Source organism: Anabrus simplex, chromosome 6 (genome assembly GCF_040414725.1).
Source record: "Anabrus simplex isolate iqAnaSimp1 chromosome 6, ASM4041472v1, whole genome shotgun sequence".
Classification (NCBI taxonomy): domain Eukaryota; kingdom Metazoa; phylum Arthropoda; class Insecta; order Orthoptera; family Tettigoniidae; genus Anabrus; species Anabrus simplex.
Genome location: NC_090270.1, coordinates 175,278,218 through 175,339,165, shown reverse-complemented (window position 1 = coordinate 175,339,165; position 60,948 = coordinate 175,278,218). Strand labels below are relative to the sequence as shown.

Sequence of the window (60,948 nt, the reverse complement as noted above, 5' to 3'; positions counted from 1 at the left end):
TTTTTTGATTTTGACCTGTGCATTGTGATGAGGATGAAATGATGATGAAGACCACACATACAACCATCCCCCGTGTCAGCGAAATTAACCAATGATGGTTAAAATTCCCGACCCTGCCGAGAATCGAACCCAGGACCCCTGTGACCAAAGGACAGCACACTAGCCATTTAGCCATGGAGCCGGACACAATAACTGCTTATGGTATACTATCAAGTTTACATCCGTGGCTACTGGGACATGGCACAGATCACAGCACAGGGAATTGGTCTCGAGATTCTTGCAAGAGTCTCGAGATCTGCGACATCAGTCTCAAAAGCTTATATCTACAATCTGCACGGCCCAAACCACATAGTCAGCTCGCTTGCTTAGCTCTTTTTCACTCTACAAAATTAGTAATGTTATCAGAGCACGAGTCATTAACATGAAATAATAATTTACTTACTATTGTTTCTCTTTAATAATAACTCAGCTAAATATATAAATTCAAACAAGCAGGTATTCAAAACTAAAGTACAAGAATATATTCATTTTTTAATCAATTCAATAATGTGTAAGATGAGTCACCTACAGTACATGGAAATAACTTCCTACTTTTATTTGTACAATCCAGCCTTACCACTATCAAATCAACATTTTTTAATCATTACTTTTTTTGTAATTCTAAAACAATGCTAAAATATTATATAACTAGTTCTAAATGGATCTTATAACAAAATAGGGAAGAAATGTGATAGAACACAACAAAATATTTTACTCTTCATACAGAAAAGACATTAGATACAAAAATTAAATTGCAAACATTATTTTCTCTTAGGTATTTTACACTAAACCAACAAATGTATAACAATGAATAGTTCCAGAGTTCATACATGAATGGGACAATAAACAAAAAGACTTGAAAATGTCCCACTTAACAATTTTACCCTCTACCACCACAACAGCTACCACAAAATAAATTAATGATTACAGTTTTGGTTTTAATTTGTTTAACATAATTTTCAGTTCTGAGGCACTAAAGCTAAATAATGTCCCTTTCAAAACCTAAAACATTATTGATTCTAATACATACCATACATTCTAAAAAACAGAAATGTTTAAAAACTACTACAGACTGTGATGTGTATTTTTGGAGCTGCTCATAAAGATTGAAATGTATGCTAGGACAGTGTAAAATATTTTGAAAACATAAAAAAGTGAGCATGCAGTTTCATGTGACTGCTGATAGTTTGATTACTGTAGCCTACAGCAGAAGTTTACAGGCAGTCAGCTTCATCACAACTACCAACATAAATCACTCATGTTGTAGCTGGTATGGCCAAGCTGTTTGCATTCACCTTACGACCAAGAGTAATACATGTTCTATTTTAACACACACAAACCATGAAAGTGCATTTAAAACCAGTAATGAAGAGGAAAACAAAAGCAAGTGTAACAATTGAATAAACTGAAGTGTAGTGCAGCAAAGTGGGTGTATAACATTTACAATGAGTAATGCTTTCCTTCGTTGAGCAGTCAGCATCCTGGCATTTAGTTCAGAGGGCCCAAAGTTTGATTCCCAGACAGACAGGGGATTTTAACTGCATATGGATAATTCCTCTGGCTTGGGAAGTGAGTGTTGGTGTTCACCTTACACTACTTTTCGTCTACATACAGTACATCAAACTACCAATCACCACAGGAGTACAGAACAGTGAATACATCCATCACCACATAGGGTTGGCAACAGGGACATCCAGCCATAAAACTGGGCTATTACTAATCAAGTGCTGATTCCAATAAACTGGGGGGGAAAGCCAGAGAGAAGAAGAATGGTTAAGTGTAAACTTTAAGTTGGTGGATTGTGAGTGCACTTTTATCAGTCAAGTTTTGTCTCAAAAATCAAACTGCACATAAGAATCAATAGAGTAAATACAACGTCCTCAGTAACCTTGTTACAGTCTATTTGTGGGGACTCCAAATGACCTATATATAAATCCTGGCTAGACATTATGATAACTATGCTGCTAACTAATAAGCTTTACAAGGACTACAAAATCATTAATTACAGTACACAACTGTATTCTATTATAATTATGACAAACCGAAGCCTGCCTGGTGGTCATAATCATCAAGGCATCAAGACACTACTGGTTTGACACCACGGTTAGCCAGTTTGAGTCCCATTGGTGGAAAAAAGAAAATGTCATCAGAATAATGACTGGCAGAGTGGAACACGCAGTGGTATGCTATTTCTAATCACTAGATTGCATGCAAAAGGCTTGGATTTAATTCCAAACCCCTCCACAGTGTTCATATGAAGTGACAAGATATGATGATGTTAATGGTGATACATTCGTTGTATGGACATTTTCAAGAGTGTAACACGAGACAGTGCAGTACATAGGGATATTGGACAGAAGATGCTGCATAAAATTTGATGGAGTTATGGGAAAAAAAACCCAGAATATTCCACTTTCATTGCAGTCTACCAGATCCTGAATGGAGAAAAACAAGATCATCCTGCGGATAACATCCCAGGAAAGTTCCATCTCTCAAAATTTGCTCCAGCAACATCTTGCAATGCAGACAGGTTATTTTCAGCTTACAAAGTGACAGTGTCTCGCCAGCAATATTCGTTGATCCCCAAGTATCTAACAAAATACTTAGTTCTCTGCTGCACATCAAATAATTTAAGTATAATAATTTTACATTCCCTTGGCATGCTATAACACAATGTAATGATTTCTGTAAGCAAATAACTAACAAGGTTATATCTGGCATGTTTTAGATCTTCACTACAAACCTAACCTCAATCTGCCCACATTCTTTCTGATAATATGTATTTCAATACATATGTTGCCTATTTTTGCTACATATATATGTATAGATGAGGCCATGTGGTAAGTAGTAGTATTTCACAGCTTGATATTATGTACAAATCCTCATCCCAGTTATAAATTTCAGCCAACGGGAATGATTGTTGACATGGGTGGAATGAAAGATGTCAAATGTCTTATAATTTATTTATTTTTTTAAAATTTGCTTTATGTTGCTCTGACACAGATAGGTCTTATGGAAACGATGGAATAGGAAAGGCCTAGGAGTGGGGAGGAGTGGCCATGGCCTTAATTAAGGTACAGCCCGAGCATTTGCCTGGTGTAAAAATGGGAAACCACGGAAAACCATCTTCAGGGCTTCCGACAGTGGGATTCAAACCCACTATCTCCCAGATGTAAGCTCACAGCTGTGCGCCCCTAACTGCACGGTCAACTTGCCCGGTATTTACAATATTTTGCTATAAAAGTTAATGTATTATTTGGGGTGGGTTGGTGGGTCGCTAGCATTGGCAGTGAACAGAACACACTCAAACAAGTACCGGTAATACAAGGTAAGATTCATGTGATTTACCTATCAAAAGAATGTACAGTACAGTTTTACATTGTCAACTTTATCAGCACAATTCAGATGGAAAAGCATCTAGATTAAGAAGTCTGCACTAATTGGAATATTCACGCATCAAAACAAATAATGATAGTGGGAACCTTATTCCATAATTTTTAACATAATTTATTTTGGTAATATGATATGACATTAGTTCAATCAATCAATCAATCAATCAATCAATCAATCAGTCAGTCAATCAATCCACCAATGACCTGCATTTAGGGCAGTTGCCCAGGTGGCAGATACCCCATCTGTTATTTTCCTAGTCTTTTCTGAAATAATTGCAAAGAATTTGGAAATTTATTGAACATCTCCCTTGGTAAATTATTTCTATCCCTAACTCCCCTTCCTATAAAATAATATTTGCCCTAATACATCCTCTTGAATTCCAACTTTATTTTCATATTGTGATCTTTCCTATTTTTAAAAACACCACACATACTTATTAGTCTATTAGTGTCATTCCATCTCATCTCTCCACTGAGAGCTCAGAATTTACCACTTGGTGAAGCAATTCGTCTCCATTCTCCCAAGTCTCCCATGTCAGTGAACCCAAACCTAAGCCTATACCTGAATAATTACAGCTACTACACATGTTATCAGTCAAGTTTCAGTCATTTGATGTTGCTGACTAAGATATTCCCAGACTATGAATATAACAGCAGCAGTAACAAAAATGTTAACAGGTACTGATAGCATTGATACTACTTTCGAAACTAAGTCATATATAGAATGATGGATATTATGTGTTTCTATTCATGTTCCTTTCTATACACGACTTGATTTGTCACTTGTTTGTACCTTTCCATCCCTACTTTCAAAATTAATACTGATTCTGTTTAATTCAAATAAAAAACCATATTATCAGATTTGAGCATTTTCTTGTATTGCTTTAGTAGCTTTCTCTCCTGGCAATGATTTAGAAATGAATAGTTGTGCTGCAATTGAAGATAATACACTGGCTGCACAGTTCATATTAAACTCTAATGAAACAGGTCTAATAATATCATCATTCAAATCTGTGAGTCTACACATTATACCTCTCACCCACGCTAATCAAAAAGTGAGATACAGTACCAAGAAGATCCAGATAATTTTTCCATTAAAAATTAAATTAAGTGAAATCATACTGATTCCATCTCCAAGTCATGTAATTCTCAAATTGAATTCTATAAAATAATTAATAATTACAACCATATTCATTGCAAACTAATTAAGATGACATAAAAAATGTATGTTAGGCTCATCTACAGTAAAATGAAAATGGACCTTCACCCTTCTAACTAAACGATACCAGTTCTGATTAGATTTAAATATCAATGCCGAGTCTCTACCAATCCCATTTCTATCGGTGTAAGTGAGAACACACCAGAACCAATCACTCACAGCCATCAAGAAGACTCTTCATTGACAGGCAACAGTGAACAGTCTGACAAATGCTTCACAATATCATTAACAACAGCTTCAAGCTCTTGATTGGCATCTATCATGGTGAGAGGCGGATTATCCATTCGTTTATAAGCCTCCAACAAACTAAAAAAAAAAGAAGTCAGAAATCACTGGTACGGTAATGAATCTTTTCCTAAAATCAAACAAACAATAAAATCACATTACAAAAGAGATGCAATACATTAATATAGTCACAAATCAAACATGTATCAGCACAAGTAATATGATCAAGGTCTTTGATGTGGACTTTGTCCTGGTCCTCTCTACCTTTCCTATAGTTACCTATGCCCACACTAACCTTTCCATTGTGATTATTCTCCTACATTTCCTGCTTTAGATATGCATAAAATGCACTTCCATAAAATGCATTTGCAGATGATGTTCCTGATTATAACCTAGTAAATAAATTATATTAAACAAAAATATGAAGACCAAGTAAAGAATGTAAACAATAATCTTACTGAACAGTATATGCAGAAATTCCCCCTCCATTAAATAAGAAATACAGTCATAGGTTTGGTTTACATTCTTGTTTTAAGTGTACTGGTATCGTATAATATTTCAGACTATTTCTTAATTCAAAATTACAAATGTATTCCCAGTTCTCCAAATTTCTTGTTTAGTTATGTATCTTGTTATTATCTACTTTAACAAAAGAAGACTCTTCTTTGATAATCATACATGGTTAAATATATTTCAAATATTTACATGCTGACAGACACTTACAGGGCTCTGAAACTGGAATTATCAGTCAATTTCTTTTCTTCTTCAGTTATGGCAATGTCACGATGACCAAGACGTTTGTTCCTAGTTTCTTCACTCACTGTCAGTAGGAAAACACAGTCTGGTTTAATCAGGTCCCAAGGCCAGTTATACAGAGCATTTCCAGGAGGAGGCAAAGCAGCCAAGCCATTGTGCCTATCCAGCTCTTCAGCAATGCCATATGCAGCAGTGCTGTGCCAGAACCTGAAAAAGGAATGTTCCAAATATAATTAACTCTTAGAGTATATTTGGAAAACAATCACAGAACACAGACATTGTTTAACACATTGAGGTCGAAGGCCGTACGCCGCACGGGCTGTGTAATTTATTCTGGAGAACAATGATGATGATTATGATGATTGTTGTTTAAAGGGGCCTAACATCTACATCATTGGCTCCTAATGGTATGAAATGAGACAAAATGTAATGACAAATTAAAAGTCCAAAATCCTCCACTGACCTGAATTCAAAATGTGAGGATGAAGAATGAATGTATGGATATGAATTTAAAACAATCAGTTGATCCGACCTGCAATGCCTCACATTGACAGAAACTGACGTAAAACAACAGTATTACTAACCAAGGGACTGCTTCTAGAGTACAATACTGAATCGATGATGCTTGTAGTCTAAAGGGGGGTCCAAAATCGAAGTCATCGGCCCCTCATAATGGTACTTATCACTAAGAAAGTAGAACCATGGTAATTGTTATGTTGCGGTACTAATCAAAAGTAGCGTAGACTCGCGGTATTCCACACATTATGGTACTACTCACAGGTAATGAAATTCGCAAATGTAACACAGACCTGTGGTGTTTTGCACATTGTGGCACCATTTACAGGCAACGAAAACCTATGGTGTTCATCACATAAGTGTACTAACCATAGGGACTCGTACTATGCCGTGGTGTTCCTCATATAGTGGTACTAATCACAGGTACTGTAAAAGCCGACGGCGCACTCTGTTGCTACTAATCACAAACCTATTTTGTACCTAACATAGTGGTACTAAGCGCAAGTAAAAGCGACCCATGGTGTTCCCCGTGTGGTGGTACTAATTACAAGTAGTCTCATGGTTCTAATTCAATCATCCCTTGGTCCCCCCTTTTAGTCGCCTCAGGCAGGGGATACCATGGGTGTATTATTCATCCGTGTCCCCCACCCATAGGGAGTATTGTGGAGAACAAAGCCTGCAGGGGGTACGTTCTTCGGTTTTTATCGTTGTTACTATGAAACAAACGTACTATGTGCACTGATCGACACTGCAGTACAAGATTTGGATCATATAGTTATCAAAAAAATATACATGGCAGGAAACTATAGATCTACATGTCATATTCTTCCTTTCAAATCATTTCAGAGCTGTATCAACTCGACATCAGTAAGCACGAAATGGCAGCTGTACACAAATACAGACTGAACAACAGTGTGATTTATAGCAACTGAACAGACCTACGAGATGACACACAATATTTATGTACTAATTATTATGTAGATGTATCTCTTATACAAAAATTCTGAATGGCATAAAAACCAAATAAACTCAGTATCAGCCATATTTTATTAGTTAAGGTTTTTCCATACCTGCCAACTTTCAGAAATCAAAAAAAGGAAGACTGCTTCATTCTTTGATTTCATCAAGTATATTGCGCCATGATCTCGGTAAAAAGAGGACATGATAAAAGGCATACATACAGTAGAACTCCGCTTAACCGAAATGCTCTTGCAAAATTGTATTTTATTTTGTTTTTACCCTCTCGTTCTTAGCCATCTATATTAGTAATTCTCTTGCTATATGTGCTGAGAACTACTACGCAAACCCTATTTTTATATTATGACTTATGCCAGAATGCACGTGTAGCATAAAACAAAACAGTTTCTTACCCTCTAGTTCGTTCCATGATAAAATTTTCTTGAACAAGCAGGAATTATTATTATTATTATTATTATTATTATTATTATTATTATTATTATTATTATTATTATTATTACTACTACTACTGTATTATTGATCAGGAAGATTATGCAGATGACTCCAATCGTGACAATAGCAGTTCTGAGAATTCAGTTACATCAGATGATGGAATTAATGGATAGGAGGTAAGATTGATTTCAAATTTTTATTAAAATACAGTACCATACATTTTAATTACAGTACTGTAATAAAATTACTGTATACAGTATTCAGTTCTGTAGTAACAAAACATTTTTTTCATTATTTCAGATTGCTTTGCACTTTGTTGAACAAAGCAATGAATCTACACCAGCTGATGTACGGTTGATTAAACGGTGGCGTGACATAGCTGCACGACAGAGCTGCACCAAAAATATTCAGAAGAAAATCACTAATTTTATGCAATGAGGGATATTATGTAAACATTTTTTATGTTAATATACAGCATGCACCTTTGCTTAACAGAGTTTATGCATTTTTTTCGACATTTAACTTCCGAAAATATTTACCATGTGTCATCCGAAAAAACGTGTCAACTGAAGTGGCTCCACCCAGTTTATTTTGGATAAACGGGGTTTTACTGTATCTACAGTTACAATGTGAATTGACCATTACGTTGAAAATCTTAAACTAAGAAAACATTAAAATCATTACAAGAAAATGAACCAAATAACCATTCTCATTTATGACACATACATACAAATAGTGACATTTAGACAGAAAAGTTAAGAACTGACTACAGCTTACCAAATGGAGAAAAATATATACATGTAGGTGACAGAGACTGCTGTGTTTACTTGTTTAGCATTGAACTGGCAGCTAACTTTTCCCTCTTTAACAATGTACTGCCATACTGCTGCTCATGAAACTTTCCACTTAGACTTGATTTGATCACTAATAGTTTACTGAGATTTTCATCATTCAGAGGTGATCGGAATTGTTTCTCCATCTTTTTTACCTGGCTGAACAATCACAATCGGCACTACTGTGTGGGATTGTCAATACTGAGAGCATTACTTTTGTGATTCTATCATATTTGAAACACCCATCTCCACCCTGTATATCCCCTATAGCAGACCAAGAACAATCTACTCCTCCTTCTTGCACAACAGACGATGATAAATCCTCAACTTGGAGAGCACAAAACTGGCACTGTAATGCATCCATTGCTTCTTGGTCATCTTCACCATCTTTCACTGGCAATATAACAGGAAACTTGGAAACAAAATACCTTATGGCATTGAAGGAAGAAGTCTGCAAAGAATTTATCTGAGATACTTGAGCATTAACAAAAATATCACTATTCAAATTAAATTTAATAGTAGTATGATCACAAACAGCAATAAAATAGTTTCTGATGTGCAAATAAAAGTTTTTCTTCTCCTCAGGTGCCAGATTTTCTACAAGATGAGATGTTGAGCAGCCGATTACTAAATCACCATCAGCTTTCTGATTCTCTCTCGTGTGATAGACCACTTCTAAAACTGTAGGATATATTTTTAAAACCACTGGCTTAACAAACCTACACAGGATGTCCTTCAACATATCAGTCAGCATAAATCTTAGGAAATGAATGTGAGGTGCTTGCGACTGAAGAACTTTATTAGTTTTCTCAAAAGTAGGAATGATAAATGCCAGAAATGAGCAAAATGCTTTATTAAAGTTTGAAGACAGAAAAAGAAATAGTCTTTCCTCTCATGAAATACTGGCAGTGCAATTAGGCTCTTTTTTTTTCTTCACAGATGGAGATGAACTACTCTCCGCCTTCCTTTTTCCAGAAATAACAGAAGCTTGGTCTTGTATGGTCTTGTACTCTACTGACACAAGGACCACATTCCATTTCTGTATCTTCATGTGCCCTTAGCTTGGGAATTTGGAAATACTTCAGAGATGTGTCTGTGCCACTGGACCATTGTACCACATCTTTAAAAAACCTTTGCAGTGGCTCCCACTCTAAAATCAATCTTTCCAAACATTTCCTCAAGGATAACAAGCATGTACACGCTTGCTGTAATATTTTTCTAACATCAGTTTTGTATAAAGCTTGATACATTTTGAGACGTTTTCTCTTCGAGTTTTTGTCTAAATAATATCAATTAGCATCTCATCAATTTTGACAGGAAGGGAGTCTGCACCCTTCATGGCAGCCAAATTAATCAAATGACATGGGCACCCCATAATCATTATGTTTTCGCACTGTTGAGCAGCAACACCATCTTTTCTTCCAATTATAACAGGAGCATTATCTGTGCTGAAAGCTATACAGTTTGCCATCAGAACGTCATATCTTTTCAGAACATCCAGCAGCAAATTAGCAATATTAATGCCAGTAGAGCTGCCTTCCAAATTTTCCATGGATACCGAACGATTTTCAATCGTTATCAATTCTTTGTTGAAAAACGAGACAACGATAGGATAGAGCTTACTATCGTTACCATTGCTACCATCAGTTGAAATCGCAAAAAGTTCAGTCTTTACAGTTTGAATCACCTTACTCTCTGCATCACGGGCCATTTCATTAATTATGGCAGATGTTTTTGTTCTAGCACACGCATACTTCTTGGTAATGTCTGAATCTGGGAAAATCTTTCTGAAAAATGTTCCTGCGTGATCAGAACAAGACAATGCAAAGTTATGTTCGACAATGAACGCCGTGAACAAACATTCTGCTCGAGTGACTGCATCATCTTTCTTCCCGCCTACAAAAAAATTACTTAATTTTTGTTCCTCTCGAGACAGCTAGCACTATCTTTGTGTTTTTGTGTGACACTGTGAGCTACAATATCAGTCTTCCCTCCATGCGAGATATTTATATCACACCGACACATAGTTTCCTGACACAACTCTCTCAAATACATTCAAGCCATTAAAATTACAAACTAAGAATGAACACAAAAGCACTAAAATACGCAAAACTACCACACCCCATACAAAACAGATCAATATGTCTCGTACATTATTAACATAAGACTTCAACAGGGGAAAAGCACAGAACCGCAAGAAAAAACATGTGGCCTACAACACCAACGAAATTACGCACAATAACGAGTGCGCGAACCACACAATAACAAACTCACTCTTTCGTCCCGATTAATGGAGTCGCCAGCGGTCGCTAGTGCGCACTAGCTTCTCTGGCTTGTAGGATGATTGCCGTCCCAAATTCCCAGCTGAACACTACACACGCTGTTGTAGTGAGCAGGAAATATGATACACGAAGGCGACGGATGATGCACTCACCAAATAAAGCATCAAATAAATACGCTTAAAAATGAGGTTGCATAAATTACACAAGCACATAAGAATTTATCCTAGGGGAAGAGTATTGACCATACTGGAGGTTATATTGGTCAAAAAGAAAGAAAGAAGTAAAAATAAATCGGAAAACCGGAAGAAGAGTTAAAAAATGTAAAGTTTCCGCGTAAATCGGAAGGGTTGGCAGGTATGGTTTTACGATGAACTTTTTAACAAAATGAAAAACCTACCGATTTCAATCCACTATTTCTACGAGAAGGTATGAATCAGTACTATTATGGTTTTACAGATATGAAGCACAAAGTATCAACTCAAATAATGTGAAATTGAAAAAAAGTTCAAAAATTAGTGAAAAACGGCCAGTCCAGATGATTAAAACGTATGAAAGTACGCAAGCCGTAAAAAGAAAAATTTGCTCCTTATTTGTGTGCTTTCCTAACCTCCTACTATATTTCCTGCTTTAGATGTGCACATAATGCACCTCCATGATGTACATTTGCAGATGATCTTCCTGATTATAACCTAGTTAATTATATTAAAGAAAAATAATGTGAAGATCAAGTAAAGAATATGAAAAGTGACAACTTTGTTCACTGAGTAAATAATAATCTTACTGAACAGTATCTGTAGAAGGCGCGCTCTGTCAGCAAAAGAAATACAATCATATCTATAAATGTGTTAATCATATCTTTCTATTATATTTGAAAAACTGTCATGTCCGTTAGCCTGGCCTTGAGTGCTCCCCCTACACTTCCCCTGCACTTGTGCGCTGCTCGTCAGGTCTGCTGGCCTTGCACACTCACCATCAATAATGAAATCAGTAACTCGAGTTCAAACTAACAGGGCCCATATTCTGTGAGAACTACAGCTTTACCATGTATACCAATATTGCATGAGTTGAAGTTTGTTTTGTTTTAAGATGATTACAGTTCCCAGTGTGGTTGGCCTTGATGATTGTCAATAAACCTCAAGGTCCAACTTTTGATAAAGTAAAGTTCATGTTTATCATTTCTGGATTTTGGATGGAACTTAATACTGTATTTACTTTTTGTGATATGTTCATGAGCTGACTAATACCAGCATAGTTACAAAGGAATGATACCTATAACAATAATGGAACTAACATAGATGAGGGGAGAAGGAAGAGAGGGAAGATGATGCCCTCTACTGATACTGAATTCATTGTTAACATTTCACTGTCCTACATTCAAGATGTGGAGAAAAAAATCTATAAATGTCATTTTCCATCCCTAGCATGTACAACCTGCTTTATTCATCTGGGCATTGATTCAAATAATATTTTAATAATGCTCTTAGGAACAGCCACCCATTCACTGTTTCCCCACGTTCGAAGTTCATAAGCAATTAAAGTGCAATGGTTGCATGCTCCATGATTATGTTTCAAAATGTTAAAATGTGAAGATCTTACAGGCCATGACAAGAAAGTGAAACAACATAATCTTTTACGAAAGTATGTGGTCACTGCATTGTCTTGCTTAAATATATACTGGTGTCAACCTACAGGAATAGAAGCCCTATTGGTGTTTTGTTGTCTTACCCAACAGCACCCCAGACCATAATTCTTTGCTTTGGTATGAAATGCCTTGTGTTAATACAGTCCTGATGCCACTCATAAAGCTATTGACTAATGAGTATGTGGCCATCATGTTTAACTAAATGTTCATCACCCAACACAATATTCTGTTATTCCTCCTTCCAGTGATCCCATCTGATACACCATTGTAGTGATTGTACCATTGATTGCAATGGTTTGTCAGTAGTAGCACTTGGAAAGGATGACGGCCACCCAATACCACCATACAGGGTAACATTAGATAGCACAATCACTAATGCTGAATTAATAGGGCCTACACAGCAAATGAAGCAGCAGACTGGCCAACAGCCAATCATTGACATCCTTGTATGATGAAGATTCTCTCTAGAATTTATCAATAGACATCAGAGCATTCTCTATATGTAGTACATCCTTCTTTGAGCCTTTCTCCAGACAACAGAAATGCTGCATGCCTCTGATCATGGAATTATCAAGAACGATCCATAACACTTTCACATGCCAATAACGGAATCTTTCTCAAACTCTCTGTATGGCTGTAGCATCCTTAATAGCTTCAACAGACTAGTGGTGTACAAACTCCAATAGTCTGATCTAAAGCTGCAAGGTATTTAATCGAATATCCAACAATGTCATGCAGAGCTATGCATCTGATAGGTCCAGAGCCACTATACCTGCACCACGGGAACACAATGTTAATTATTTCAACAGCATTACCATGTATACCATTATTGCATGCAGGTGTAGTTCATTTCCCATCAAGATGACACAGCTGCACATCTACTGTGTGAAACAGACACTTAATTTAGCCCCTTCATGGTATTGAGACATTTATGAAAAGGAGTGAAGAAAGTGAAGGAAAGTTATAAGGAAAATACTGTATTTATGTGAATAATCCCTGCATATTTCTTTTTTTAAATGAGTCACGAAATTGGGGTGTGGGTTTTATTTGTGTCAAGGTTGGCAACAAGCTCCAGGCTCACCTAGTTTTCTTAATTACAAGTTGGCAGTTAATTCGAAATCTGATTTCTGTGTTCCTAAGACTTCGAATTAACAAGGATTTTACTGTATCGCAAAACTAACATACAAATTCTCCAGTGTGTCTTTTTCAAGTGTTCACACTGCACAAAAAGAATTATCCACCACCAGTCGTATTACTATCTGAGTAAAAAGAGACTGCGTGTGAGAAGCGTTTTAGACGTCGAGTGTGACAAATTTTTAAGTCATTTAGGAGAGGATGCTAGTGATGTAAGAGACAATGAATCTTCCGATCTACAGGGAATTGAGCCTATTGCAAGTACAGATTAATTAAATATCTGTCACGTAAGTAAACCTACTATCTAATTTTCATGACAAATATATTTCCTAGCAGTGATAATGTATTTTTATCATCTCAGCCATAGCTGCTATATCCGTAAATTTACATGTTCATATTTGCGTCAAGACCATGTGGATCTCACGGAGTGATATGAAATGTTTGTTTATGCCTACGTTACTCTTTCCATGGAAGGAATTTTAGTTTGTTTTTTTTTTTCAAAATAAGCCTTCCTAAAATTAGGATGCGGGGATTATTCGGCAGCAGGGATTATTCGCTTAAATACGGTAAACATCCTAGAGCAGGACAATCTATCTGATATTCATAGTGTATTGCCCCTTAAAACAATTACTGCTACCACCAGAACAGAAATTCACAAAGCAAAAGAATGTTTAAATAATACACACCTTTGGTAACTAATGGTTCCAAACAAAACTACTGTACAGTAAGTAACACTAGTGATTTACTACATACCTGTCCATCACAACTGGCTTCCTTTTACATGTGTCCTCTACCTCCAAGGCTGCAGCATAATTTCCAAGTGCATAAAAAGCCCGTCGCTTACAAGGACCAAATTGATCAAATTTCTTTCTCAGATGCAGTAGGCTATTGGGAGGAGTGCTCAAACAGTTAGCTCTCATCTTTTCTGCCACAATACGAGTGACTGTAGTTTTACCTAGTAAAACAAGTTCATAGCATAATGAAGTGAATTGTACATAGATCAAATAAAAATGGAAGTGTATGTAAATATAGGCCTATATATATACCGTACTGTACAGTATTAGGGATGACAAATAGAGTTTGATGATGATGATGATGATGCTTGTTGTTTAAAGGGACCTAACATCGAAGGTTATCGGCCCCAAATAGAGTTTACTGAACTGAGAAGCCTTATGGTCATGACTGCTTGCTCCTTAAAATGAGAACAAAATCAATATTAAAATCCCTTCCAGGATGTTGACAATGGCAAAATAAGCTTTCATTCATCCAACCATCCATTCACTCATACCACAATGGTGAGCTTACAATCCACACAAATCCATGGTTCATCAAATTTCTTCAGTATTATACAAAACAACCTAGGTGCAGACACCTACATCTACATCTACAAGCTTTCCATTTGAAGACGAGTCGGACTGATGTCCCATCTAGCTGCTTCATTACTTTGTTTTTTGTTTGTGGATTCTTTTAACATAACTCAGGTTTTATGGTGAAGATGGGACAGGAAAGAGCTAGAAATGGAAGAAAAGTGGCTGTGGCCTTAACGTACAGCTCCAGCATTTGCCTGGTGTCAAACTCATTCCTGGTTGCCAGCGTTTCGCCCCAGTGTGCCAAATTGGGCTCAGTTGGTAAATAGCACACCCACCAAGACACATGGCTAGTGCATACCGTGGAGGCCACTGTGTATGCTATTTGTAGCCACCGGCACTGCCAATGCACTATAAAAGACTTTGTCTCATTTCCAAAAATTCATGCCTGCCTGGCCATCAGATGACATAGATGTTGATTCCCATAGGGAACCTGAAATATTTGGTATTATAAATTTGGTATTACAAATTCACTCATTTGGGACAAATATATCAGGTTCCCTATGGGAATCAACATCTATGTCATTTTCAAGGTAGCCGACAGTAAGGTTTGAACCCACTATCTCCTAAATGCAAGCTAATTAACTACATGGCTCGAACAGTGCAGCCAACTCTCTTGATGCCATCTACCTTTAATGAACACAGTAGAACTGAATGTACAGCTATCAACAGTGAAATAACCTGTGCTTTCAAGTTTGTTTCAAATATATTAATTTAGAAGTTATATCACCATCTGCAGTGCTGTAAGGCAAACTTAACCAGATTAGATATATGCACCTCATGTTATATGCCTACGATATTGTACAAGAGTCCATGGCTTTGTTGGAAGAAAATACCTAAGTGCTGATACGAGTTGAAGATTGTACCAAAGAGAGAATTTTAGTTTTGTATGTTGATAGTTGATGTTAATAGTGACGAAACAGTTGACCCTTGATTATTGTATATTTATGAGAAGAAATAATCCACGATCTGCAAGTTTTGTAACAAGCACGTGTTTCAATTAACACCCATAAAACATACCATGCTGCTGAAAACACGGGAATACAGGAGAAGAAAACATACCAGAATTATTAATCTTGTGAAAGATGCAATATGAAAGGTGATGAGTGAAAGACTTGTGAAACTGAAGTTATTGGCCCATCTGTCAACTTACGTTTCACCATGGCAGATAAGTATTTAGACGACACTTACACCATTCTGAATTCTGTTAGAACACTAAACATTTGACTTTTATTCACGGTTGAGTGCTCCTTGATTTTTAATCACCTCAAGTTACTACAGTACCTTCAGTGCGATGTATTTTAGCCACCATGTTGTTGTCATATAACCTGCAAAGAGGACATAATCTCTAGGAGACTCTAACAATGACAGGGTGATAAATGGTGCTATCTCTTGAACATTAGTGTAACTATATAAGAAAACTTTCAGACAACTGGAGACGTCATGAGGAAATTCACTAACAAGAAAGAACGTCTCAGCCCTCGCTTGACAAGCTAAAACGGAAGCACACTAATCAGCATTCAAACATTACACGTTTTGCCAAACAGATAAATGATTTCAGCGAAACTTTGGCGCTGGACAATATAGAACACTGCTTGGAACGCCTTCAAGAAAGTTATCAGAGCTTAATTGTTCTAGATGATGCTATACACGATCTGATTGAGAACGACAACAATGACTAGGATACACACGTTTGTGAAAATTACGTAAGACAGTGCTAAACATACGATGCTGAAGGCTAATAAACTTATAAAAACAAAGAATTTGCAGAACGCACATGCTTGCTTAACTACTAAGTCACCCGCAGCTACTCCCAAACTTAAGCTTGCTACTATTAGAATAGAGACTTTCTCAGGAGACACAGAATCGTTTCAAGTTTCGGTGGACAAGAACTCGGTATCAGTGATAAATAAGCATGTATTCCTTCAAGCATACCAGTCCTGACAGTATTTGTTTTGTACTGAGTTACAAGCCCGGGACCCATTATCATATCAGCAAGACTCGGAGTTGCTTTGCTCATCTCTGGCACTTACAAACCTACAGTGAAACCATATTAGTGCAATCCTTATTAGGACGTTTTCTTGCTTAGCACATCATAATTTCAAAGTCCTGATTCATGTCGTATTAAATCTATGTAAAAATACCTTATATCATGTCAAAACTTTTTGTTATTACCACATAGTACGATCACATTTCTCCTAGCCCTGAAAATGTTCTTTTTCATCTCTTGCGAAAGGAACACGATTTCTAACATAGATAAGGACCCTCACCACAGGAGACTGGTCAGGAAAAGTTGCGCAAAAATGGGAAAAGGTCTCGAATTCCTAAAGTTTACAGGGTAAATTATACCTTTGAGTAACAAGCCGTTAGCCGCAGAAAGCTCAATTTTGCTTGACATTTTTCAGTGATATTGCTGAATAACCTAGCAAGTCTGTTTGTGTTTGAATTTCACGTTCCATTCAGAAGTTAGACTGTCTTAAGTGATGCAGTGAAAGGTAGCAAATGATAGCCTACCTAAGGATTAGGAATATAATTGTGTGAAGTTAATTAGTATGGTGTATACTTGACCTGCGGTAGCCCAGTTATGAATAGACTACAGAAACAGTCGTGAAATCACTTACTAAAGAAGACAAAATTAAAATCCAGAAGTGGACAGGCTTCGCACCTTTCAGCAGTGGCGCGTATGTTGAAACTTGCACCTATGAGTTTCGACTCTAGTCGATCGAAGTGTTGGCACATTCAAATGGCGGTCAAAGTCATTCTCTCATTCATGGCTGAGTTTAACCTTCAAAATAATTTTCGGTCGAAGAGTGTGACCAGAAAACAATGTTCATAACCCACTGGTCCAAAATATAAAGCTTCAGGTAAAATTCATTTTAGAAAGAGTGTGATCTGCAATAATACATTGATACTTTTATGGGTCCCAGTGCAAATGTTTTCATATTTGTTGCGCTGCTTTACACCCATTTTTAATACATTATTATTATTTGATAAGCCCCAGAGTAAAACATTTTCATGATATGTTCTATCATCTTATTCACGCCTTTTAATACTCTCACCTTATCTTTAGAAATGGTTGACCGGGCGAGTTGGCCGTGCGCGTAGAGGCGCGTGGCTGTGAGCTTGCATCCGGGAGATAGTAGGTTCGAATCCCACTATCGGCAGCCCTGAAGATGGTTTTCCGTGGTTTCCCATTTTCACACCAGGCAAATCCTGGGGCTGTACCTTAATTAAGGCCACGGCCGCTTCCTTCCAACTCCTAGGCCTTTCCTATCCCATCGTCGCCATAAGACCTATCTGTGTCGGTGCGACGTAAAACCGCTAGAAAAAAAAAAGAAGAAGAAGAAAAGAAATGGTTGACAGCCTATATCTTTCACTGTACCCATCTATACACAATGTAAAATGCACGTATTTTAGAAAAAAACGTAAGTGTTTGCATAATCCATTTGGATAGTTTTTATTTGTGTATTCAATAGTATGTTTTATCTCTTAATAATAAGTTCTCTATCCTTATCTACTGCAGAAACATGTTAACAAGATTTTATTGTATATACTAACCACTAATAAATAAGCCTTCTGCATTGTAGGTATTATTATGAACATTCTTGCCACGTAATTCCCTGGCTACCGAGCTCAATGGCTGTAGTCACTAAGTGCGGCCAGTATCCAGTAATCGGGAGATAGTGGGTTGAACCCCACTGTCGGCAGTCTTGAAGATGGTTTTCCGTGGTTTCCCCATTTTCAAACCAGGCAAATGCTGGGGCTATACCTTAATTAAGGCCATGGCTGCTTCCTTCCAATTCCTAGGACTTTCCTATCCCATCGTTGCCATAAGACCTATCTGTGTCTGTGCAATGTAAAGCAAATAGCAAAAAAAATATCCCCTGGCTATGATAATATCAATAGCCATGCAAAATTACAAACTTTCTTCATTTTTTACAATATAAAGACAGAAATCTTTTAAAAGCAAAGCAACCTGGCTTCTGAAGTCTTAATCAAATTTGTCTGTTTTGTCTGTTACCTGATCCATCCAAGCCTTCCACTACAATGAATGGCTTCCTTGAGGTAGAATTATGGGGAGTCCTTTTCTGAGTATGAGCCTTTACATCCCTGAAGATGACTGTTAGGTCCTTAAATTCTGGAAGCCCTGTGAACTAATAAACAGGAAATAAAGGATGCACAATACTTTCAGGGAGAGTAAACAAACAAAAAATAATTACAAGAATTGTTATGAATAAAAATATTTATATATATATATAAAACCATGGATGCCTTGGTGAGAAGCCAGAGCCTATGCCACTCAGCTATCACACCCGCAAAACAACAACACGTAGGACATCATACCCACACACCAAATAATTTCAATGCAAAGTGGGCCAATAGATTTATTAGCATATTTTCAGAGTGAAATCCAACATACCTTATACTATATTAGCAATTTCAAGACTATAAAAAACAGCATAATTTATTATGTATATTGCATATATATATATATATATATATATATTATCTGCGCACTTTTTAGTGATAGATTTACACCCTAGTGCTGAAGTGGTCGACTTCGGTTATCTTCGAGATTCGTATTGGCAACCTTTGAAACACAAACTAAGAATCGCTTCTCATCGCTGTGCGACATCTGGCGTACACTTTAAGTACTCGTACTGTTGTTGTTTACACAGCAAAGCCAAACTATAGAATTCATGCTAGGAACACGTTTCGCAATGGGAAATGTTATATAGTATTATATATTGTGTGTGTGTGACACAGTTGTTTGCTTAAAATAATAAAGGTTTATAAAATTCATATCGATCGATCATATTATCGATTCAATTCAGATTTCATTTCCATTCAGTTGGCAGTATTAACGGAACCCTTCTTACTTCTCCAACGAGTACAAAAATCTATCACTAAAAAGTGCGCAGATAATATAGAAACGTTGAACAGTTCAAATTTAATTTTCTGAACTGTCAGCATACTAACCTCTTCTTTAGAAAGAACACTGAAAATAGACTGCAATGAATGATGGATATTCTTGAACTGCATTACATCACCCAATACCGGTACCTCTTCAGACATTTCTACAATAAAAAGAATACCGTAATAGTAATAAGTGTAATTTTTATATAAATTACCGTAAATGTAATCAATGCTTTACTGTAAGTTAGAAAATCTGCTGGAAATAAAAGAAAACAACACACACACACACACACACACACACTCTCTCTCTCTCTCTTTCAGGCAAAAAGCAATCATCTGAAAATGTTGAAGTTCCTATGCATGTGCAAGACTGAAAGAAAGTAGCACATTGTCATGTAGAATTCTTGGCTAGTTAATACAGGAAGGTTTATTTACACCGTGACAAGAATAAGATGTACTGGTGTTTCTATGCATTCTGAAGGAGTTTAATTACTATCATTCTCTACAAATTGTCTAAATGGTGTTTCATCGCTTTCCTAACAAAGTAATTGGCAAAGTAAGTAAATTATCGGACAAATGTATCTTAAATAGTAAGGAAAATATATATATCTTTTCAAACGATCATAGCTTAGGACAAATTAAACATGCTTTGAAACCAATTCTTCCAAACAAGAGTCCACTCAAATTTTGCACCAGGATGTACACACACACAATAAAATAGGAATAGAAACCAGCAAAGAAGTATCTAAATTCCAGTAAATAAGTTTTGAATGTATTCATTAATAATAATAATAATAATAATAATAATAATAATAATAATAATAATAATAATAATAATAATAATAATGTTACTGGTTTTACATCCCACGAACTACTCTTACTTACAGTTTTCAGAGACATCAAAGTGCCAGAATTTTGTCCTAAAGGACTTCAACATCTACTGACATGAGGCTGACGTATCTAAACATTTTCAAATACCACTGGAATGAACTGGGATCAAACCGACCAAGATGTGCTCAGAAGGCCAGTGCTCTACTGCCTGAGCTGCCTAACCCGGCACTTATTAACGGAACAGTCCATCATATCTACACAAACCATCTCTCACGAATTCAGATCAGTACAGTTTCACTCCAAAAAAGTGTTCAATACACGCAGCAATGTCAGTTAAGGAATTTGTTGAAGAAAGACTAAAGTCAAGTAAGAGCACTTGTTAGTCTATGTCCAAGGGGCTTTTGATGTAGCCTGATGACCAAGCACTCTAAATTAACCTTTAAGAGACTTTAGATGTCCTAGAAATGTATAGCCTACACTCTGACTAGGAGTTATTTCAGCTATAGGTCTTCATTCATGCCCATGAAAATTTTAAAAAATAACAAAAGGCTGCCTATAACGTTTGTGTTGTGGACCAGGATTTTGAAATATTCAGTCCCTACAACTCCTTGTTCTAGAAGCTTTGGCTGCAGACTTAATACTAGCCATCAAAAGAGAAAACATAAAAGAAACAGAATGCTACACAAAGCTGAAAATGAACAAATTAACAACAAGGACTAAAATTTAAAATATACGTTTGTACGAACAGAGGTTAAAAGTCACGCTCATACCGACAAGGAAACTGGAAGCTGGAGATATTTTTTGACAATAAATTTAACTCTAATCATCATGTGGCAGAAAAATAAAACTAATTCAGACTGTAGATTTCTCTTCCTTGATCTGTGATCCCCTTTCCAAATTTCCATTTGATTCCCTTTATGATGTATTCTGTGTTTTTAAAAAATCATCTTGAGTTCACTCCTTTCTACATATTTGTTTCTCTTCAATGTCCCTTGATTTTGCAGTTTGATTTTTGTACAGATTGTAGGTAACTTCTTTCACAATGAATTTGATATCGAACATCTTCAGAATCTCAATCATTATCAAATACCTTTTCTAGATTACATATACAAGTGCTGCATGAAGCCTTGCCTTCTATATTCAGTCTTCTAAGATGAGATGCAGAGTCAGAAGTAGGCCTACATTGCATGTTTCTTCACTGCTTAGGAAATTAAATTAAATTAAACTTTTCATTCTATCCTTTGGGAAATATTTGGTGTAAAATGTTTTACACATGTGAGATACTAAACTAATTGTGCAGTAATTTTCAAACTTGTTAGTCAGTGCCTTATTAGTTATGGTATAATTAAGTCCTCAGTCCAAAGGGTGGTTGGATCCCAGACTGCTCCACCATCAACAGTCACAGATAACGTTGGCACACTAGAAAAATGAAGAATGAAGTAGTTTTGTGTTGCCTTTATCACTTAGCCAGAAGGTGCTATTGCATATAAGTCTACTAAGCCCATTGAAATGCACAGACCAACCAACCCTATAAGTATTGACTTCACACCATTCACAAACCATACACTGTCCATAATGAATGGCATTACTAGTATTGTCCACACCTCAGTTATTTTTGTATTATCAAAGCCATGGAGGAAACTAAGACAGGTCAATGAAGGTAAAAAAAATTGTTTTAGCACATACCAGTGCTTACAGTGCTCAGTAAACACTGTATCACGCCAGAAACAGATCTGGACATAAGGATAACATCATTCTTTCTTAAATTAGATGGCACTTCTCAAGTCTCAACTAGAGTATGGTTGCAGTGTATGGGACCCTAACCAGGATTACTTGATTCAAGAACTGGAAAGAAATCCAAATAAAAGCAGCTCGCTTTGTTCGGGGTGATTTCCGACAAAACCGGGCGAGTTGGCCGTGCGCGTAGAGGCGCGCGGCTGTGAGCTTGCATCCGGGAGATAGTAGGTTCGAATCCCACTATCGGCAGCCCTGAAAATGGTTTTCCGTGGTTTCCCATTTTCACACCAGGCAAATGCTGGGGCTGTACCTTAATTAAGGCCACGGCCGCTTCCTTCCAACTCCTAGGTCTTTCCTATCCCATCGTCGCCATAAAACCTATCTGTGTTGGCGCGACGTAAAGCCCCTAGCAAAAAAAAAAAAAAATTTCCGACAAAAGAGTAGCGTTACAAAATTGTTGCAAAGTTTGGGCTGGGAGAATTTGGGAGAAAGGAGACGAGCTGCTCAACTAAGTGGTATGTGATATAGATGCTGATTCCCATAGGGAACCTGAAATATTTGTCCCGAATGAGTAAATTTATAATACGAATATAAATGGTCCATTATTGGACATGATAAATTTTTCCCCAATATAAATGGTCCGTTATTGGACCAGTTATATTGGTATTATAAGCAGTATGATCTGAGCTGTCAGTGGAGAGATGGCGTGGAATGACATCAGTAGACGAATAAGTTTGAGTGGTGTCTTTAAAAGTAGGAAAGATCACAATATGAAGATAAAGTTGGAATTCAAGAGGACACATTGGGCCAAATATTCCTTTACAGGAAGGGGAGTTAGGGATTGGAATAACTTACCAAGGGAGATGTTCAATTAATTCCCAATTTCTTTGCAATCGTTTACGAAAAGGCTAGGAAAACAACAGATAGGGAATCTACCACCTGGGCGACTGCCTTAAATGCAGATCAGTAGTGACTGATTGATTGATCTTGCACACAACAGTAATTCTGATGACATAACATCAAACTGAAGTACCATGTTCCTACGTCAGTCTCCCAATGCTCTATCAAATGACGGAATTAAATTACTATACTGTTGGAATGTTATGGTTGACACAGATATGGATTTAGGATTATTGCCATCTTGGGCAGAGCCCATTTTGGCATCCCCTCCTATTGTACTATAAATGACCTTATTGGATTATGATAAAATGTAAATTTAAGGATTACATGTAATTGATTTTTGATCTACAAAATCAGCATTTGTTTAATTTATGATAAATTATTAAGTCTATATTAAACCATTAATTATATCTCAAATATTTAACTCATGTCCGCCTCTGTGGTGTAGTGGTTAGTGTGATTAGCTGCCACCCCCGGAGGTCCGGGTTCGATTCCCGGCTCTGCCACGAAATTTGAAAAGTGGTACGAGGGCTGGAACGGGGTCCACTCAGCCTCGGGAGGTCAACTGAGTAGAGGTGGGTTCGATTCCCACCTCAGCCATCCTGGAAGTGGTTTTCCGTGGTTTCCCACTTCTCCTCCAGGCGAATGCCGGGATGGTACCTAACTGAAGGCCACGGCTGCTTCCTTCCCTCTTCCTTGCCTATCCCTTCCAATCTTCCCATCCCTCCACAAGGCCCCTGTTCAGCATAGCAGGTGAGGCCGCCTGGGCGAGGTACTGGTCATTCTCCCCAGCTGTATCCCCGACCAAGAGTCTGAAGCTCTAGGACACTGCCCTTGAGGCGGTTGAGGTGGGATCCCTCGCTTAGTCCGAGGGAAAAGCCGAACCTAGAGGGTAAACAGATGATGATGATGATGGTGATGATGATGATGATATTTTACTCATTGACTTTGGAAAGATCTTCTTACATCTACATGTGAGCAGCATAGGAATAGTGCTGTTTGTAAAATGTTGGGCATCATTACCTTAATTCGGTGAGTTCTGGAGGGGATATACAATCCAAGTCAATGAATAACTCCAGTCAATGGTGTTCAAAATCATAATTATAAAATACTTTTATATGAGAACGTACATAAGTATACCGGTAATGACTGTTTCTTATATTTATTTATAATTAAAGGTAGTAACATTTTAATTTCAATTTAAAAATATACATTAACATTAAAATACTATACATTTATAGAACAATAAAAAAATCCATTTTGCCAAACTTTGTACAAATTAAAATTTTGCATCCTGGGCCAGTTTACAATTCTGGCTCTGCATTAAAAAACCCATTGAAAAAAGGGGAAAGAGAGAGACAGGATTTTCAACTTTTTCACAATCAGCCCTAAGCATTGGAATTCCCATAATTCAATCTAAAATTGAAATTAAACTATGACCAAACAGCCAGGAAGCTATAGTACTAAGCACTGACCATGGCAGCAGCCCAAAGTAGAAATAATTCCCTTTCTTCACTCCCATCAGATTCTCCTAAACGAACAGCAAAATAATGAAACATACTTTGACTTACTTATGACTTAATTACTATTACTCTGGAGTGGAGCATAGGGCACATACACGAGCTCTTCATCTGCCTTGATTTGCCGCTTTCATTCCAAAAGTTGTCATCGAGATATCCATCCGGTTTACTTTTGTACATGTGTTTCTGTAATACTTGATTCTCAGGTGTGCAAGTTATTAACCCACAGCACCCAAAACCCACTGGAGAGGCTGCCTTCTATAGCATCTAGGCATGCTGATTTTCTGTCAGAGTTTCTTCCCTTAGCCTTTGGAGAACCAACTCCCTATACTGCAAGGCAGTCGAGTAGCTTCACCACAGCCCCGTTAAGTTGCTATTTTCAGGGTTTCTGTAAGGCCTTCATAGCTACCGTAGCAGTACCAGGGCGCATGAGGTCCCCACTGTACTTCACCCTTACAGGCATTCCCCTACTTCTATCGTTGCCCATCTCCCACAACGTGGACGAGGGGTTGTACTTATGGCAGACGAAACATACTTTACTCATATGAAATTAAATTTAAAAAGGATGAACTTTATGATCAATGTCTGTTCATTGTTTCACATAGTTTAGCTGTATGTTCCATAAAATTTTGATACAGAAACAATTTGATATCATGAAAATTCCCCTTTATTGAAGGCATTGAATTAAACCATAGTTACCTAAAGTACAGTATTTGCAGTGTTGCTCATCATAATGTTGGATTAGCTAAACATTTTCAAGTCTTAATTCATATAATTCTGAGAGTATAACTACTTATAAAAAAATACCATTTATTTTCCTACGACACAAGGTAATATTAGTCAACTGGCAGTGTAATTGCAGATTTACCAAAGCATGTATAAATCAACACATGTCAATTAGATTTCAGCATATTCTCCAGATTTCCGTGTTGCTAAGAATTCCTTAAAACGGTTCGATACTTCAGGTCTAACAGGAAATTGCCAGTGTTGAATATAAAAGGCCTGCAGATGAGTACAGTAACTTATGCCTATAATTAGGAATGTTTTATGCTACGGTAGTCCGCGAATATTAGAAGACGAAAATACGCTACATCTAAACAATTTTAGCCAAATGTGTATACTGTACGCTACTATTTTTAACTTAACGCTAAACACATTGACACAGTTGACAGAAAACATATAATATGACAGTTCAAAACATCTGCAATATACACAGATGATTAGGACATGTTGAAGTCCCCGCCCCCCTATTTTTTAACCACCAGAAATTCTAATCCCACGTCTAAATACACATGGGCCTACTTACAAATAAGCGCATTCGCGCTAAGTACGTCCATCCTTCCAGATTAGTTAATTCAAATATCATTTTCGCAAGACCATAGATCGGAATTCTCCTGGTCCTGGCACTTCAACGGCTTAAATTCGTTCACCCTACCCTGTTCTACATTCAACCCATTCAACCTAAGTTTACAAGCGCAAGTGCTCCAGTCGCAATGTCGAAGATTACAGCAAAGAGAAGGATGCATCATTCCAAATTTTATTTGGAATTTTTTTAAACATCGGTATTCGGCTTATTAGAAATGTTTTCAAAATATCAAGCACTTTTATTACTATTGGAATTCAAAAAATGCATAGGATATTGGAGTCTTGATTTGAAATTAATTGCTTTTTCCTTGGTACGAGGTTGGTATTGATATCGCTTTGCCAGTGCTTTGTATAGTAGTGTGATCTAGTGGCTATTGAAGTAAGTGCACAACTGTACACCACAACCAGCGCTCTCTCTGAGAAAAGCCATCAAACACTACGGCCAAAGCACGGCCGTGGCCAAATATTACGTCATAACTCGCCCGGTAGGAGCTGCATATAAACATACTTACATATCGCGTTCGCTTTAGCAGAAAATATAAGTTCTCTAAGAGTTGCTTTTTTTTTTTTTTTTTTTTAATTCTATACTTATGTCAACGCTATCGGCTGGGGAATCTCTGACCTAATCCATTAGAAAAGGTGATGAGTGATGACTGAAGTACGGTCTGTAAAGCTGACAATGACACACGTTGTTTTTTTTTTAGGTTCTCACTGATTTGAAGAGTAAATATACCGGGGTAGTTGGCCGTGCTGTTAGGGGCGCGCATCTGTGAGCTTGCATCCGGGAGATAGTGGGTTCGAACCACACTGTCGGCAGCCCTGAATATGGTTTTCGTAGTTTCCCATTTTCACATCAGGCAGACTACTGTACCTTAATTAAGACCACGGCCACTTCCTTTCAATTCCTAGGCCTTTCCTATCCCATCGTCGCCATAAGACCTACTGTATCTGTGTCGGAGTTCCAACTTGTAAAAAGAAGAAGAGTAAATAAAAACATGTGTATGAATTAACAGAAGAGCTAAAAGGCTGAAGAAAAGCATTTTACATTCACATGATCGACTCGGCTTCGGAATGAAGATTTCTACCACTATAGAGCGTTCCAACCTTAAATTGCAGTACAGCAGTAATGGGATAATTCCGTCTCTTTCCTTCTCCCATGTTTTGCGAGTAGCGCTGTCCTACTCTAATGGAGCGGGTTTGCCAAATATCCGTGAATTGGAATGTTATCGGTTAAAATGGGTGAATATCGTGTTATGTACAGAATTTCAAGGCGCATTTGATGCCGTTAACAAAAAGATGTAAAAAAAATAATTTAGTGCGAAAATGGTAATATAATGGAAAGTTTCGCCAAATGCAAAATCTTCATTGCATAGAACTTATCATGCCATAACTCCTATTTTATATTCATTTTGTTCCTAATTTTTTCACTGCTGGTAAAGAAACATTTCAGCTCGGTGTAGATAAGTTTATTTTTAAAATTAAATGATAACAAAATGCAGTATATGCGTTTATTTTCAGTCATGTTCAGGGAATTTTATGTGTAGGCACGAAAAAGTCAGTCGCTGGCCAGCGTCTTTCCTATTGAATTTGCATGGGGGGTCAAAGCGAGACAAATGGTCTTTAGATATGGAAGTTATTTTTAAAACAATCCCGAAGTTCCTATCTTGCTTAGTTATTAATTTGTGACAGGAAGAATATCTCCTTGAATTTTGGTTTCGCGCGTGACTCGGCTGGCTGGCTGTCTGTCTGTCTGTCTGTCTGTCTGTCTGTCTAGCTGGCTGAAGTACCGGTAATGGTCTCCCAAACATGCGCTTTTAACATTTCCAGACAGTCGCATGCAGTGCAGTGCTCATTTCGTCAGTAGTGTGTATAATAGTAATTAAATACATATCAGTGACATATGTACAATTCTTGAGGGAAAGTGTATTTCGTTTGTGTGGTTCGTGAGTTCGTGCTCGTGCGTGGGGATCTAATTTCGAAGAAAATGTACAGAAGGATCATGGCCTTGTTAAAGCAAAGCAAACGATCTTCGAATATGGAAGTTATTTTTAAATCATACCTCAAGTCCCTTATCTCGTTATCTCTTAATTTATGACAGGGAGAACGTCTCGTTTGTTTACGTTTCACGAGTGACTCGGCTGGCTAAGCTTTTAAATATACTGGCAGCCGTGTGCAGTGGTGTTCATTTAATCAGTAATATATGATTGATTAAATAAAGATCAGTGATATATATATATATATAATATTTAATAGCGCGTGGCCTCCGAAGAGGCCGAGTGCAGGTCTTTCCAGTGTTGATGCTACATAGGCGACCTGCGCGTCTATAAGAACGGGGCCCCGACCCGTGATGAATTCTAATGCTGAAGACGGCACACACACACCTAGCCCCCGAGCCATTGGAATTAACCAATGAAGGTTAAAATCTCTGACCCGGCCGGGAATCGAACCCGGGGCCCTCTGGACCAAAGGCCAGCACGCTAACCATTTAGCCATGGAGCCGGACAAGATCAGTGATAAATGTATAGTTCTTGAGGACAAGTGGATTGTGTTTGTGTAGTCTGTGTAGTTGTCAGTTCGTGCTGGTATGTATAGTTCTTAGTTCGAAGAAAAAGTGCAGAAGGATGTATAATGGATCGTCAAATTAAAAAGAAACATTCCGTAGGTAAACTCAGGGGAAAAGAACGCAATATTATAAGGAGTGTCCTGGATTATTTTTTAAAGATTATGAATATGAACAGCGCAATCTATGAAACAGCTAAAGCTACAGGTTATTCCACAAATTACGTGAACGAAGTAAAGAAAAATGAAAGAGTTTTGTGGAAAGCAGACGAATTACAGGATGATGTCGACGATGAAAAGTTTTTAATACGACTTTCTTCATCGTCCGGATCATCCTCAAGTTCATCTCCCGAACCCGTTTCATCCAAAGCGGGAACATCAGGCCTTGCAGAAATGATAGGTGTACGTCCAATGTCTGAGAGCAACGCCAGTGATTAAGGTATGTTGTATTTATTTTACCATCCTACAAATATTAGTTTATGAATGAACTTAAAATTACAAAATTACAAACGAAAAATGTGGAACTGTGACGCCCTGTTTGAGTCACACTCGAGCGTGATCTTCACGCGTCGATTTCGCAACAGCGCGCTCCATCTACGTTGTACTGCAATTTAAGGTTGGAACGCTCTATAGTACCTGATCTACAACGACCCACAATTTGTGAGATGTGTATGGCGATCACGCGAGCACAGTTGAGTCAAGTGCCAGACTTCTCATCTCGTCAGTCTGGCCTCTTTTGGATAATGTTGCTCTTTTCCATTTTGAGAATTAGGTTTGCGAGACCTAAGTAATCACTCATTTCTTGCCTTTTGTGACTGTTCCCAAGCATAAGTTTCGTCCTACACATACGAGATTAATTCCTACTTGTGAGTCTACAGTAAACTAGAATTGTCGTTACGCTACGTTCACTATGCTGTTAAACTACAAAGTGGAAAATAAGTGGGCTTATTTCATATTCTTACGTATTAGAGACTCGGTTATGCAAGTAATTGGCACATATGCGGATACAGTAATGTAACGGCGTGTGGTCTCCGGAGAGGCCTAGTGCAGGTCTTTCGAGTCGACGCCTTATAGGCGACCTGAGTATATGTGAGGATGGAGCTTATCTATGATGAATTCTAATCCTGAAGACGGAACACACCCTGCTCTCGAGGCATCGGAATTAACCACTGAAGGTTAAAATCCCCGACGCGGTTGGGAACAGGAAGAAAAGTGCACGACATTTCTGTATTTATGTCGACTCCTTAGCTCGAAGTCTGGTCGGATCAACAACCTCCACCAAAGAAAATCCTGCATCACTGAAGAAAAACTTGGATTCTTATGTGACTATTAGTATGATGCGTTCGTAATCCACGGTATCACAGTTTTTCGTGGAATCCAAACCACAGGTAGGTGGGATTCCATTTGGAATACCTCATCGAGAATTAAGAATATGACAGGTAGTTTCTCGTTGCTTTCCTCGACCCAGAAAATCTGCCAAGCATCCTGATGAGTATACAACTAATTCTGCAAGCGACAACCTGTTATTCATTTAATAATTAATTCAACAGTTTAGGCTTTCATACCGGCGTCACGATGAACACCCTATGGAGAAAAAACCCAGCTCGTTTCAACGGAAGTCATGGGAGCTAGGACACCCGATTACATCACGGCCTACAAGCCCGGAAAATTTCTCCTAAAATTGAATTTCTTGTATCTACTTAAGCCTAGTGCACACCTTGTAAGGGGGCATCTGAGTTCAATAGTGTGGTGTTTTGTTGTTTTTGTTGTTGTGTAGGGTAGATATAAAAGAGCCAGTGTAGATATACAGTTTCCAGGCCACAGAAATTATCCTGACACGGTTAAAAATCCTAGACACGGTCGGAAATGGTACCCAGAATTCCGTAGCCCAAAGTATGCTGTGCAAATCACTGCGCTGCGGGACTGGTTATACAAAACAAATAATGGAATTATACGAAATTAGCTGACGTCCCTACAATGTTTATATTTTATTTGATGATTGATTGTTCCATTACGTAGGAAGGATCTTGGATTACATTCCAATGAAGAATATTCCACTTTAAACAAATCTGTGAATGTTTACGGAGATATACAAGGGATATATACTGTATATATTTACAATTTTGCTTTATGTCGCACCGACACAGACAGGTTTTAAGGCGACGATGGGATAGGAAAGGGCTAGGAGTAGCAAGGGAGCGGCCGTGGCCTTAGTTGAGGTAACGGTATTTGGTCATTTGCCTGGTGTGAAAATAGGAAACACGGAAAACCATCTTCAGGCCTGCCGACAGTGGGGTTCGAATCCACTATTTCCCGAAGGCAAGCTCACGGCTGCGCGACCCTAACTGCACGGCCAACTCGCTCGGTATATAAAAGGGGTACTGTTAATAGCTCTACTCATATATCTGATATATTCACACTGTAAAAGCTCAAGACTTCGTACTGACTTATTCTGTCAGATTATCTTGCAGTAACATTGCTCACGACATTTATACCCCAATGATTGCTGTAATATGTTTAAGTAGGCCTACAAGTAAATGAATTATGAAAGGTGAATCCAGCGAACTTCGGTTATTTTAAGTTTCGTGCGATAAATTCGTAACTTCTCGCCTCCTTAAACTCCATTCGCGAAGATTCTCAGAATACCCTAGAAGAAGAGCCACTCTAAGTAGATTATGAAGAACAAGTATCATTATTCATAATGTCAGGAGCAGTAAAGTCGTGTGTATCAGGGCTCTTTGTTTCATACGGATTGAACAAGTTATCGAGTTTATCCTTATTGGTATGTTAAGTTCAGCAATACCGACTACTCCTTTCCCCTTCCCTTAAAATTGCCATTAGTACACGTACAGAGTTGTAGCTACTCTTAAAAGATTGCCAATCTCACGTTACGTACCACGTGATAAGCGATTGCGTGAAAGTGTGATCGGCTACATAACATTCGCTTCCGTACTTCACCTGATTCCAGAATACGTTCATTCTTTTAGACAATGAATACTGGAGTTCATAATACTTCCAATCATTCCTGCAGAAATAGACCTTACTCGCTTTGAAAACAGTTGTAGAAGTCTCTATATTAAAGGCTGAAGTTTAACATCTCCGTAAACATCGACAGGTTTGTTTAAAGTGGAATATTCATTGAAATGTAATTCGGAGCGGAGTGGCCATGTGTGTTATTACACTGCGGCTATGGAGTTACGCTCTGCATTCGGGAGATGAGTAGGTTCGAACCCCACTGCCGGCTGTCCTGAGAATGGTTATCTTTGGTTTCCCATTTTCACTTCCAGGTAAATGACCAAGTGCCGGTACAGTTCCTATTCATAGGCCACAGCCAATTTCTTTCACTTCCCTCCCCAATTTCATTCACCATCATTCCTTTCAACTTCATTAACATCTCGACTGAGGTTGGCGTCAGGAAGGGCATCCGGCCGTAAAAAACATGCCATATAATTTTTATTTTACGTCATTCCCGACCTTGTATCAGGGGCCGACATACTGTACATTCATTGAAATGTAATCCAAGATCCTTCGCACGCAATAGATTTCTCAAACCAATCACAATCTTGAAATAAGATGTAAACATTGTAGGGATATCAGCTTCTTTTCATTCCTCCATATCTTCCAATATTTTGCATTGTGATTCCCCATGGATCGGAAACATTGATTTTGAACAGGAAGGCAGACATCGAAAACGTTAAATATTAATGGCCTTTGGAAAGATCTGGCGCAGGTCTTTCGAGTTGACACCTTATAGGCGACCTGCACGTCTGTGAGGATGGGGTCCTACCTGTGACGAATTCTAGTAATGAAGTCGGCGCACACACCCAATCTCCGAGCCATCGAAATTAACCAATGAAGGCTAAAATCCCCGATCCGGCCGGGAATCGAACCCGAGCACCCCTAGACCAAAGGCCGGAACGGTAGCATGTAGCCATGGAGCTGGACAATTCTAGCGATGAAAAACGGAACCCCCTCCCACAGCCCCCAAGCCATCGGAATAAGCCAATGAAGTTTGAAATCCCCAATCCGGCCGGGAATCGAACCCGGGACTCCTTGTGCCAAAGACGAGCATGATAACCATTTAGCCATGAAGCCGGAATGGAGAACCTTGAGCAAGTGTAAGGAAAATTCTAGGTCCAAAACTCACAGGTGAACAGAACAGACTGAGCAATCAAATAATACACCGACATACACACCGACGTTAGAAAACACAGATTAAGATTTTATGGACTTATAAAAACAATGAACCTTGGCAGAATCACAAAACAAATAGTGAAGTTCTACGAAAATAGGAGTAAAGCCAAAACAAACACTATGAAATGGATCAGAAAAATGAAAAACGACTTGAAATGGCATGGATCACAGAAGGAGCCATCCAAAACAGAGATATCAAGCTGACCAAGGGAGTAAACCGAATAAAACGACCGCAATAATCTGGACCGAAGAGCAATAAGAACACCACAGCAAAAGAATGTAAGATATGTGCGCAGAAAGATAGGAAAGAGACCGTCTATAAGTACTTTGCATAGTCCTAAATGGACGTATTCCCAACTACTGAAAGAAAAGTATGGTGAATTGTTCTTCGAATCTCAGAGGAAGTCGCCCTACCACCCCTTCTTATCTACTGGAGATACCAATAGAGCAGTACCGAGTTCGCTCGCTACGTGATTTGGGCCATGTAGCTGCGAGCTTCCATTCGGGAGACAGTAGGTTCGAGCCGCACTACCAGCTGCTCTCAAGATGGTTTTCCGTGGTTTCAAATTTTCACATCAGGCAAATGCTCAGGCTGCACGTTGATGAAGGCAACGGCCGCCTCCTTCCCATTCCTAGTTCTGTCCTATCCCATCGTCGCCACAAGACCTATCTGTGCGACGTAAAATAAATAGAAAAGAAACTAATACAGTAAGCTTTTGCTAATACTCAACATACAATGGCATTAACTCAACAAATTAATTCCTGAATTTACAAAGGAAAGTTTATAATTTGCAGTATACATGTGTCGATGGCCACTAATAAGAACATACTGCTAATTGGCAAGCCCCAGATTTGACTCTCGACTTTGTAACGAATTTAAGGCTGATTTGAGGGTACACTCAGCACTCAGTTTGAGGAGAACAAACAATGGATGAACTGTCAGTCGTGGTTACGTTGACAATGGCAGAGACTCGTGGTCACCATTCTCATGTGCCGAGTGTTTCAATATACTCCGTTGCAGAATGGGTGGTCTATCTGGCCCACAGTCTGCAGCTCCTGTAACATTCGGCAACTTATCCGACTTCATGTTGCTGCGGGTAGCCACTTCGTGCACCACAGTGAAAACTACAGCGGGGTGAATAATAATAATAATAATAATAATAATAATAATAATAATAATAATAATAATAATAATAATCTTTCTTTCTTACCCTGCTTACCCTCCAGGGTCGGTTTTTCCCTCGGACTCAGCGAGGGATCCCATCTCTACCGCCTCAAGGGCAATGTCCTGAAGCGTGAGACTTTGGGTCGGGGGATAAAACTGGGAAGGAGGACCAGTACCTCGCTTAGGAGACCTCACCTGCAATGCTGACAGGGGCCTTGTGGAAGGATGGGAAGATTGGAAGGGACAGGCAAGAAAGAGAGAAGGAAGTGTGCGTGGCCTTAAGTTATGTACCATCCCGGCATTCGCCTGGAGGAGAAGTGGGAAACCACGGAAAACCACTTCTAGGATGGCTGAGGTAGAAATCGAACCCACCTCTACTCAGTTGACCTCCAGAGGCTGAGTGGACCCCGTTTCAGTCCTCGTACCACTTTTCAAATTTCGTGGCAGGGCCGGAAATCGAAACCAGGGCCTACGGGGTGCAGCTAATCACGCAAACCACTACACCACAGAGGCGGACTTCTTCTTCTTTCTTCTTTTCCTACCGCTTATCCCGCACATGTGGATTTGGCCCTGTTTTACGGCCGGATGCCCTTCCTAACACCAACCCTATATGGAGAGATGTAATCATTAATGCGTGTTTCTGTGGTGGTTGGAGAAGAGTGTTGGGACGGACACAAATACCCAGTCCCCGAGTCAGAAGAATTAATCAGAAACAATTAAAATCCCCGACCCGGCCGGGAATCGAACCCGGGACCCTCTGAACCAAAGGCCAGGGCGCTGACCATTCCGCCAACGAGTCGGACACCACAGAGGCGGACTATAATAATAATAATAATAATAATAATAATAATAATAATAATAATAATAATGAGGTATGGCCTCAGTGCTGGCCCCGCGGTGTAGGGGTAGCGTGCTTGCCTCGTACCCGGTGGCCCCGGGTTTGATACCTGGTCAGATCAGGGATTTTTACCTCGGTCTGAGGGCTGGTTCGAGGTCCACTCTGCCTACGTGATTACAATTGAGGAGTTATTGACGATGAGGTAGCGGCCCCGGTTTAGAAATCCAAGAATAACGGCGGAGAGGATTCGTCGTACCGACCACACGAGCCCTCGTAATGTGCAGGTTTTCGGGATGAGCAGCGGTCGCTTGGTAGGCCATGGCCCTTTTGGGCTGTTGCGCCATGGGGTTTGTTTTGATTTGGCTTCCAGAGAGATCTGACCCAGGTCTTTGGAACAGATAGGTGACCTGCGCGTCTTTGAGGATGGGGACCTACCAATGAAGGTTAAAAATCCGCGACCTGGCCAGGAATCGAATTCAAGACCCCTTGGACCAAAGGCCAGCACGCTAACCATATAGCCATGGAGTCGGACAAAATTTGTGTCCCCGTCCCGGGGTGGTGTAAGCCTACATCCCCAATGGAGATGAGCTCCATGTACCAGTTATAACCACCCACCAGCCCTCTTGCCAATATTAAATTTATGGCAGTACCGAAAATTGGACACGGACCTCCGAGGATGACAGCTTATAGCTCTGTTACAATACGGAGTAGTGGAAGTAGTTTACGAAAATTAACGGTTGAATGGAATGTTTTGATTGTAACACTAAGGTGCTCCTTTAATACTTTGAAATAACAACGATTCCATTTAGTACAGGTCCTTAATTTTGTCTTAATGTTCTGTGTCGAAGATCATTGGGGAGGGCTATTTTTAACATACCGTAGTGTAAGATAATCGAACTACCTACATCAGAGAAATTTGCAATTCGCTTTACGTCGCACCGATACAGATAGCTCTTATGGAAATGACGGGATAGGAAAGGGCTAGGAGTGGGAAAGAAGCGACCGTAGCCTTAACGAAAGTATAGCCCCAGCATTTGCCTGGTGTGAAAACGGGAAACCATGGTAAACCATCTACAGCGCTGCCGACAGTGGGGTTCGAATCCACTATCTCCAGCATACAAGCTGATAGCTACGTCACCCAAACCACGCGGCCACATGTTCGGCGCATTTGAGAAAAATATGGCTTTAATGAAGTGGAGTCAACAAAACTGAAAACAGAGTAAGTGAAAATGCCTACGGTAGCTCTTAAAATTCCAACCCACAATTTAAAGTATATCAACGTTTACTGAATGTGCATTGTACAGTATAATAGTATCTTCTTGTAGTAGGCCTATACATTATCGGGTAGATGGAGCAAGTCTAAAATCAGATCAGAACTTCTTAGTAGAAGAACGAATCAAATTACTCTATTATTATTATTATTATTATTATTATTATTATTATTATTATTATTATTATTATTATTATTATTAATTTCTTTTTTCTTTCTTTCTTTCTTTCTTTCTTTCTTTCTTTCTTTCTTTCTTTCTTAATACGTTTACCCTCCAGGGTTGGTTTTTCCCTCGGACTCAGCAAGGGATCCCACCTCTACCGCCTCAAAGGCAGTGTCCTGGAGCATGAGACTTTGGGTCGGGGATACAACTGGGAAGGAGAACCAGTGCCTCGCCCCACCTACTATGCTGAACAGGGACCTTGTGTGTGGGGGGGGGGGGAAAGATCGGAAGGGATATACAAGAAGGAGGGAAGCGGCCGTGGCCTTAAGTTAGGTACCATCCCGGCATTTGTCTGGAGGAGAAGTGGAAAACCATGGAAAATCACTTCGAAGTTGGCTGAGGTGGGAATCGAACCCCGTTCTACTCAGTTGACCTCCCGAGGCACGGTGGACCACGATCGAGTCCTCGTACCACTTTTCAAATTTCGTGGCAGAGCCGGGAATCGAACCCGGGATTCCGGGACTGGCAGTCGCAGACATTATTCTTATTATTATACGAAGTGAGAGCTCTCGTACATTTACGTAACCTACTAGAACATATTAAAAAATAAATCGCAAGATACGAACGTATCGCAAATCTAGTTCATGAGATGTATGGTACTGGTACCCGCCTGTTAGCTAATACTTGTCGACTACTCGGAAACTATTCCATTCTGGCCGTACGAAAAAAGATTAAGAACGTAGAAGGCACAGAGATTAGCATCACAACATTTAAGTTACATGCGGTAAATGATCTTTCAATCAATCAATCAATCAATCAATCAGCAATACAATTATCCGTTCACAAACACATAATTCTGCAATACTACAAGTGAACATACCTGACTGTTGTGAAATCACAAGCATACCACTGATATACAACCATATGATAATTTTTACCTGAACTGCAGCTAAGAAATGGTTAGCACTTCAAAATATGATATTAGAGAGAATCCTGAATACTGAAGGTTTTATCAACTACTCATCCGAGCCAATCCGAGCAAAGAACGTCACCTCACTCACGAATTACGAGTCACGAAATCACAAAACAAACGAATAACTAAATCGTGGCGCTACCTATCAAACAAGGATATTACTACATCACTTGTATTTCGCCAAGACCTTGGTATTTCGATCCGGTATAGTGCAGACATCTATTGGTGACAGGAGGTACTTTGAAGAAAACAGCTGTTTCCGTCAGAAATTTCATCGCTGCGCAAAAAGTGATCGACTGCAGTGTAACTGCGTAGACCACTTGTTTCCGGCCAGTGTAGCTCAGTATTTTAACTAACGCATAGTTGCCTGTTTTAGTGTAGTGAAAAATGAAATGGCGTATGGAGTGTCCGAGGACAAGTTCGGCTCGCCAAATGCAGGTCTTTCGATTTGCCTCCTGTAGGCAACCTGCGCGTAGTGATGAGAATGAAATGATGAGGAAGACGACACATACACCCAGCCCCCGTGCCAGCGAAATTAACCAATTGTGGTTAAAATTCCAGAGCCTGCCGGGAATCGAACCCGGGACTCCTGTGGCCAAAGGCCAGCACACTAACCATTTAGACATGGAGCCGGACTTTAGTGTAGTAAATATATCTAAGTCCACCTCTGTCCTGTAGAGGTTAGTGTGATTAGCTGCCACCCCAGGAGGCGGACCAGGTTCGATTCCCGGCCCTGCCAACGAATTTGAAAAGTGTTCGGCATAGCAGGTGAGGTCGCCTTGCGAAGTACTGGTCCTACTTCCTAGTTGTATCCCCGACCAAATTTCTCACGCTCCTGGACACTGCCCTTGAGGCGATAGACTCGCTGAGTCCGAGGGAAAAACCAATAATAATAATAATAATAATAATAATAATAATAATAATAATAATAATAATAATAATAATAATAATAATAAAATATAACTAAACAAGGAATTGAAGGTTCTATCAACTAATCCAAGCAAAGAACGTCACTTCACGAATTACGAGTCACGAAATCATAAAACAAACGAATAAATAAAGCGTGGCGTACCTATCAAACAAATATATTACTTTGTCCAATGATTACTGTGATCATTCAACGACAAAACTGAATTCACTACTTTAAAATGATCGAAAGGGAAGTACTTTAAGAAAGTTTAACACTACTAAGTTATTTCCATTCTGAAACTATGCCACTGGTCTGTAACGAGGAACGAGTCGGTCTGCTCAGTCAGTGTCTCTCAATTCCCGGGCTCTGGGATCAATCCTACTGGGTTGCAAGATGGTCTTGTAAAGAACTTAAAGCTAAGATATCTCAATCAGTGCAAGGAGGACGGGAGTGACAACACTAAGAACATTGAATGTCTTCGAACCACTGTACAAAATCTGAATGTCAGTTTGTCTGTCTTTCAGTCTTTCTTTCATGTAAAAACTACTTGACCAATCGATCTCAATTTTTTAAATTGGCTTTAGGATACATCATCATGGCGACGATGGGATAGGAAAGGTCTAGGAGTGGGAAGGAAGCGGCCTTGACCTTAATTAAGGTGCAGCCCTAGCATTTACTGGTGTGAAAATGGGAAACCATGGAAAACCATCTCCAGGGCTGCCGACAGTGGGGGTCAAACCCACTATCTCCCGGATGCAAGCTCAGAGCTGCGCGCCCCTAACCGCACGGCCAACTCGCCCGATGATCTCAAATTTGACAGGCTTGCAACTGGTACCTTCGGTTAACAGATGAATGAAGTGTCCAACGGTCTAGCCACTCATTATCCGGATCTGTTTCCTTTTGACCCCGTGAATCTTCGGTCTTGGTTTTGTGATCCACTTGACCACGTGTATTTTCGATGGTAGTTCTGTATTTTATAGGATCACAAGGAGATTTGACAAACTTCTTAAGCATTCCTAACTTTGCTCATTGACATAAAGTAACTAGGCTACTAATTTTACTCACTTTGATAATGACTGCACTGATACTTAAGTATATTATTGAAAACTCACTTGAACACCAGATTGTTGAAGAGTGGATATAGAACTGATAGTCTGACATTGGAAACAATCAAAAAGTAAGCACAACTTCCTGCTTTCGACTGAGTTACCAATCTATGAAGCCTATGAAACATGTAAAATGAAAATCCACAGCCTGTTTTCAGTCATCTGACCGGATCAGGAATGGAATGAATGAAGCCCCCATCTAGCGGCGAGGATAGGAAATGTGCCGGCTGCGGAACGCTGTCGCACTCCTCTGGGGCAATGACAAATGACTGACAGATGAAATGAAATGTTTATGGAGTTGTGTTGCTGAAATGAAAGGTGACAGGGAAAACGGAGTACCCGGAGAGAAACCTGTCCTGCCTCCGCTTTCATGGTACCAAATTGCGAGAATGAAAACAGACAATTCAATTCGTGAAGACAATACTATCTTCTGCAATGTTTATAATGAATTTCTTTGTCAATAAATCGTAGTTCTTTTCCAAAAATATAGAAAAAGAAGATGCTGTACTGCGTAACGTTGCGTACCGGCAGAGAGAAAACACTGTTTCTCCAGGAAATTACGCTCTTATGTGCTAAAACACGTGTTCCGGGGAAGGGGGACATCCAGTTATTGCTCCAGGTGGATTGATCAAAAATTTAGTGTACAGTACAAAGAGTCCTTTGGAAACTAATTCGCAGAGCTGTTGACTAAATTCATTTCGTTACCAGTGATTTTACACGTCAACGATGGATGTAAATAGAAGTCGACCGGACTTTTTATATTATGTTAACGAATACATAGAGAACGGTGTTGGGCGCCGTACAGTGCATGTGTACAACAGTATTATCAACAATTACTTCAAGCGTCCTACTTAATGGCATTTATGTTTGCTGTGTGCTCAGTTGACTTGTGATTTAATTATTATTTAGAGTAACTATTGCAGAATGAGTGCCTATAAGTAGTGCAGAGTTCAAAAAGCAAGCAGAAGAAAGGTTTGTTCGAGAAAAGAAAGTATTGGAACAAATTCCAAAACTATTAGTGGTGTTTGGCCTCCGTAGAGACCTGGTGCAGGTCTTTTTCGAGGTGACGGCCTGTAGGCGACCTGCGTGTCAGTGAGAATGGGACTCTATCTAAGATGAATTCTAAGAATGGAGACGACACAGACAGCCAGCCTCCGAGCGAGAGGACTTGACCAATTAAGGTTAAAATCTCAGACCCGGCTGGGAATCGAACAACGGACTCCTTGGACCAAAAGCCAGCATGCTAACCATTTAGCCAGTTCCAAAACTGGAATTATTTTTAAGAAATCGAGTCGAGAAGCGGATTTCAAACCACACGAACGTGACTACTTGATTCAAAACTCCCACATGCATTGGCCAGGATTTGAACTACAACCACCTTGCTGAGAAGCCAGTGACAATGCCACTCGGCTATCCCACTCATCCTAAATCTACTCATTTTTATCTTTCGCACCCTTGTCTCTTGGCTTCCCGTTACCTTAAACCCGACTGAACTGATTTTAAGATGTCCTGTCCATCTGTCTCCCTTTCATGACTTGAGAATCTGCATGTGATGTTCCATCTTCTTTTTAAAATTGTAGATTTCTTTTCCGATGTGCAAATAATTTCAAAGTTCATATTATTCTACCGAGGGAGTTAGCTACGCGGACCAGGTCACATAGCTGTGAGCTTGCATTCGTGAAATAATGTGTTTGAACCCCCTCCGTCGACAGCTCTGGTTTTCCGTGGTTTCCCACTTGTATACTAGGCAAATGGTGTGGCTGTACCTTAATTAAAACCTTTTCGATCTTTACCATTTTCCATCCGATAGCCTTCCATGTGTTAGTGCAACATTAAATGCGACATTAAACCATTAGCAAAAATAATGATTATTTTGTGAAACTATGCGCTGTAAAGAAACTAGCAAAAAAGTAAAATAAAAAAATCATACGTTATGAACGGAAATTCGAATTAATATATTTTAGGTGGTGGAGTATGAAAGATAGAAGAGGAATGTTTTCAAAAATAGCTTCCTGCCTATTTTTAGATTCCCGTAACCGCTATTATTAGCAAGAGCATGGGGAAGGAAACGCGCTAAATATGGAACAAATTCCACGAGGGAATGTCGGCACGTCAGAGATAACTACATAAAAATCCATGGCTAGGGATCTTAATAACAACAATCAACCACGCATTATACCTTACAAGTTTTTTTTTCTGCTATTGGCTTTATGTTTCACCGACACAGATAGGTCTTATGGCGACGATAGGACAGGAAAGGGCTAGGAGTGGGAAGGAAGCGGCCGTGGCCTTAATTAAGGTAGAGCCCCAGCATTTGCCTGGTGTGAAATTGGGAAACCATGGAAAACCATTTTCAGGGCTGCCGACAGGGGGGTTCGAATCCACTATCTCCCGAATACTGGATACTGGCCGCACTTAAGCGACTGCAGCTATCGAGCTCGGTATCCTACAAGTATCAGCAAAACAAGTGAATCAGTCTGTTAAGAAAGAGCCCTTGTCCCAAAATGCAACTTTTCGGGAGCAGCAAAATGGTTTTTTTTTTTTTTCTCTCTCTAAAGCGGAAATTATTATGTTGTATCTTTACCTCTTAGCCCCATTTCCTGATAAGGGGTCGAGGAAGAGCTGAGGTGAAATCATATCAGCAATCTGACTATATGTCACACTTGCCCTTTCGATTATGTTTCGATAGCTCGTTTTACTGGAATGGCACCTCTGGCTCTTCTAAAGTTTTGCAGGACAGTTCGAGATAATAAAATATCCAAAGATTACGCCTTCATAACAAATGGAGAGACTGGTTCGAGCAGAATGACCAAACGTCCCGCATTTCAAGGTATTTTGTAACTGTACCTCAATAATTGTATTGTTTTCTATCTGAGCGCATTTTCGTGTTATTGTCATCGATACGAATTTTCACAATACGCAGCTCTCCTGCCTTGCAACTTCAACTAAGCATTGGAAAGTGTAAAGAAGCAGGTTATAGTATGTTTGGAGAAGTGTTTCGGATCTACTGAATGACTTGTGCAAGAAGTACCGGTAAATACCGTTTCAAGCAAGATAAATGATCCACTAATTTTGCTTATGTTGAGGTTTTCAGTATTTCTATACCTAGTAGTTATAACTAGAGGTTAAAATTTAGAACAAGTGCTAATGTTTGTTTGCTTGTTGTATAAATTGATTGCCGGGCTGAGTGGCTCAGACGGTTAAGGCGCTGGCCTTCTAACCTCAAATCGGCAGGTCCGATCCTGGCTCAGTCCGGTGGTATTTGAAGGTGCTCAAATACGACAGCCCCGTGTCGGTAGATTTACTGGCACGTAAAAGAACTCCTGCTGGACTAAATTCCGGCACCTCGGCGTCTCCGAAGACCTTAAAAAGTAGTTAGTGGGACGTAAAACAAATAACATTATTATTATTATTATTATTATTATTATTATTATTATTATTATTATTATTATTATTATTATTATTATTATAAATTGATCTAACATCTAGGTCAACGGCCCAACAAGTGCAGTTATACAGTATTTCATATAACTGATAAAACTAAGAAGTGCCACGAATATGTAAGTTTTCCTCTATTCCCAATTTTTTAAAACTTATGATAATTAGAGTATGAAATGTTCAATATTTATTCTATTATTTCAGAATTTGTTGACTTGTATATCTTTTCATTTAGATGATGGGTCTTCAACCCACAGACGGGAAAATAAATTGTTCAATAATGATGAGTGAAGTGTATTTTTCTATGTTCTTACTTCAGTGAGAGTAGGGCCTACCTTTGGTCGAAAAATAAAAGAGGGAATATGACAACACAATTCATTTGAAAACGTTAACATTTTTGTAAAGCTAAAAATGTAGCTTTCCCCAAAAATTGTGGAATGTCCCCTTTTTTTGACTGTTTCGTCCCTCATTCCTTCCTTCGACAGATGGTCACCCCAGGTTCGAGGGGCATACGATATGGCAAAGTACTCGGATGACAAACGTAATGTTCATTAGGTAACTCCGAGGTTACCATCAACATGCCATGGCGTTGAACCAGTTTGTATGGTGACACGATACTCCCAGGCAGAGAAGAAGAAAGTACGTATGAAGCGACCAGCTGCGTTTGGAGTTTACAGTAGCGGAGTGGGCGCAACAGACAGGAAGGACCAGAATGTGTCGTACTACACAGTAGGTCAGGCTGTGGTTTGTCACCATCTCCAGATATTTAAAATAATGCCAATAGGAGGAGGCTTCTCCGTCACCTTAAGGTGCAGAGTATCAGTGATGACACAGCTTGATGGGACTGATCACCTCGTAGCACCTACAGTCGACAACTTACTCTGTGGTAGAAAGAATGCTCCAGCAATATTCGCATAGAATGCATAAAATGCGAAATTGATCTTTGTGTTCCATGTTTTGTTGTATAAAGCACACGATTATTGAATATTTATTTCAATTCAGTCATTTCTGTTCATTAGATCACTTGTACGTATTTAATACATTGCAGCAATCAGTATGTACTTAATCCTTTGACATTTAGTGCATAATTTTAGTGTAATTAGTGTCTAATTTATATTCTTCATAAATTACTACCACCGAGCGAGTTCGCCGTGCGGTTAGTATCGCGCTGCTGTGAAATTGAAGTCAGGAGATTGTGGGTTCCAATTCTACTCGGCAGCCCTAAAGATGGTTTTCCGCGGTTTCCCATTTCACACTAGGCAAAATTCTGGGTCTGTACATTAATTAATGCCAAGGCCGCTTCCTTCCCACCCCTAGCTCTTTCCTATCCCATCGTCGCCATGCATAAGACCTATCTGTGTCGGTGCGGCGTAAAGAAATTTTTAAAAAAAGTTCTTAATGCTCCTGCACTGTTTATGATGAAAGATAAAGTATTACACCCACCCCCTAATCCTTCTGGTAAACTAACCAAAGTACAAATTATCAATTTATTAGGAGAGCTGGAGTGTGGTTTATTACTCACTGGTTTCAAATGAAACAGAATTAAAATAAAACTGAATTGGAACATTCAATCGTCGGACTATGTACTCACACTTAGTACTTACCTGATTACTTACACATACAATTGTTGATGGGCGCCAGCAACAAATAAATATAACGATAATAGAATGAGTATCTTGAATATCTTTAGGGTGTGAGGTAATACGCTTATTTTGACAGCATAACATATAGGTTCTGGGAAAAGGATATTGAAGTTTAGTTTCCCCATTAAAATTTGATGTTATCTGATCTACTAATAAAACAATAAATTATATTTGATACTAAACAAAATATATTCTTTTAATTTATAATTGAAATGGCAAGACTTGCTGCGATAATATAGATGATAATATAAAATTCTGTAATTACAATTAAAAGAAACTCTATGCATTAAATTTGAAATCCTCTTGACCGGACATTTAAAAGTTGTACAAGAAATGTATCCCTCACTGGTTCACTTAATTGTACCTTGAACATTTTGAGTGTTGTTACGACGTATTCCTTTGAGTTGGTATCAGCTGTAGGTACCTTAAACCTAATTCGCTGATGTATCCTTTTAGTTTCAAAAACCAGATATAGCATGACTTGAAATTATATTCACACTTCACAATCAACTTTACAAGAGCTTCACTGATAACTGTTAGTCTGCATTACGACGATTGAATATTCGGCTGTCACCGAACTGACACAAGAACTCGACCGAACAGACACACGAAACACACTCCGAATTTATAATCCATTTGGTCACTATTATTATTATCATATGGCATTTACAAGCATAATCTGTAAAAATATACAATTAACATACAAATTAAAATATAGAGGTAATTAAACTAGAATGTCCAGCTTCGACAACCAGTCCACTGCACTTGGTGTCAATTCATGCAGAGTCCGTAAACCGTCCTTAAATGCTGACAGTGGACAGCTCTCAACAACATGAAGCAATGTCTGCTTCTCAGCACCACACTCACACGCAGCACTTTTACAATATCCCCACTTTTTCATCATATATCGGCACCTGCCGTGGCCTGTTCTGGAACGGTTGAGTTTTGACCACTCATGTCGAGGAAGATCGAAACCTGGCACTTTCTTCGTTGGGTCTTTAATCAGAAAGGCGTTGGTGGGTGGACATTGTCCCATCGCTGTCTCCATTCTGCTGTTACACTGAATTTTTCATAGGAGTGTAGATCAGTCCAGAGTGGATTACTGGATTTTAACCTCATCACAGGTGGATCTCGTAAGGCATTGAACAAAAGTGAGTTCCTGTGCGCAAAGGTCTTCTTGAGCAACTGTACTTTTGCTGCTTTTCTCCTCAGATCTGAAGGAGCAATGTTTGCTAAAACAGGCAGCCACTGAGTAAGAGTGGACCTCACTGTACCAGTAACAACTCTCATGGTTTCATTGAGCTGTACGTCTATCTCGCTCGAATGTACGCTATTTTCCCACACAGGAGCGCAGTACTCACCAGCCGAGTATACTAGAGAAAGTGAAGCAGTGCGAAGAGTGTTTGCATCTGCACCCCAGTTGCTGCCCGCTAGTTTATGCAGTAGATTTACTCTTGTACTCAGCTTCTTTGACAGATTCGAGCAATGTTGTTTGAACGACAAGGACCGATCCAGTGTGACACCCAGATATTTTGGGAAGAAGTTGTGGGAGACTTCTGTTCCGTTAAAAAGCACATGTAGCTTCCGATTAGCTTCCAAGTTATGCAACTGGAATGCTGTTACTTCCGTTTTACTAGGATTTGGTTGGAGTCTCCATTTATGAAAATAGTCGCATTTGGTCACTGAGGATTATGTATCCTTATCACTGTTCTATCTTCAGCTGACTGACTGGCTGTGGCCTCACTCTCCAAATGACTATCCATCGACCAAGGCTCCATCCATCTGACTACAACACTTCATGGCAAGCCTTTCCATTCAAATCCTTGCAACCAACTATGGCCACACTCTCCTTCCAACTGATTAGCTGCTATAGGATACAGCCCTATATATAGACACAAGTTGTCACACATACGTCATCTCTAAAAGAGAACATGATGTCACTCCCACACAGCTCCAAAGTATTACATATAGTGATGAAATAGCCTAAGGCAAAGTAGAAACTCCCAGAATATTATCTCATAGCCTGAATGAATACAATCACAGAGCGACAGAGTTACTGTAACAGTATTCAACTATATGTTGTAATGTTTTAAAAGCAGTATCACAAATAATACATCCATATCTGATGGTAGGCAGTAAGTCTCACTCCACATTATTTTGATGTAAACATACACATATATACATAATAAATTAAATACAATAAAGCAAGCGATAATTAATACATAGTGAAATCAGATTATAGAATTGAATCAAACAATAATAGTTACAATAATAGTAATAATAATACAGGTACAGTAATAATAGTACAAATAAATATTAGCAACGGGATTTGAACCGTTACAGGAGGAAATTGTAATTGTTCATGTAAAATCCATTTTCATATTAATATTTTATGTGTTGTCCATATAGAGCAAGCTGCAGAAGTGAGAATATGCCAGAGGTAAGACCTTATAGGCCCTATACTCTAAGAAGTAAAATTCAGACTAGCTGCAGAACTGTAGATCCATTACTTTGCCAGAGAGGGAATGAAATTATGTAGTATGAAGTTTGACCATGTAAAATATACACACGAGTCTACTATTAATGCCATCTTTTCTCATCATAAACGAGGAAACTGCCGGATCCCTGTTCAGAATCATGCTGGGGGCAGTAATGTTCTGATGTCTTAATTGATCATCATTTTTATCGATGCCTTCGATACACCTCGTTTCTTTTAAGACTCGAGCAATACATGTCTACTTTTTAAGGACGCAATAAATTATTTTACGACAGAATGATTACTATTCTTCTTTCTTTCTTTCTTGCCCTCCAGAGTTGGTTTGTTCCTCGGACTCAGAGAGGGAATCCACCTCTACCGCCTCAAGAGCAGTGTCCTGGAGCGTGAGACTTCGGGTCGGGGGCATAACTGGAGAGGAGGACCAGTACCTCGCCCAGGAGGTTCCATCTGCTATGCTGAACAGGAGCATTTGTTGGAGGGGGGAGCGTGCAAAGATTGGAAATGACAGACAAGGAAGAAGGAAGGAAGGAAGCGGCCGAGGCCTTAAATTATGTACCATAACGGCATGTGCCTGGAGAGAAGTGGAAAACCACTTTGAGGATAGCATTTCAGTTGTATATTTTGTTATTTATATTTTAAACTGGAAAGTCTGCATATGTGATATGAGTAATTTGTTTTATACAAACTGATAGGAAAACAGTGTTATTTTCAACTTGAAAAGTTCGTATGAGTCATGTGGTACACCCCAGAGTCCGTTAATATTGTTATTGTCATGCGGACATCCCAGAGTCCGATGAGGTGGCCTTATTATGGTCTTGTGACACGGAAGAGGTTCAGGGCGTGGTCTTCACAAGAGGATCTACGCGTGATTGGATGGCCAGGATCAATCTCGACGTATCATGTGAGAGAAAGGGGAAGCTGAGGTCTATATAGGCATGTGATCAAACGGCGAGAAGCATATGGAACTGGACTGGACTTCAAACTTTGATGGAGAAGACTTGACTTAAAGCAGCGGAAGAGAGGAGATGGAACTTTGGTGGAGCGTGGTACTATTATATTTGTGGAGTGCGGTACTAGCCTGCAACTGTGAAGTGCTTAGGTACTTGGTACTGTGTCACTTGTGACGACTTGGTATTATATGTTGGTGAGAGCTATGGAGTGCTGTATTTCAGACTTTCCATAACTTATATTCTGGAACAACAAGCGTGTGTTGCTCGAGTGATGTATCTTTAAGCCAAGTATTAGAGTCAGTGAACACAGTATTAAAGGTACAGTATCGGTGTGATATAATTAGTGCCAATTATGAGAAAATCAAGTTGTTGTGATACACAGAGACAGTGAAGGGTATTCATCCATATATGTATATATATATGCTTTGTAATGAACTTTCAATGGACAAACTGCAAATGGTAGATTGGTCCTCGCTTTTGGTTTCCCACTGTTCTGTAGTAATAGTAGTAGTTGTTGTTGTAAATGTGGTCTTTCAGCGGTATCTTGTGAGTGTATTTTATGTATATTTTGGTGTGTTGATGAGGTGCTCATGCACGGATGTTGTTCAGAATATTAGTTATTTGGAATCAGTGGAGTTATTGATGAATCTAGGTGCAGTTCCTACCTATTTGGTCGTTTTCAGAAGGTTAGGTAAGGCCTCAGGCAGATGTTCCAATACGCAGCTTTATGTACACGCCCTGGGAGAGAAAGAATTATCATGCTCTATCAAAATTCGAGGAATCCATTCTGGTGAACTCTGGTGCCTATACTGCGGATATTTCGATTGATTATTTGTATTAATTTATTTTATTTTAGTAATTAATTCAGTTATTTATTCATATATTTTGAATTAGATTCCAATTTACGCCCAAGCGTGAGGCGATTAAGTATTTTATTTTATTCAGATGTGATTAATCATATTGCAATGATTATTAATTATTATGAATGATTATTATTTATTAACATAATGTTACAAATGGCACCCAAGCGTGGGGCCATGATTATGGTGAAAAATTATTATCATATTTGTTATTAAATACATCATACCAGGAATCGAACCCGGATCTCCACGGTTGGCAGCTAATCACACTAACCACTACATCACCGAGGCTGACCTTAATTGATCACCCTAAAAATTCAATTGCTATTGATTTCCATTTAAAACTGCAGCAACCAATTACAATACTTTAAGAATGTAAATATTATTTGACGACAGAATAACTATCACTACCAAGTTTATGATGTCTTAATTGATCCTCCTACCAGGTTCCATTATAATCGATCTGGTCCAGTCCAAACAGTTTACCTGTAAATAAGATGGAATGATTAGCTCTACGGTATGTCCGCCGTCTTAGTCCTTAGGAATTAACCTGGTATTCATTTTTGCTGTAGGCTGAGTGAACCTCATGGCTATATGCCTCTCCAGAAGTTGATTCCTTGATAGAGAATCGAACTCACGTCTTTGTAGGCAAACCAAGCACGTAGCCCCTTATTGTTGTTTGAGTCATGAGTCCATAGACTGGTTTGATGCTATTTCATTTCTACGTAACTTCTGCATCCTTCACCTGCTCTAATCTTCTTGTCATATTCATACCTTGGTCTACCCCTACCGATCTTACCGCTTACACTTAACTCAAAAAACAATTGAACAAGTTCTAGGTGTCTAAAGATGTGTCCTATCATTCTGTCTGTTCTTCTCGTCAAATTTCTCCAAATCGTTCTCCTCTCTCCAGTTCGATTCAGTATCTCTTCATTCGTGATTAGATCTATACATCTCACCTTGAGCATTCTTCTATAACACCACATTTCAAAAGCTTCTGTGGAGTAACAACACCGTGTTTATTACAAGTTAGTCTCTTTTATTAACAATCCCCCAGACTCATACTCTACATAAACACATACATAGACGTTACAACAACCGCTAGATAGCGTGCGGTATCGCCTTGAGTCCGTCACATCTCCTATTCTATTTCTTTCTGAGCTAGCTATCGTCCATGAATCACTTTCCAGTCGAAAGTCTTCAAAAACATGCTCGAAGTGAGCAAATTTATTTTCCTTGCTTATGCTAGTCTGCATTCCACTTACTAACATGAAGATTAGAAAGAAATTTGGAGAACCCTGAGCACCACTAGTCTAGGCTAAGCTTTTTTTTTTAAAGTTGTTTTACGTCGCACCGACACAAGTACTGTAGGTGTTATAGAGACTATGGGGCAGGAAAGGGCTAGGAGTGGGAAGGAAGTTGCCATGGCCTTAATTAAAGTACAGCCCCACCATTTGCCTGGTGTGAAAGTGCGAAACCACGGAAAACCACCTTCAAGGCTGCCGACAGTGGCGTTCGAGCCCACTATCTCCCGAATACTGGATACTGGCCGCACTTAAGCGACTGCAGCTATCGAGCTCGGTCTCTGGACTAAGCCTTTATATCTCACCGAACTTTTGAAAACAAACCGAGTGTTCTTTATTAATCTACATGTGTAGTTTGACCTGTGGAGCAATTTAACTAGCAGGGATTGTTGATGGATTGAACTCTCCCTAATGCAGTCTGTAACCTAAGCTCGTTTACGCCATTCGAGCTGTCCGCGGACTTGGGATCGGCACTTCACGCTGGCGACCCTTTTACCCACCCGCTGGGGGTACCGCACGCTCGTATTTCAACTCAGACGGCAGTCAAGGCTGGCGGGAACGAACGTCGGGAAGACCAGTAGCCCTACATTTAGAGCTGCATTTAATTGCCATCTTTTTTTAAAAAAAGAATGGGTCTGCTCTAAATGTGACAGCTGGGACATAAAATTTCGAGGTACAAAAAACGATAAAATTGATTTATTTGTGCAGGAGGCCGAGAGTAAAGCTCTTCGTTTTAACCAACTCCTCGTTATTTTCAGTTTCATTTAACACTTCTAAACTCACAGATATAATGATGCTACATTCATCATCTGTAGCCATATTTCCACGGAAACCTTTCCTCATAAGTTCTTTGTCATATGTAAAAAAACTGCAAGTTTGTGTTCTAATTGTCACAAGTATGAACGTATTCACTTACCTACATTTTTTTAATAACAAGCTCACTGAGAAAGCTTAAGATGACATCGGAATTGACACTATAAAGCGTTCAGCTGTTATTTTAAAGAATTATTTGTAAAACATTCAGGACACCTATCAATAGAAATTTTACAGCAGAATACATTTTGTATTAGACAAATACAATTATACCCGTTAATCCATACCTAAATGGAAAGCCCACTTTGGCTTAAGATAAAATAGCCGAGCTCGATAGCTGCAGTCGCTTAAGTGCGGCAAGTATCCAGTATTCAGGAGATAGTGGGTTCGAACCCCACTGTCGGCAGCCCTGAAGATAGTTTTCCGTGGTTTCCCATTTTCACACCTGGCAAATGCTGGGGCTGTACCTTAATTAAGGCCGCGGACGCTTACTTCCCACTCCTAGCCCTTTCCTATCCCATCGTCGCCATAAGACTTATCTGTGTAGATGCGACGTAAAGCAGCTTGCAAAAAAAAAAAAAGATAAAATAAATTACCGTGTGATATTTATTTTGGATAAAGCGTTGTTTAACAGGCATGATTTCCCGTTACAGAGCACGGAGACAAAGGCTAAAATAGAGTGAATAACAAAGATAACTGTACAATTGTACGTTTTACTTGAAACAAAATAACTCACTTTCCATTTACAGTACACTAAATCTGATGATGATATAATAATAATAATAATAATAATAATAATAATAATAATAATAATAATAATAATAATAATAATAATAATAATAATAATGTCCGCCTCTGTGGTGTAGTGGTTAGTGTGATTAGCTGCCGCCCCCGGAGGCACGAGTTCGATTCCCGGCTCTGACACGAAATTTGAAAATTGGTACGATACTGCAGCGGGGTCCACTGAGCCTTATGAGGTCAACTGAGTAGAGAGGGGTTCGACTCCCATCTTAGCCTTACTCGAAGGTGGTTTTCCGTGGTTTCCCACTTCTCCTCTAGGAAAAAATTGCTGGGATGGTACCTAAGTTAAGACCACGGCAGTTTCCTTTCCTCTTCCTTGTCTATCCCTTCCAATCTTGCCAATCCCTTCACAAGGCCCTTGTTCAGCATAGCACGTGAGGCCACCTGCGTGAAGTACTGGTTCTCCTCTCCAGTTTTATTTCCCGACCCAAAGGCGGTATAGGAGGAATTCTTCGCTGAGTCCGAGGTAAAATCCGAACCCGAGAGGGTAAAATTATTAGTAAGAAATAATAATAATAATAATAATAATAACAATAATAATAATAATAATAATAATAATAATAATAATAATAATATAAAATAATTATAATATAATAATATATAATACATAATAATAATGTATTATTATTATTATTATTATTATTATTATTATTATATTATTAGTATTATTAGTATTATTATTATTATTATTATTATTATTATTATTATTATTATTATTATTATTATTATTATTATTATTATTATTATTATTATTTCACAGTGGTTATTGCTAGCTGCGGTGTAGCCCTTGCAAGGCAGACCTTCCGATGAAGGTGGACGACATCTAGAATTGACGGGGAACTGCGTGTTAATGTAGTGAAGGATAGTGTTTTGTGTGGAGTGTGAGTTGCAGGAATGTTGCGGTTAGCATTAACACCCAGTCCTTGAGCCAAGAAAATTAACCGTTTTTAGGATTAAAATCCCTCAACCCGGAAAGGAATCAAACCCATGGCCCCGAAGACTGAAAGCCAAGACGCTGACTACTCAACCATGGAGCTGGCCATTATATAGTTTTATCTCTTTTTTTTTTTTTGCTTTACGTCGCACCGACACAGATAGGTCTTATGGCGACGATGGGACAGGGAAGGGCTAGGAGTGGGAAGGAAGCGGCCGTGGCCTTAATTAAGGTACAGCTCCAGCATTTGCCTGGTGTGAAAATGGGAAACCACGGAAAACCATTTTCAGGGCTGCCGAAAGTGGGGTTCGAACCTACTATCTCCCGATTACTGGATACTGGCCGCACTTAAGCGACTGCAGCTATCGAGCTCGGTTTATCTCTTTTTAAGACAACCATCAACATTTGACTATGAATGAGTAAGTGTAGGTAGTTCTTTAGAGTGTGGAGTGTTGTGTAAAATGGATCTTTTGATATAGTAGAATTTCGATATCTCGAAATGGTTGTGGAGGCTGAAAAGACTTCGAGTTATCGAATATTCAAGGTATAGAATAACAGGCATTCTTCTTCGGCTCCGCCATACCATTATATTTTCTCTGTATCTACAAGCTGCTGTTTCAAAACCAGGTTTAGTAATGCTTTTCTAGGGAGCATTATCATTTTGGGTACTTAAAAATTCGTATTGAAGAGAAGTCCTTAATTTTCCTTTGCCGTTTTCTGCGTAACACTGTATCTCTACAAATATCTCCAGCTTATTGGGAGCACGAAACACTACCTCACCAATTGATGACTGTCCTCCGAAGTTAAGCAACATTGGGCGTGGTCAAGAAGTGGATGGGTTGCCACGCGCTGTTGGTGGGGGGTAAGGGAATGGAGGAGCGGAAAGGAGCTGGCCACCCTACCGTACGTAAACTCCGGCTCAAGCACACCTCTGCGGAGGTTCGGACCTGCCTTCGGACAGAATACACCATTACCTTTAAGTAGCATAAAGTAGGATTTTAAACTGCTGTAGTACGCGGCTACTCAAGTTTGCGATGTGGAGTACCGTAAAGATGTTATGCCATCCGGCTTGTCAAACAGTACACTCTCCAGTTACAAATTTAACAAGAGCACCATTGCTCCTTTCAATACATCCATAAGGCAACCGAGCTCCAAAATTGCTACATTTACAAAGAGTGTCTTTGCTCCATCCAATTACTTTTTTTTTTTTTTTTTTTGCTATGGGCTTTACGTCGCACCGACACAGATAGGTCTTATGGCGACGATGGGATAGGAATGGCCTAGGAGTTGGAAGGAAGCGGCCGTGGCCTTAATTAAGGTACAGCCCCAGCATTTGCCTGGTATGAAAATGGGAAACCACGGAAAACCATCTTCAGGGCTGCCGATAGTTGGATTCGAACCTACTATCCCCCGGATGCAAGCTCACAGCTGCGCGCCTCTACATGCACGGCCAACTCGCCCGGTCATCCAATTACTCTCTAGGAGACTATTCTCCAAATTTCACAATTTCGGGCCTCTTAAAGGCACAATCTGCATTTTACCAAAACCAAACAGTATTCATTGTCTTATCTGCTCCACAGTTACATTAAAAGAAATGAATAATGAAAGTTAACTATAACAGGGGGAACAAGTACCCATTCTTCACGGCCTTAGTTAACAAAAGAAAAGGTTGAAGTTACTGGCCGAAAATCAAAATGTTAGGAGATGACCTCTTGGAGTCCTCTGAAATACACTAGAAAAATATTTATAAACCCTATTTGGGCTGGTGACGCTAAGTTACAGAGGCTAAGCCTATACTACGGAGGTGACTAGATGGAGAGAAAGTTTAAATATCGAGGAAAAAATAAATTTAAAGTTTACGAAAACACAGTCACCTCAAGACCAAATTGAAGGGGAATATAAGGGGGTTCCCACTCTGTATTCCCTAAGTTGCATTAAGATCTTAAACCAGATGTAGAATTTACATGGCCGGATTACATTTTTTAAACATTTGAAACCTTCCCTTCGAGTTAACTTTCTGAGATTATTATATGGTTTAATGTCTGCCATTACCTTGAGCTGGTGGACCTTCCGAAGATGGACGAGGCAAGCCCTTCCCTAGCTCCATAACTAACACACTGTACTGGTGGGTTGGCCCAAACGGTCTCAGCTTTTATAGCCGAGAGGAAGGTTCCAGATTTCTCTGGGCCGAAGCCCTAAAACACCCACAATTACCATCGGACAATCAAATAAATATCAACAACCTTGATTGGTTATTTAAATAAATGTACAAAATTTCCTATTGGCTACAATTTTAAGTTGACGGGAAGAGATAGAAGTGCTGATAATCTTAGAACACCAAAAATAATCTACAAACAACACAGTTCAGGAAACCAATGTTTACAAAATTTCTCTTGAAAATGAATCGTCCACCTTCTCATCAGAGGGTCCGGTACAATTATATTTATTATTATTATTATTATTATTATTATTATTATTATTATTATTATTATTACGGGAATATCGTGGATTGCAGAGGTATAAGAAGGTGCAGGCTTGAATGGGTGGACAGAGAAAAGATGAGAGCATAATGTAAAACACTAACAGTTTGAAATTTTACTTCTTTCCTTCCTTTTTTCTGGCTTTAAACTTTGATAAATAATCTGAATGAACAACAACAAATTAACAGTCAAACAGGATAACGATGAGCTCGTCAGCTCAGATAACAGGAATGACATAAGTCAAACTTCAGGTACACAATAATTTGCAAGAAATGAGCTTGTAGCTCCAAAGTTACACTGTTCCAAGGAGCACTTTTGCTCCACTCAGTATACACTCTAGGTCTAGGAGAATGAGCTCCAAAATGTACTACAACCCGACTTCTCAAAGGCACAAGTTTCTTCTCCAAATTTCACTCTGAAAACAGTGTTTATTGTCATTTCTGCTCGAAAACCTGATCCACAATAGTCTATACATAACTAGAATATAAACAGGGGCAATAAGTGCCCATACTAAATGGTCTAAATGTACCAAAGGAAAGGTTTAAGAGAATCGGCCACGGACAAAATGCTAGGAAGCGAAACACTCGCACTCCTTCTGACATATACTTTGAAAAACAACTAAAATCCTACACGGGCTTATGGCCCGAAGTCACAGAGGCTAAGCCTATTCAACAGAGGGTGACTAGATGGCGAAAATATTAAGTTCCAAAAATGTGTGGAGAAATTAAACTTTCAGAAAATCATAATCACCCCCATACCGAGTTGAATGCGAATTAATAGAGGGTGAACACTTGTTATTCCCTAAGTTACATATTTCCCGGCGGGAATCGGAATAGAGTCCTTAGACTTTCCTGAAAATTTGCATTTAAAAGGCTATGGTAAACTTTGGAAATTTACATTAAGAAAGAATTTTGAGGCCATCCCCTCAAGTTAACATTCTGGAGCTATCACATATTTAAAAATGGCTGTCATTACCTTGAGCTGGTGGGCCTTCCGACGACGGGCAGGACTGCCTCTGCCTCCACTAACACCGTATGCACTCTAGACTGGAGCGGTGAAGAAGACAAAATGGCCCAAAAGCGCCCAGCTTATATAGCAAAGGAGAATGTTCCAGAAATCTCTAGGTAGAATGCTTGTACACACCCCCAAATCTAATTGGCTACAAAAATATTTACAAAAATTTCTGATTGGTCGATAACTTCAGGAAGAATGAAGCCATGGTAGTGCTGACAACTTCAGCACAAAAAACAGTTTACAAACACATAAGGTTTACCAACTTAAACACTAGCAAATTCCTCTAGAAATTAATTGTCATTCCATTGTGTTCTTTCTCTTCTTTCACCCGTCCAAACTATTGCATGCTTTCTTTATTTTTCCTGAAAGTCGTTAAATTTATAATCCTATTGCGATATGTAAGCCTGGCTAGAATTTCTGCTTTCGTAATCGTAATTTCTTCTCAATCCTTTTTCACTTCGATGTACTTGTGTTTTGAGATTTTTGTCAAAATGGTCAAATATTTTCTGTCAGTCTTTTCGGATTCAATCGGACCAAGTGACCATAAAAAAAATATTCCTCTTTTCCTGAGAGCATCTGATAATTTTTAATTTTGGCTATAAATCCATCCAAGTATTTCCAACTTTTCTTGGTCCAAAATTCCCACGAGATTCGCATGTTTCTCACAAACATTTTTTCTGAAACTGATGAAATTTCGCGGAAAATTCCTAAAAGTGAGAAAATGGTAGCCTCGTATCGGTAAATTTACTGGGACGTTTATAAACTCCTGCGGTACAAAATTCTGGCACCTCGGCGTCTCCAAAAACCTTCCTTAACACTTTCCTTTTTCCCTGATTCTTCAGTTTCTCCTTTTTTGTTTAATATTAAACATTTTTTGCCTACAGCCATTGCGGTTTCATGACAGTGTTGTTGGGTTTTTGTTTTAACTGAGAGTGATATTTTCATTGTAAATATATTTCGTTAGTTAATAAGCTATTTTCATATCCTGACCTCTATTTTTGTTAGCTTCATTATTTGGGCCTTTTGGCTGTACTATCCATTTCGATATCTCGGCGCACCACCACCGACTGGTAAAATGTGCTTGCGGCACTCGTTGACGCCATAAACCGAAAATAATGGATCAGTGTACAAGAGCAGACGTGCAGGATGCATCGCAGACGTATGAGTGAGTTTGAAAGCGCGCGCATTATTGGCATGAGAGAACGTGATGCATCCATCCGGGAAATTTCTGCTCGTGTGGGACGAAGTGTGTCAGCAGTGCAACGGGAGTGTACAGAATGGTTCACAGAAGGCCGTATAATACGACGAGAGGGGTCTGGCCGCACCACCCATACAACCCCAACCCCAAGAAGTTTAACACCTCATCCGAATGGCGTTGCAGGGAGATCTGCGTCCTCCTCGGCTCTGGGGCAACAGTGGAAAAGTGTAACTTCACACACTGTCAGGAGTGACTGTCCGTCGCAATTTATTGCGGTCTGGGTTACCGGCACATCGTCCACTTCTCCGCCTACCTTTGAGTAATGTGCATAAACATGCTAGACTCCAATGGTGTATGGAACGACGTCAGTGCGGACAGGAATGGCAGCAGATAGTGTTCCCGGACCTTTTCAGGTTTTGTTTGTTTGAAAATGATGGCCACTTTTTGGTTCGCTGCAGACAGGTGGAGAGGCATCACATTGACTGCATTCGTACAGGACAAACAGGGCCAAGCAACTCAAGGCCTTATGGTGTGGGATGCTAGTAGGTACAACCAAAATTAACAGTGTCCAGGGCACTTTGACCAGTTTGACTTACGTGAATGGCATCCTGAGGCCCGTAGCCATATCCTTTCTGCACGACACCCCAGACGCCATATTTCAGCAGGACAATGCGCGACCACATGTTACTGCACGAACTTGTGCCTTCTTGTTGTCACAGGATATCACACTGTTGCCCTGGCCCTCCCGATCACCGGACTTGTCGCCAATCGAAAATGTGTGGGATATGGTGAAACGATGGGTGCGGCGCTGTGACCAAATGCCAACTATCGAAGTTAACTGTAGAACCAGGTGTATGCAGCATGTGTGGCTATACCCCAGGACGCCATTCGCGCCTTATACGCGTCGATGCCATCACGCACAGAACAAGTACCAGTGGTCATGGAGGACCAAGTGCCTACTAGGCAACAGGATACTTGCTGAACGTAGGTGACTGAAATGCTATTCGTTTTTGCAGAACATACTATTGAACATGTCATGTGAATATGAACTTCCTATCTTTAGCCTTTCAAGGTGTTCTTTTTTTTATGAACGTGAGTGTATTTCGTGGCTAAACGGTAAGTCTTATCACAAAGCTGATGGCACAATATCGGTTCGATTTGGAGTGATCTACAACTTTGTCGTAGGCCTATGACTTTTTGTCGTACCTGTATCCCTTATGCGTTAGAGATGGCTGTGTTTCTCGATTTACGTAAACTTTACAGTTTTTACGCGTATAATTCGTAGTTTGACACACTTATAGAAAAGACAGGATCATCAAATTTGGTACGAGCATTGGCCCACCCAGTAGCCACATTTGAGTCATTCTATCTTTCTAGCTGTCACATAAGTAAATCTCTCTCTATTCAAAGTTTCTAACCTAATCTAATCCATACATAGAGGAGATTCGACAAAATGTCATAGGATAAACCATTTAGACCGCTAAGAGGGGCGTCTTATGGTGCATCTGTTTGTCGATATAACGTACCGTTTAGCAGCAGTTGCTAGTGGCTTTACGTCGCACCAACACAGATAGATCTTATGGCAACGATGGGATCGGAAAGGCTAGGAGTTGGAAGGACACACTTCCTCCTCTCATCTGTAACCACCTTTTTAGCTTCAATCCTTTTGTTGGTATAGTCTTCTCTTATCTCTGGTGTTCTTTGTTGGAACCACGACTTGTGGTTCTTTCACTCCGTTATTCTGCCATGATGTCTCCTTCCATTTCTTCCTTCCGCAGGTCCTTCCACATTTTGCTTCTGCAGCTTTTACCAAAGTACTTTTGAATCTTTCCCATTACTACTCTCCTGTCCCTAGTTCGTCTGTTGGTAATTTCTTATTAATTAGCTCTTGATACTCTTTCTTGGTTTCCTTCTCTTTCAGTCACTATACTTTTAATTTCCTTTTCTGGATTTATTTATTTCCGTATTGAAACAAAAAAACAGAAATACAGAAATTAGCCCCAGTTCCTGACAGGGGATAAGGGATGAGATGAGATAAATTTATTATGTTTTTACGACCAGATACCCTTCCTGACACCAATCTCAGTTGAGGGACTAATGAAGATGCAATGAATGATGGTGAATTAAAGTGGGTAAGGAGGCTGAAGGAATAGGCTGTGGCCTATGAATAGGAACTGTCCCGGTATTAGAGCATTCGACTTGAAGTGAAAATGGGAAACCATAGGAAGCCATTCTCAGGATAGTCGACGGTAGGGTTCAAACCCACTAAATCTACCGAATTGAGAGCTTGGTCCCATAGCCGTGGCGCATTCACCGCGCGGCCACGCCGCTCGGTTGAAACCTTCATTAAGGAAATACATTCACCCAGCTCAAATATCATTGTGCGTATTAAAAATATGTTTCTGAAGACTTTCGTGTGGAGAGTGGTAGTGAATGAAGTGAAACACCAACAGTATTTGGTGAGAAAAGAAAAATATAAGCTTTCGAAGTGTGGTATTACAGAATAATGCTAAAGGTTAGATTTGAAATGAATAGTATGAATCTGATTTGTGAGGAGAGAATGATTTGGACTTGAAAAATACATTGATTGATTGTGCATACCTTGAGACACACAGGACTTCTTCAATTCGTTTTTTGAGGGACGTTTAAAACGAGGTAGCTTACAGTATAGTTTTATCGTGATCATAACTACACAATTTCCAATTTTACGTGCAGTTCGAATCACAGGGTTGTGAGTTTTCATTTCAAAATGTCCATCTGTGCTGACCAAAATTTGATCCGCGGCCACCTTGATGAGATTCCAGTGACTATACCACTCAGCTATCTTGCTCACAGGGAGGTGTAAAGAGTAAAATTTGTAGAAGAAGACCAAGGCATGAGTATGACAAGCATTAGAGTAAATATAGGATGCATTAGTTAGGTAAAGATGAAGAGGCCAGCACATGATAGGATGACGTGTAGGGCTGCATAAAACCAGTTCTCTTACAGATGACCCAAATAACAACAATAAGAAATCCTTTGGAGATCTGAGAGCACTGTATAGAGATTTCTTGAGATCTGAAGCGTTTTAAAAGCGTTCCTTCAGGGAAAACATGTTAAGAAAGCTTGGTCTAACGGTCTTTACTTCCGGCAGTGAGGCGAGACATAATATTTGATAGAGTGAGTAATGTGTACGTTCCCTAGTTTATGATAACACCATGGCGTCATGGTCTTCATATCCATATACACATTTTTGTAAACACAGAAAGAATATACAAATGATAGTTGTGAGCCGTACACCCACAAGCCCCACGATCCCTTTGTATTAGGTTTACGCCGCGATATAAATGGCTGTTCCTTTATCCTGAAGCGCTGTTGCTATTGGGGTACTTCAGTTTAGACTAGAGATTCATTTTCTAGCTGTGTAAGTATTTCTGTGAATAGTTAATGCCTTTATATTCCTTTCTACCCCAGAAGGTTTCAAATTAAAAACTTAACATTCCAAAAGCGCTAACTGCCAAAATCAATATTTTGAAATTATATGTTCCAAAATACATGAATATAACATAATATCCCATTCCCTCAAACTAAAGAACAACAAAATGTGTTTTATAGCTCAGATTCTTTCACTGGAACCGTAGTGCGCGGTGCCACCTGATAACAAATGGAACTTTGGAAACGGGCTGAGTGGTGGTGATAATTGTTTTAAGTGGAATTACAACTAGGCAACCATCCCCTATACAACACATAGAAGAAATGGAAGGGGTCGGACAC

At 39.3% G+C, this 60,948-nt stretch overlaps 1 protein-coding gene across 3 annotated transcripts; it reads right to left on the bottom strand.

The window, feature by feature from the left end:
- Window positions 1-433: 433 nt before the first annotated feature.
- Window positions 434-37,333, bottom strand: LOC136875624 (UMP-CMP kinase 2, mitochondrial). Of its 3 annotated transcripts, none has more exons than XM_067149164.2 (6): window positions 37,213-37,333; window positions 19,796-19,893; window positions 18,837-18,969; window positions 14,202-14,403; window positions 5,599-5,838; window positions 434-4,956 (listed from the first exon to the last, which is right to left on the bottom strand). In XM_067149164.2, the coding sequence occupies exons 2-6, from the start codon at window positions 19,889-19,891 to the stop codon at window positions 4,815-4,817; spliced, it is 813 nt and encodes a 270-aa protein (XP_067005265.2). In that variant the 5' UTR covers window positions 19,892-19,893; window positions 37,213-37,333; the 3' UTR covers window positions 434-4,814. The 3 variants fall into 3 exon arrangements, with proteins under 3 accessions (XP_067005265.2, XP_068084453.1, XP_067005264.2); XM_068228352.1 differs by having other exon boundaries at window positions 37,155-37,286; XM_067149163.2 differs by lacking the exon at window positions 37,213-37,333 and adding an exon at window positions 26,027-26,200.
- Between the last annotated feature and the right edge of the window lie 23,615 nt (window positions 37,334-60,948).

Bases quoted from the DNA above. Each gene is read 5' to 3' on its own strand.
- LOC136875624 (XM_068228352.1), bottom strand. From the start codon at position 37,179: ATGCTTGTGATTTCACAACAGTCAG. The intron at 14,404-18,836 runs GTAACAGACAAA...TTGTTTTACTAG, and splicing joins GGAAGGCTTGGATGGATCAG to GTAAAACTACAGTCACTCGT. The intron at 5,839-14,201 runs GTATGTAGTAAA...TTCCTTTTTCAG, and splicing joins AAGCCAGTTGTGATGGACAG to GTTCTGGCACAGCACTGCTG.